This window comes from Arachis hypogaea, chromosome 6, assembly GCF_003086295.3.
Source record: "Arachis hypogaea cultivar Tifrunner chromosome 6, arahy.Tifrunner.gnm2.J5K5, whole genome shotgun sequence".
Taxonomy (NCBI): domain Eukaryota; kingdom Viridiplantae; phylum Streptophyta; class Magnoliopsida; order Fabales; family Fabaceae; genus Arachis; species Arachis hypogaea.
Window position 1 is genome coordinate 94,197,425 of NC_092041.1, and position 72,089 is coordinate 94,269,513.

The 72,089-nt window shown below is 33.2% G+C and overlaps 1 protein-coding gene, 2 long non-coding RNA genes and 1 other non-coding gene across 9 annotated transcripts; 3 read left to right on the forward strand and 1 right to left on the reverse strand.

Annotated features, from left to right (window-relative positions):
• The first annotated feature begins 19,974 nt into the window (after nucleotides 1-19,974).
• On the forward strand, nucleotides 19,975-22,442 carry LOC140173489 (uncharacterized). The gene is made up of 3 exons (XR_011862506.1): nucleotides 19,975-21,170; nucleotides 21,254-21,402; nucleotides 22,200-22,442. It is a non-coding gene; the product is annotated as an uncharacterized lncRNA (long non-coding RNA).
• Nucleotides 22,443-23,871: 1,429 nt separating this feature from the next.
• Nucleotides 23,872-29,560, forward strand: LOC140173488 (cystathionine beta-lyase, chloroplastic-like). Of its 6 annotated transcripts, XM_072197331.1 has the most exons (10): nucleotides 23,915-24,319; nucleotides 24,397-24,495; nucleotides 24,619-24,656; nucleotides 24,839-24,909; nucleotides 25,018-25,109; nucleotides 25,436-25,523; nucleotides 25,663-25,774; nucleotides 26,006-26,082; nucleotides 26,206-26,259; nucleotides 26,376-26,700. In XM_072197331.1, the coding sequence occupies exons 5-8, from the start codon at nucleotides 25,070-25,072 to the stop codon at nucleotides 26,012-26,014; spliced, it is 249 nt and encodes an 82-aa protein (XP_072053432.1). In that variant the 5' UTR covers nucleotides 23,915-24,319; nucleotides 24,397-24,495; nucleotides 24,619-24,656; nucleotides 24,839-24,909; nucleotides 25,018-25,069; the 3' UTR covers nucleotides 26,015-26,082; nucleotides 26,206-26,259; nucleotides 26,376-26,700. The 6 variants fall into 6 exon arrangements, with proteins under 6 accessions (XP_072053433.1, XP_072053430.1, XP_072053431.1 ...); XM_072197332.1 differs by lacking the exon at nucleotides 24,619-24,656 and having other exon boundaries at nucleotides 23,872-24,319; nucleotides 24,397-24,442; XM_072197329.1 differs by lacking the exon at nucleotides 24,619-24,656 and having other exon boundaries at nucleotides 23,882-24,319.
• An 18,014-nt stretch (nucleotides 29,561-47,574) lies between these two features.
• Nucleotides 47,575-49,990, reverse strand: LOC112696995 (uncharacterized). The gene is made up of 2 exons (XR_003151026.2): nucleotides 49,736-49,990; nucleotides 47,575-48,305 (listed from the first exon to the last, which is right to left on the reverse strand). It is a non-coding gene; the product is annotated as an uncharacterized lncRNA (long non-coding RNA).
• A 21,884-nt stretch (nucleotides 49,991-71,874) lies between these two features.
• On the forward strand, nucleotides 71,875-71,978 carry LOC112700417 (small nucleolar RNA R71). Its single transcript, XR_003153325.1, has one exon. It is a non-coding gene; the product is annotated as a small nucleolar RNA R71 (small nucleolar RNA).
• The last annotated feature ends 111 nt before the right edge of the window (nucleotides 71,979-72,089 follow it).

A 72,089-nucleotide genomic window follows, 5' to 3' on the forward strand; every position in this document is an offset into this window, starting at 1 on the left:
AATAAATAGTGTGATATTTAAATACATAATCAAATCAATTAGTTGATATAATTAATTTGCTATAATAAATTGTATTCAATGAGTTATAAAAAATAAATTAAGAAACACGCTAAGAAGTATGTCACGGCCATCATGAAGTACAGAAATTCAATTTTTATATAATAAAAATATACATTTTTATATATGTTATAGAAATATGATTTGATTCCATAAACTTGCTTATTTTTTTTTACTTGCCACCTATATTCAGCATGGAATTTTAATTTTTCTAAAATAAATTTAGAAGAGAGAATAGTACTTTCATTTTGGAGAAAAAATAAATTTATAAAGAATTGACACCTCGCTTTCATTAGTTGATAATGCATTAAATATTAATTTTATATAATTATAATAAATATATTTTCCTAAATTAGTATAATCATACATTATTCATTAAATGTTAATTGTAATATAAATATAATAAAGATATTTTTGTAAAATACATTTAGAAGAGAGAATAGTGCTTTCATTTTAGAAGAAAAATGAATTTATGAAAAATTGACACCTCACTTCAATTAGTTAGAGAAAAATACAATTTTAGTATATTAAGTAGAAGTATATTATTATTATTATTATTATTATTATTATTATTATTATTATTATTATTATTATTATTATTATTATTAAAAATATTTTTGATTGATAATTGATAAGTAGTTTAATAATGTATTAAATATGAATTTTATATAATTATGCATTATTCATTAAATGCATTCATTTTGGAGGGAAAATGAATTCATGAGAAATTCACACCTCACTCATTAGTTGAAAAAAATCTAATTTTAATATATTAAGTAGATTATATAAATAGAAATACTTGCTAATAAGTATATATAAAAGAGGAGATATATAATTATATATAATATAATTGCTATATATGTAACAGATATAAATTGTTATAATTATACAGACTTACTATAATTATATTAAATTTAATTATGAATGTAAACAAATAAAAGTGATAATAATTAATATTATTTTTTCTTTTTTACATTTAATATTTACCGTAAATATAAAAAATATTGAGAAAAAAAGTAGATACTGACTTTATTTTATTTTATTTTACGTCATGGATTTCTTTACTAAAATTAATGGAGGAAAAAAAATCTTTATGATTATATATCAATCTCAATCACAATAAATAAGATGAATCGGTTGAGCAACTAACAAATTTACCAAAAAATCCATTCTTTATTTTCATTAAATATTTATATTAATTCAATTAGATGAGTATTTTAATAAAAGAAATTATTATTATTATTATTATTATTATTATTATTATTGAATAATAACGATAATTATCATTATTAATATTAAATTGATTATTAATATATATATATATATATATATATATATATATTCTTACTTCTACAATCGTCCAATAATATTTTCTTTCATTTGTTAATTAATTAAATTTGGTTATTTATATTAAATATATTTAATGATTACTAAAAATTAATCATATAATTATCATTATTATTAATAACTAATTATTAATAATCAATTTATATTTCTCTAAAATATAATTTTCTATATTATTATTATTATTATTATTATTATTATTATTATTATTATTATTATTATTATTATTATTATTATTATTATTATTATTATAATATAGGTCACCATTAAAATAATAACTTGTCACTAATAAAATTTTAGGATAATGAATAAAAAATAGAATTATATTAATATAATTAAAATCAATATAATTAAAATAGTTAAAAATATTTTTGATTGATAATTAGGTTAATAATGCATTAATTTATTGATTTTATATAATTATAATAGAGATATTTTTTAAATTAATATAATTATGAATTATTCATTAAATGCTAAGTATAATATTGTTATATAATTATAATTAAGATAATTTTCTGAAATAAATTTAAAAGAGATTAGTATAATTATAATAAAGAGATTATTTTAAATTAGTATAATTATGTATCATTTATTACATACTAATTATAATATAATTATATCAATTAAAGATAATTTTTAAAAATAAATTTAAAAGAGAGAAATAGTGCAATCATTTTGGAAGAAAAATGGGTTCACAAAAAAGTGACACCTCACTTTCATTAGTTGGAGAAAAACACAATTTTAGTATATTAAATAGAAGTAGATTGGTATAAATTATGATAGATTACATAACATTTGAAAAGAAAATAAAATGAATAAGAAGAAAATAAAAATAAATAGAATAGATAGAAGACTACAATACAATAAATTAAATGTGAGAGTTTTTTTGGTACATTTCATATCACATTCGTTTCAATAATAATAATAATAAATAAAAATACGTCAACTTGATATCTAAGAAAAAATGATGAGATAAAATCATAATACAGTTCTAAAGTAAAAGCTTAAATTAGAAGATAATATCATTACATAACACATATTGAAAGTAATTTCACACTACAACATATCACAAACAGGTAAATGACTTAAATTTAAATACAAAACAGTTTTTATTAATACATACATGATCTATAAATACTTCATAGATAACATATCGTATAGAGCTCCGAATGATAAGCACGAAAGTTGGAGAGTGTGTAGTTTGTATCCACGATAGTTGTCTTCTTGCAACGATGCCTCATAGGAAGAAAAAGAATTGTTGTAAAAGCTATCAAATGAAAGAGTAATTGGTAAACGAATGATATTTTCTTCTAGCATACATGGTCTTTTATAGTGGTAAAATAAAAATGGAAGGAATCAAATTTTATATTTTTATATTAGGAATAGAATTTGATATTTATCCTAATAAAATTATTATTATTATCAATATAAATGAGTTAACAACTTGCCACTAATAAAATCATTGGATAATGAATAAGAATTAGAAGGATATGAATATAATTAAAATATTTAAAAATATTTTTGATTGATAATTAGTTTAATGATGCATTAAATATTGATTTTATATAATTATAATAAAGATATTTTTTTAAATGAGTATAATTATGTATTATTCATTAAAATAATAAAAAATATTTCTAATTAATAATTGATAAGTAGTTTAATAATAAATTAAATATTAATTTTATATAATTAAAATAAAGATATTTTCCTAAATTAGTATAATTATGCATTATTCATTAAATGCATTCATTTTAGAGGGAAAATGGGTTCACGAGAAAGTGACACCTCACTTTCATTAGTCGGAAAAAAACCCAGTTTCAGTGAAGACAACTCGATGAGGTATTTCATGGATGTGATGCATTGTAAATGATTGTGGCAAAAGACAATCGAACTGGAACATTAGACGATAAGAATAATTTAGAGTAACAACAAATAAAAAATTATTAAAAGAATAATATAATAGAATGAGTATATGAAAAATATTATAAAAAATTATAAATTGTACCTTAAAAGGATCAACTTCAATAAAAAACGAAGAATACATTCTTATTCTATGAAGTAGTAAAAAAGAAAAATACGAAATATAAAATTATGAATTGACTCTCAAATTTAGATTCATGTACCACAGGAAAACACTATATATAGACTTTAGTAAAACAAAAATAAATATGTAAATTACCTATTATTAAGGTAATTTTTTAATAATGCATTAAATATTGATTTGATACAATTATAATGAATATATGTTCCTAAATTAGTATAATTATATATTAATTTCATCATATCACGGGTAACAAAGATTTTTTATTATTAGTATTACTATTACTGATATTATTATTATCATTAAAATGAATAAAAGTATTTTTAATTGATAATTGATAAGTAGTTTAATCGTGCATTAAATTTTGATTTGATACAATTATAATGAAGATATGTTTCTAAATTACTATAATTATATATTATTCATTAAATATTAATTACAATATAATTATATTAAAGATATTTTTTATAAAATAATTTAAAAAAATTATTTGATATACGTGAATCGGGTAACAAAAATTTATTATTATTATTATTACTATTATTGATATTATTATTATCATTAAAATTATTAAAAGTATTTTTAATTGATAATTGATAAATAATTTAATAGTGTATTAAATATTGATTTGATATAATTATAATGAAGATATGTTGCTAAATTAGTATAAAATATATTATTCATTTAGTATTAATTATAATATAATTACAATAAAATAATTTAGAATAGAAAAAAAATTTTATTCGTTTTGGAGGGAAAACGGAGGCATGAGAGATTGACACGTCACCTTTAGTAGCTGAGGGAAAATCCAATTTTAGTATATTAAGTAGATAATTGATAATAATATATAAAAGAGATATAATGGGTGAAGAAATGAGAGAGATAAAGAAAGGATCAAAGAAATAGAAGAGTAGGAGTGAATTCTTTCATTTTGAAAGGAAATATTTAATTTTAATTACAATAAAGAAGTGACATGTAGTATATTTTAGTTGTAAAATTAGTAATATATAATAGAATGAGAAGGATGGATAAAAATATAGAAGGAGAGAGATGTAGAAAAGAAGATGGATTGGAGGAATAAAATTTATTAATTTTACAGAGAAATATTTCATCTTATGTTAATGAGAGAGTGTTATGTAATACATTTTGGTTATTAAATTAATAATATAATATAATTATATCTCAATTTTAATTTTAATTATAATTAAAATATTATGTTGTATATTTTAATTATTAAATTTATAATTAATCATTGATAATGATATATAAGAGAGATACATTGGGTGAAAGAATATGATAAAAGGAAATAAGGAATAGAAGAGAAGAGAATTTTTTAATTTTGAAGGAAAATATTTGATTTCAATTGTAATGAGTAAGTGATATGTGATATATGTTGGTTGTAAAATTAGTAATATATAATAGATATAATAGATACTACGTGACCAGTAAATATTATCATTTTTTGTAAGCAATAATATATACTCATATTTATTGGTATTTGTAAACAAAAAATATATAATTTGTACCTATATTTACCAAAATTTGCACACATAAATTAATATAATTTGCACTTATATTTTTTAGAATTTATACACATAAATTAATAAAATTTATTTATTGAAGACAATTTAATATTTGTGCTGGCCAAATAATAGTCAAAATTACTAAAAAACTGCTATCCTATAATTTTTTTGAAAATTAATTACTATAACTATCAGACGGACTAAAGAATAATGAATCTAAATACATTTGTAATGAGATAATAGTCAAAATAGTCTTTAAATCTTAACAGTTAATATCTTAATTAAAATGATCTATTAATTTTAAATTAATTAAAATAGTTATTCAATTTTAAATTATAAATAAAAATAACTTTACTATTTTTTTTTGAATAAGAGAGTTTAAAAACCCAAACAAATATTAAATCCATGTTAAATAGTTTGTTCGTAGATTATCTAAGTCTGTATAAAATGTCGAAGACCATAACAGAAAAATTGATTTCGTGCAGAAAAAAATTCTTGTGGAATAAGGAGAAAGACAGGAGTGGTATGTCGTTGGTTAAGTGGGATGTGGTTTAGACTCCAAAAAAGTTAGATGGGTTGGGAGTGGATGATACCGTGATTAGGAACACAACATTTCTATTCAAGTATGCTCTTATAATAATTTGAATCCTAATGTGATGTTATCAAATCAGACTTTACCTATTAGTAGAGGTTTATTGAAGGATATTTGTCAATTACAGTTCAAGAATCAAAATGTGTGACATAAGATGATTTATGGATTGTCTATGAAAGTAGGTGATGAAAGAAAGACACGTTTTTGGAAAGATGTTTGGCTATAAACTGGTTCATTAAAAGATAATTTTCCGAGGCTCTTCTCTATGTTTCAAACCAAAGAGGATCTATCATGGGAGATTGTGAATTTTGGGATGGGTTAGAGTGAATTTGAAACTTATAGTAGAAGCGAGACTTATACCAATCGGAGTTGGAATTAGTGGATCAATTGCATGATATTTTAAGGTCGGTAAAGCTACAAATGATAGAGGTAATAGAGTTGTGTGGAAGTTTGACAGGGAATGAGTTTTTTCTACTAACTCTTTTGTATAAGTACTGTAGTCAGAGACGCTTCAAGAGGACGTAACGAGTTATAGCTTCACCAAGAACTATATGAAAAGGCTTTGTTCTACCAAGAGTAGAGTTATTCATTTAGTTTGTTTTGATGGACAGAGTAAATACTAAAGAAAGATTGTATAGGATGGAAATCATTCATTAGGGTGATAACATATGTGTATTGGGTAAAAAAAATGTTGAATATAGTCACCACTTGTTTCTTAGTTGTGATTTTACTTGGTAAGTGGGTGTACATGGCTATCTGATTTTGGGAGGTTGTGGTCAGTTTCGGATCTTTATTAGGAAGGAGGAGTTTAAGAAGTGGCTTATATGTTTCTTTTTCATTATTTAGAATGTCTAGCTAGAAAGAAACAGATCTTTCATAACAAGAAAGCAGGTGTATAAAAAAATTTTCATAAATCAGTTGTCAGTTATAAAGCGTGGAATAGTGTGGATCCCTTTTGTTGTTGTTGGCAATGCCAATAATGACATTGAAAATAGCTTTTATTTTATGTTACATTGGATGTTATTTTTTGTGGCTTTGATTTTGTTTTCGTTCCACTTTATTATATTGAGTTTGTTTGTTCCAAAAAAAAAAATAGACTAAAAAGAGCCACTTGACCTTAGAAACTAGACCAATCTAATAATAACTCATTGCTAATATCAAAGAGAAGGGCATAATAAATATGAGGTCTAATGATACGAAAATAAAAGGATAAAGAAGACAAGAATTGAAATTGAATAGAAAAGATACATTGAAATTGAAATAAAAACAAAAAGGATAAGTTGAAATTGAGTACAAAGAGAATCACTCTACTTTCTACTCAATATCTTGATGCAACAAGAAAGGGACTCCTCAACCTAACTTGTCAACGCCATAATTTGGAAATTGAATCGAAAGGACTCTTCAACCTTCTACTCAATTTCCCGATGTAACAAGAGAGGGATTCCTCAACCTCAATTGTCCATACCATGGTTTCATCACGAAACCAAAAAGGGATTTTGAAACCTCTAAAAATTCTATGCTATGACTACAATAGCTAAGGAGGTATTTATAACCTCTTATTAGGTTAAACAAAGAAAAACCCTAAAGCCCATAATCATAAGGCCCAATCTAGTAATTAAATAAACAAAAATCAAAATACATTAAATTAAAATATTCTAAAAATGTAAACTAATATCTTTTAAATAATACTTGAACTCTTCATATCTCGAACATTTGAAGCACGTATCATTCTCATCCTCTTCAAAAAAGATTCGTCCTCGAATGTTGTAGGTGGAAAAAATAGTATATGAAAAGGACAATAATTACAAGGAAGATAATTTATTTCTTTTTCTTTTTTTATATATTTCTTTTTCTTTTTTTATATATTTTTTTTCTCCTTTTTTTCTCTTTTTTTTTTCTACACTTTATGCTTTTTTTAATTTTTTTAAACAATAATGAAACGCAAACGGAAAATAAGAACACAAGAACATAAAGAAAGACACGACATACATTGGACTCTTTTTTTTTTAATTGATAAAAGAAGAACAGATATAGATTAATAAGAATTAATCTAATATGCGCTCTGATACCAAATGATACGAAAATAAAAGGATAAAGAAGACAAGAATTGAAATTGAATAGAAAAGATACATTGAAATTGAAATAAAAACAAAAAGGATAAGTTGAAATTGAGTACAAAGAGAATCACTCTACTTTCTACTCAATATCTTGACGCAACAAGAAAGGGACTCCTCAACCTAACTTGTCAACGCCATAATTTGGAAATTGAATCGAAGGGACTCTTCAACCTTCTACTCAATTCCCCGATGTAACAAGAGAGGGACTCCTCAACCTCAATTGTCCACACCATGGTTTCATCACGAAACCAAAAAGGGGTTTTGAAACCTCTAAAAATTCTATGCTACGACTACAATAGCTAAGGAGGTATTTATAACCTCTTATTAGGTTAAAACAAAGAAAAACCCTAAAGCCCATAATCATAAGGCCCAATCTAGTAATTAAATAAACAAAAATCAAAATACATTAAATTAAAATATTTTAAAAATGTAAACTAATATCTTTTAAATAATACTTGAACTCTTCATATCTCGAACATTTGAAGCACGTATCATCTAAGGAAAGGTGTTATCCTTTCTTTGCCAAGTTATTAGCGACACCATTTGTTTTTCTTAAGGTGTGGACTCATTCAACTCTTTGGATATGTTCTGTTAGTAGGTCTATGTCTTTCAGTAGAGATTTGCAAGGTGAGTATATCTACATTCTTCTCTGATGAACTTAATGGCCATGCTTGAGTCCGATTCAACAATGACATGCGAAAACTCGTTGGCGACAACAATTTGGAGGAATTTTATAGTACCCCAGAGTCCAACTTGCATGATTGAACAACTTCTAAGTTACAAGAGAACACAAGAACAAACCTTCACATGTGGTTTCGGAAGACTCCACCACACTCCCGATATTTTCTTCACTGAAAAAAGAATTGTCTACATTGAGTTTTATATAATTCTTCGCCAGTGAATTCTATTTAATCAAGCTTGTTCATTAGGGGTTTCGTCTTGAGGAGGGTGGTCTTGTTCATCACACTAATAATCTCATTTGATATGGCTCTAATCATCTCAAAGGTCGCAAGTAGAAGAGTGAGTTTACCTTTAAAAATGAGTTTATTGCATAGGAACCAAAAAAATGAAATGATCACACCAAAGATGCACAACCAATTAGTTCTATTGGATAGGTTGGCAATGAGTCATTCTCTTTTATTTAGGGAGAAAAATTGTCAAATGATGCTTTGGAGATTGAAAAAATTATAAACTAAGTTAGTACCGGGACATTCTCAAAACATATGATCGATGGTTTCTGATGCGTGAGCATCTTATCTATCTTTTTCTAGTGAATTTGCATCTAAATTGTTGAGTTTAATTGAGAATTAATTATATTTTAGCCACTATGGATGCTATTTTGAGTTTTATGCAATTTTATTTATTTTAGGTAGCATTCGGATGGATTTGATGAAGTTTCTGCAGAAAAGAAGAAGAAACCAAAGAAATGCCCAGCAAAGACCGATGCGGACGCATGGCTCACGCGACCGCGCGGAATGGAAAAATTGCAATGACGCGATCGCGTGCCTGACGCGAACGCGTGAACTGGAATATGCACAACTGACGCGAGCGCGTGGACGACGCGGACGCGTCACATGCGTGATATGCAAAATTACAAATGACGCTGGTTACGAATTTTGGGCTGTTTTAACCCACTTTCTAGCCCAGAAAACACAGATTAGAAGCTGTAGAATGGACAAAGCAAGTGGTCCCCAACCATCAACTGAAAATCTGTTAATTAATTCGAATTTAAATTCAAATCTTATCTTTTAGGAAAAGATATTATTTTTAATTTTTGATTTTAAAACCTATTAGGATTAGTAATAAATAGAAACTCGGTACATTTAGACAGGACGATTTTTTTTACCAATTTGTTACGAGAACCCTTAATTTTCTTCTCTGAACCATGAGCAACTAATCCTCCATTGTTAAGGTTAGGAGCTCTGTCTATTTGTAATGGATTAATTCATTTGATCTTTCTAATTTATTCCATGCTTTGATTTATATTTCAATAATTGTTTTCACTCTTTATTTTATGAATATGGGTGGAACGGAAGTATGACCCATGTTTTAATTGAGTTCTTGTAAAACTTGGAAAAGCTCTTTACTTGAACAACAACTTGAAAACATATTATCCTAAATTTTAATTATTTGGATTTAATGGGATACGTGACATATAATCCCCTTATTTTTGGGTAATTAGAATTTTTGTGGCATATAAACTGAAAATTGATTTTTACCCTCTAATTGGAATTAACTGACCAAGGAATTGGCAGTTAATGAATTTTAGAGGAGACTAGGAAGGTCTAAGGAATTAGGGCCTAGTCACATATAGTTTGCCATGAAATTATATCTTGCATGATTAAATTAGTTAGTAATAAAAAATTTAATTCGAAAAAATAGATAACTCTGAAACCTTAACTATCTTCTCGTTATATTATTCCCAACTTATTTATTTGTCTGTGTTTAATGCTCTTTGAATACCAAAACATTCTTTTCTGCTTGCCTAACTAATCTTATCAAATACTATTGTTGCTTAATCCATCAATTCTCGTGGGATCGACCCTTACTCACGTAAGGTATTACTTGGTACGACCCGGTGCACTTGCCAGTTAGTAAGTGTGGGTTATAAATTCTACACCAAGTTTTTGACGCCGTTACCGGAAATTGACTGTGTTTAACAACTATTTAGTTGTTTGATTGTTTAAATTAGGCGTATTAATTTTAATTTTAACTAAAAATTATTTTATTATTTTTCAAAAAAAAATTTTAAAATCTCCGTGTCTTTCGTTAGCACCCGTACCCCCCATTTTAATTTTTTTCATTTAACGTTTGAATTTTGTTTTTAAAACCTGCGTCCATTTTTTTATTTTTCTTTTTATTTTTATTTTCTTTTACTTTCATTCTGCTTCTTTCCGTTGTTTTTTTTAAAATTTTATTAGTTTTATTTTATTTCTATTTTTAACCTTCAAAAAAAAATTAAAAATTAAAAATTTTTTTAAATAAATAGCACCAATATTTTTTTTCTGAAAATTAAGTTTGGTGTTGACTATTTATTATTTTTCTTCCATTTATTTTATTCAATATTTTTTACTCTTTACACAGGTTACCTCACTAGGAATTCTCTGCACTCTGACGTAGAGATTCCCATTCTTTCTTGTTTTCTGATTGTTTATGCGCAGGAACAGAGACAAAGAACATCTCTTAGACTTTGATCCTGAACTTGAAAGGACTTTCAGGCGGCGTTTACAACAAGCAAGACTTTACAAGGCTATAGAATCCACTATGGATCTCAATAATAATGCTAATGTCAATATGGCAAATCTGAATGGGGATAATCAACAAAGGAGAGTGCTTGGCTCTTATTCTACCCCTACTGCGGATCTTTATGGAAAAAGCATTGTGGTGCCCCTATTGCTGCGAACAACTTTGAGTTGAAGCCTCAACTGGTCACCCTGGTGCAACAAAACTGTCAGTATCATGGCCTTCCCCACGAAGACCCAAATCAGTTTATTTCTAGTTTTCTGCAAATTTGTGACATCGTGAAAACAAATGGAGTAAACCCAGAGGTGTACAAACTCATGCTCTTCCCGTTTGCTCTGAGGGATGGAGCAAAACTATGGCTAGATTCTCAACCAAAGGACAGTTTGGATACTTGGAACAAGGTGGTTACTAAGTTTCTCACAAAATTTTTCCCACCAAAGAAGCTGACTAAGCTTAGGATGGAGGTTCAGACCTTCAGACAGAAGGATTGTGAGACTCTCTATGAAGCTTGGGAGAGATACAAGCTACTGACTAGGCAATGCCCTCCAGACATGTTCTCCAAATGGACACAAATAGACATATTTTATGAAGGCTTGGGTGAAATGTCCAAAATGTGCTTAGATAATTCTGCAGGAGGTTCATTGCACAAGAAGAAGACACCGGAGGAGACTATTGAGCTTATTGAATTAGTTGCTAGCAACCAATATTTATACTCCTCTAACAGGAATCCTGTGAACTCTGAGGCTCCTCAGAAGAAGGGTGTCATGGAAGTGGAAACTCTTAATGCCCTTCTTGCTCAGAACAAGCTAATGTCTCAGCAAATAAATCTACTTACTCAACAGATAGGTGGCATGCAAGTCTCAGCTATCAACACCCAAAATCCCCCACAAGAAGTCTCCTATGACATGGCAGGTAATTTTGTACAAAATGATAATTATGATTATGCTCAACCTTCTTTTGAACAGGTGAATTACATGGGGAGTGGTCCTAGGAATCCCAACAATGATCCATATTCTAAGACATACAACCAGGGATGGAGGAATTACCCAAATTTTGGATGGAGGGATCAACCTCAGAGACCTCAAAACTTCAACAATAATTCTCAGGGCGGTTTCCAACAGAACAATGATCTGGAAGCAATATTTACAGGTTTTAGACAGGAAACCAGAGCATCCATCAAGAACCTGGAGATTCAAATGGGTCAAATAGCCACTAGAGTTAATGAAATTGATCAGAGGACCACTAATAGCCTTTCTAGTAACACAATTCCAAATCCAAGAGAGGAATGTAAGGCTATCTCCGTGATAAGTGGACAAGTGGCAAGTACGGAAGCACAAGTTATGCAGGAAACCAGAGCCTCCATTAGAAATTTAGAGGTGCTAGTGGGTCAACTGAGCAAGCAAATACTTGAGAGGTCTGCAAGTACATTTCAAGGTGATACAGTGATGAACCCAGGAGAAGATTGCAAGGCTATTCAATTAAGAAGTGGTAAAGTAGCTGGTTCTGAGACCAAGGTCAATGAAGAGCTAGTTGAAAAGGAAGTTCCAGAGGAGAAGAAGGAAGAAGTTGAGCACGCCCCTCCAAAGCGTGCAGACAACCCATTCCCAGACTCTCTTGACACTTATCCTACACTGCTAAAGGCTCCTGAGTACAAGCCTAAGATGCCATATCCTCAGAGACTTCAAAAGGAGACCAAGGACAAGCAATTCTCAAAGTTCTTGGAAATCTTCAGAAAGTTACAAATCAATATTCCTTTTGCTGAGGTTTTGGAGCAAATGCCTATCTATGCCAAATTCATGAGGGAGCTGTTGACAAAGAAAAAGCGTTTAAAGGGAGATGAGACAGTAGTCATGACTAAAGAATGTAGTGCTGTCATTCAGAATAACTTGCCAAGGAAGATGCCAGATCCAGGGAGCTTTCAAATTCCATGCACCATTGGGAGCACAACCTTTGAGAAAGCCCTATGTGATCTGGGGGCAAGCATAAATCTAATGCCCCTATCTGTGATGAAGAAACTGCAAATACAAGAGGCACAACCCACAAAGATAGCATTGCAGATGGCAGATAAATCTATGAAGCCTGCATATGGATTAGTGGAGAATATCTTAATCAAAGTGGGTAAATTCTTCCTCCCAGCAGACTTTGTGATTCTTGATACAGGAGAAGATGAGAATGCCTCTATAATTCTAGGAAGACCATTTCTAGCCACTGAAAGAGCTCTGATTGATGTAGAAGTGGGTGAATTAGTGCTTAGAGTGCATAATGAGCAACTGGTCTTTCATGTCTTCAAAGATATACATCCAACAGGTGAAGAAGAGAGGTGCATGCAGGCTGAGCTTATTGATCCAAACCTTCAAAAACTGTCTGATGATACACAGCTGAATCTACAGCTCAAACCTCCCTTGATAACAGTCAATAAAATTCTTCCTGACATCAAACCTAAGTTTGGTGTTGGGAATGCATCATCTACCAAGGAAGAGGTTCCCAAAAAGAAGAAAGTACCAAGAGGATGGAGAAACAAAAAGATCCCCACTGAAGGTTTCTCCCCAGGAATGAAGGTAGTATTGACCAGCAATCCAGCATGGATTTATACAGTAATTAGAATCCTCTCTCTGGAGCATATTGAGCTACGTTATGGAGACACAGGAAAGAAGTTCAAAGTAAGGGGTGAAGAGCTGAGCCCCTATGATCCTCCTCCTTAGAGGAGCTGACCGTCAAGTTAGTGACGATAAAGAAGCGCTTGTCGGGAGGCAACCCGATAATTTTGTATCCTTCACTATTTTTCGTAGTAATTTCTCTTAGTTATTTTATTTTTATTGAGTTCTTACTAATTTTCTAATCATGCAGCTATGTTCTCCCAGGAACCGAACACCTCAAGCTATATTTCAAAAAAAAAAATGCACACACGACGCGAAAGCGTCGTTGATGCGTTCGCGTCAGATGGATGTGTGTGAAAAATAAATTTGACAGAGAGTTGCGCGGGAGTGGCGCGAGAATGGAGCCTTTTGCACAAAGAAGCCCACGCGATTGCGTGCCCCACGCGTTCGCGTCGCTTGTGATTTTTCACCATCCACGCGGCCGCGTCACTGACGCGGACGCGTGACCTGCGAAATCGACGTAAAAGAGTGTTTGGGCAGAGAGTTGTGCTGGCTTGGGGCAAGAGTTGTGTTAAACGCACGGAATTGGTCACGCGGACGCGTGACCGATGCGATCGCGTCGATTGCAAAAACGGCCATCCACGCGTTAGCGTGAACGATGCGATCGCGTCGTATGAAAATAGGCATCCCAAGCCATGCGAACAGAAAGTCGCGCGGGCACGCTGCTGGCTTCGCACGAATAGCATAAAATCCAGGGCACGCGATCGCGTGCCTGATGCTTCCGCGTCGTTTTGGAAAGTTCTTCTTTGCTTGAGGACAAGCAAACCTTTAAGTTTGGTGTTGACGCTGCGGTTATTGGTTTTCTGGCACAAAAGGGCGGCGAATCATCTTCACGAAGGAGCACAACCTGAAGAATAAAGCGACCGCTAGGATAACTAAGGTGGTCGAGTTCCTTTCGTTTTTATTCCTCCTTTCTTTTTCTATGTTATGTTCCGGTTTTCTGCTATTTTACTTTGTCTGTTGCATGATCTTTTATTAGTTAGAATCCTAGGATTTTTTTTAAATTTCTTTAATGCTGAAAAGATATTTCATGTACCACTCACTGAACTTGAATCTAAAAAGAAAAGAAAAAAAAGTGATGTATTGCATGAGAAATTGAGTTTAATTCTAAGAATAGTCTTATTTACTTAAATGTGGTGGTATTTTCTGTGATTTTTAAATGCATGATATGAACAGTGCATATTTGAATTTGAATCAAGGGATGTTGATGTATAAGGAATAGGAATTTAGAGAATTATTATGACTTCTCTGAAATAAACAAAAATTTAATCCTTGAAGCAAAAGAAACAGCGAAAAAAAATAAAAAAATAAAAACAAGGTCCAAGGCTCTGAGCATCAATGACTAGGGAGGTCAGACATGATTAAAAGCTCAAAGAGTTGTTTCCCTAGTCATATGCTTGTGGTGTGATTGTGTCAAGTAATCCTTGAGACAGAACACCTAGAGTTGAGATCAATTACATTTAACAGAGTATGCCAAAGGTTTTGAGCACCACTGTCTGGGAGTAATGAAAAGAAAAACTAGAACTCAAAGAGAGTTCCCCAGTTAAGTGCTTGTGGTGTTTCTGTGTCAAGTAAAGTTTGAGACAAAACATTTAAAGTCACGGCTAGGCTCAAGGTGCAAAGCACCAAAGAAAAATAAATTAAAGTAAATGTTACTATGTTCAAGGATTAAACTGAAATGTAAAGATCAGAGAATTCATAATTTATCCGGATTCTAATTCCGAATAACAATAACATTCTTGATTCAAAGGAGAGTGAGATGCCAAACCTATTCAGGATTACATTTATAAATCCCACTATAAAAAGAGACATGAGCTTAATCGAACTCTCATTCTCATGCAAATTCACATCCTAAACCTATATTAGTTTTGGTTGCTTGAGGACAAGCAACAGTTTAAGTTTGGTGTTGTGATGCGTGAGCATCTTATCTATCTTTTCCTAGTGAAGTTGCATCTAAATTGTTGTGTTTAATTGAGAATTAATTATATTTTAGCCACTATGGATGCTATTTTGAGTTTTGTGCAATTTTATTTATTTTATGTAGCATTTGGATGGATTTGATGAAGTTTCTGTAGAAAAGAAGAAGAAACCAAAGAGATGCCTAGCGAAGACCGACGCAGACGCATGGCTCACGCGACTGCGCGGAATGGAGAAATTGCAATGACGCGATCGCGTGCCTGACGCGAACGCATGAACTGGAATATGCACAAATGATGCGAGCGCGTCACATGCGCGATCTGCAAAATTACAAATGACGCTGGTTACGAATTTTGGGCTGTTTTGACCTACTTTCCAGCCCAGAAAACACAGATTAGAAGCTACAGAATGGACAAAGCAAGTGGTCCCCAACCATCAACTGAAATTTGTTAATTAATTCGAATTTAAATTCAAATCTTATCTTTTAGGAAAATATATTATTTTTAATTTTTTATTTTAAAACCTATTAGGATTAGTAATAAATAGAAACTCGGTACATTTAGACAGGACGATTTTTTTTACCAATTTGTTACGAGAACCCTTAATTTTCTTCTCTGAACCATGAGCAACTAATCCTCCATTCTTAAGGTTAGGAGCTCTGTCTATTTGTAATGGATTAATTCATTTGATCTTTCTAATTTATTCCATGCTTTGATTTATATTTCAATAATTGTTTTCGCTCTTTATTTTATGAATATGGGTGGAACAGAAGTATGACCCATGTTCTAATTGAGTTCTTGTAAAACTTGAAAAACCTCTTTACTTGAACAACAACTTGAAAACATATTATCCTAAATTTTAATTATTTGGATTTAATGGGATACGTGACATATAATCCCCTTATTTTTGGGTAATTAGAATTTTTGTGGCATATAAACTGAAAATTGATTTTTACCCTCTAATTGGAATTAATTGACCAAGGAATTGGCAGTTAATGAATTTTAGAGGAGACTAGGAAGGTCTAAGGAATTAGGGCCTAGTCACATATAGTTTGCCATGAAATTATATCTTGCATGATTAAATTAGTTAGTAATAAAAAATTTAATTCGGAAAAATAGATAACTCTGAAACCTTAACTATCTTCTCGTTATATTATTCCCAACTTATTTATTTGTCTGTGTTTAATGCTCTTTGAATACCAAAACACTCTTTTCTGCTTGCCTAACTAATCTTATCAAATACTATTGTTGCTTAATCCATCAATCCTCGTGGGATCGACCCTTACTCACATAAGGTATTACTTGGTACGACCCGGTGCACTTGCCGGTTCGTAAGTGTGGGTTATAAATTCTACACCAGTTTTCTCAACTGTTTGACATCTAGGACAATTTACAGTGATAGAAAAATGTCTTGTTTTCTTCGTTCATTATTTTTTTAGTAGAGAATTATGAACTATTAACCAAATAAAAGAACAAATTCTTTATGTACCTATCCAATTTTACACTAGTTTGAAGACGTTATATGAAGGTGTTGATTCCTTTACAATAGACTAGTAGGCAGACTTTAAAGAAAAGAAACTATCAGAAAAACGACCCCTGCCAATGTAATCTTCACCTTTCCATGGAGATAGGGTTTGTCATAACTGATATTATTTGAATGGAGTTCTCTGGCAGTCACTCATTTAGTTTCCTCGTATCACATGTTCCTGAAACCAAGAAAAAGTTAGTTAGATTTAAGCATGTTTTCCAGAAGGATATTACCTTATTTGCATGATCTCTAATTTTTCAATGCTTGGCATCTAAATATACTTGCAAAATCTTATATGAAATTAGTTTCTAATGCGCCGTATCACGTTGTTTTCAACATCATCTTAGCTGAGTAATACCCTTCCATAAATTAGTCATTTTTATTTCTTAAGACTCTTGGAAGAATGTCATCACTGTGTTTATACTTTGATCTAAGAATTCTAGCCCATAAGGAATCCTTCTTTTCTACCAGACCTATTCCCTTTCCAACATAAAGGTATGCTTAAGATTTTTTGTATGTCGAATGCCTAAACCTCTTAACTCTTTCGGTTTGAAACTTTTCTTCTAACTCACTAAGTGAACTTTCTTTGATTGTTAGAAATCTCTCTAGAGAAAATACAAGCATTTATGATCAATCAATTTACTAGTTGTATTTGATAAAATAGCAGCTTGAATTGTAAAACTAGAAAAAGAAGAGAGAACAGATTTTACCAGGCTTGTGCTTCCTGCAACGGAGAGAGAATATGCTTTCCAATTGTTAAGTCTGGAATTCAACTTTTCAATGATGTCACTATAGGTATTCTTTGATACTTATGATTGGAGGAGAGGAACTTCCAAATACTTTCAAAGATCACCAATTCTTAAAAATTTGAGAGTGTCGCTAATTTCACTTTTAATATTATTGTCCACATTCCTTAAAATGAAAATGTGAATTTTTCTCATTGCTCACTTTCTTACTAGAACTAGAATAAAAGGCTTCTAAAATTTTATTAATAATATTGGCCTGTTCTATACTATCCTCTACAAAGAGGATGAGATCATCTGTAAAACACAAGTGGGAGAGCTTGAGGTTGTTCTTTTTAAGACAAATGAGCTTTCAGAATATGAGTTTCACTATTGAATTGATGAGTTGAGAAAGTATCTCCGTACAAAGGATGAAGATATAAGGAGAAATGGGGTCCTCTTGTTGAATACCCTTTGAGGGAGAAATTCGTCCAAGGCTTCTTCATTCCAAAGAATTCTCATCTTGGTAGTGGATATACAACAACAAACTAGATCAATGATGTTTAGAGAAGATCGATATCAGAAAAAGTGTCTCGTATGAAAGACCATTTTAACCAGTCATAAACTTTCTCTAAGTCAATTTTTATCGCTATTCATCCTTTGACACCTTTTTTATTTTTCATAGAATGGATCACTTCTTGGGTAATAGCAATGTTGTCGAAGATTTTCCTTCCGAAAATGAAACTACACTAAGTAGGATCCACAAGTTTATCCATCACTTTTCTTAGCCTATTAGCAAGAATCTTAGTAACTACTTTATATGATATGTTACATAAGTTAATGGGTCGCATCTGCTTTAGATTAGTAACAATCTCAACTTTATGAATAAAAGTGATCAGAGTCTAATTAATTTCTTCAACATCGTGTGGGTTAGAAAGATATTCTAAACCAATATACATAAATAAGGGCTTACTATATCCTATTATTTCTGATAAAAAATAACTTGGATATTGTCTTTATCCAACGCTTTCAAACTACCCGTATGAAAAATGGAGTCTTTTATCTCCTAAGTAGTAATCGTATAGCTAAACAATGTGAGATTACTAGCACTTAAAAGAGAAAAATTTTTTGTTGAGAATAAAAAGGGAATTAGGAAGGTCATCTTGGTGTAGCTTGGAGTAGATGGTGGTAGCCATGCTTTCTATGCTAAAAGAGTCTAACACCTAGTTATTATTATCATCCATGAAAATTCAATTTTATTCTTATACCTTCTCATTATAGTAATACCATGGAAGTATTTAGTATTCTTATCACTAAATTCTATCCAATTACATTTGGATTTTCGAAACCAAAATAACTTTTATTGGGGGGAGGATTTCTTCGTACTATTTTCAAAGTTTGGTTTGAAGGTCTTCGAGAAAGAGATTACTGTTTAGATTAAGACTTGTAACAATGCTATCAAATCTTCTATGAATTTTGTTTTTCCTGAAAAAGATATTATCAAAGATAGAATAAATTTCAGATATTCAAAGCATTTTGAAAATCGGATATGCAGTTAGACCAAGAGTTTCGCTAATTTTAATTATCTCTAACAACATTACCAAAATTCGGGTGAGTTAACCAAGTTGTTGTAAAACGAAAGAGTCACATTCTTCTATTAGGCAAACTAGAGGAAGAGAGCCCTACAGAAGGAGACGACTGTGATCAGACTTCATCATAGAGAGGTTTTTAATCATAGCTTCAGAATATACAATTTACCAGTCTAGATTGCAAAGGTCATGATCAAATCTCTCAACTAAATTACCCTTCTTCCATGTGAATGGCCACCCAATGTAATCCAAATCCAGCAATCCACAGTCAGACACACAAGATTAAAAATCAACACAAATACCGCTGTTATGGTTGGTATTACCTCCTTTCCTCTCATGATCATGTAAGATAAGTTGAAATTTTCTGTAATGCACCGGGGGATACTAACACTCTAACTTATAGATCTCAAATCGTTCCAAAGATCCTTCTAAATGCTCTTGCGGACTGCCATACACTACAGTGAAGAGCTATAGAGCAGAGTTATTCTCCACAATCCTTATATACACAAATTGAACATGGTAACCTTGTCTAAGTATCTTTTTGGTAATGTTATATGATGTAATCATTTTTTAGACTTTTTCTTTTCTTCACCCAACTTGTATGGTCTCTTCATGAGTGAAATTCTCATGCACCTCCAAACCATGTGGTTCCTTATTTGTTTCATCTTCAAGAACATTAAAGAGAGATCCCTCATCAATGCTAAGATCTCTCCCTTTATTGAACCCTTTCTTATTTAACCGTATTTCTCTCACCAAATTTTCATCTTTATTTCCTGAGATATACTTTTTAGATTTCTTCTTTATAAGTTGTTTAACCATCATCCAAAGCCCAAAATTTAGGTGATCTTGATTATTAACTTGAAGCATAATCAAATTAGAATCTCCTTGATTGGTGCTATCATCATCAGTGACACGTGTGTGATTAGCTTCTTTCCTTTCCAATTTGATGGTGTCGAAAATCACCTATTGTTCAATGTTCTGACTTATACCATCATTACATTGCTCGACTCTATGGCCATATTTTCCGCGATTAAAGCACATCAGATACAAACCTTCATACTCAATATTTAGAGAGCTCCTTTGTAACGTCCTGAATTTTTTTTAAAAAAATCTTTTACATTTGATTTCTTTGATTACTATCCAACCCTCCAATTTTATCAAAATTCCTATACTACCCTTATTTCTTTTACCAAACCCTAACCCTAATTAACACCTAATTATTTCTTTACCCCAAAGAAATCCTAGCCCCCTTTCTTTTTCAGCAACACACACACCTAACAGCAGCAGCTGGGAATGAAAGAAAAAAAAGAAGGAAGGAAGAGGGGAAGAAGGAAAGGGTGAGAGCAGAGGTGAAGGGAAAAGAGAAGAGAGGGAGATCTGAGAGAGTGATATCCGAGAGAGAGAGAGAGAGAAAGGAGAAGATGCAGCGGCGCTGGTGGGCCTCGTCGCCGCCGTCACCGCACTTGCCAAGTTGCCGTCGCTGCCTTGCTGCTGCTTCGCCGTCACCACGCTCTGCCGCGTCACCGCCAAACTCGCCAAGCCGCCGTTGCACACCAGAGGAAAGAGAAATCGAGCAGAGAGAGAGAGAGAGAGAGAGCAGTGACGCTACCGTCGCTGTTGGGGCTGTCGCAGTGGTTGCCGTCGTCACTGAAGGAGCTCGTCGCTGAGCTGCTGGGTCGCCGCCGGAGGAGAACTCGTCGAAAAGCTGTTGTCCTATCTGGCCGTGCTCTATCCTCCATTCTTCCTCCACTGGTTCCGCCATTATCCTTGCCCTTTGAAAACGTTGTAGGAAGGGTTTCACACCTCTGTCAGTTCTGTTTCACCACCGTTCTAGCCTGGTTAGTGGTTGTTCTGTTTTGTTTCCATTTCTGCTACTGTTTTATCACAGTTGTTGATGTTGTCGTCGTTGCTCTGCTTTTAGTTGTTCATCACTTTTGTACTGTTGTGCCTTTGTTCGCTGTTTTGCTTGCCTATTGGAGCTGCTGCTGCCTCCGTCCAAATTTTTCGCTCTTCCGTACCCTTTAGTTTGGTACCCCGGGTTTGGTATCTTCAGTCCTTTGAGACTAAGTTGTGAGTAGGCTTTACATTTATAATTATTTGGCTTTACATCTATAATTATTTTGATATAAGCTGCTTGAAATTATGACTATACTTACAAGTTATTAACAAAGGATTTGAACTTGATTTTAATAATGGATTTATTAGAACTAAATATTATTTTTGTGAAATTCGAATTTTTAATCTGCACATGAGACTATATACATGTTTGATGAAGTTTTGTATTATTTTAAAATATTTAATTTTATTGAATATGTGCTTTTGAAACATTAAAGTATTGTGAATACTCACTCATATACTATGAATTTGTAAAATATATTTGACATTTCATATGATTGAAAAGAATTTTTGATAAGAAAGTATTATTTGATTTGATTTGATATTATATATATTTGAAAGATCAAAGATTAGTAGTATTTAAAATTATACGTTTTGAATTGGTTTGGGAGGCTCGTATTAAAAAACCGTAGTTAACGACGGTTATGACGGTAACCTAGATGATCTGGCTCAGACCTCAGCTAGCAGGGGCGTTGCTAGCCTAACGTGTAGGCCACACGTTGGATCTGTTATTCCATACGGACACACTAGAGGAAATGGCTACCCTTAGAGGTGGAGCTGCCCCAAGTGTGGACTATTTGATTTGATTTCTGTATGAGAACTCCCTTATTAATTCACTTATTCATATAAATTATTATTTTCTAACTAAAATTATTTTCATAATAATGTTTAGATGGTCTCATGTGAATTATAGATGTACTGTATAGTCACTGAGTTGCAAAACTCACCCTTTTTTAAAAAATATTTTTCAGGAATAAGTATTTGATTATGTGAGCCTTTCTATTCAAGAGTAATGATCTGCAATGGATTCTATTCCTTGTTGAGTTCTTAGACGTCATCTGCTCCATATATCACAGGCAGAATACATCTATATTTATTTATTTTATTTTTGTTAAATTATGTAATTATTCATTCTAGAAAGTGTAAATTTATCAAAAATTATTTGTAATCTTTTTATTTATCTTATATCCGAATCTGTTAAGCTTGCTAGGGAACTCTTTTTCCTGAGCGCCAGTGATGGCTCATTTTGGGTTGTGACATCCTTAGAACTTTGATTCTTGGCACCAGTTTCTTAAACAAGTTTATTCCTATACAAATTCTTGTGAATCTTTTCCGAGAATGTATAAAGGTGGTGCGGTCAATTTTCAGCATAGTGCCAATTGTTGATCCAACCTTCCATAAGAAACAATGACTTTATAATTCAATGGGGAGATTAGGACCATGGATCTAAGTAGCGATCTTTATTATGACACTTTCAAATGACAGAAAAAAGGCATCCATCTCTGAATGATCAAATAATGACCCACTATCTTCTAAGGACCACTTGAAAAATGAACTAGAAAATAGTCACAATTTATATCAATAACACTAATATTAACTTTTTGACCTAATCACAATTGAGTCATTGTTCAATAAATCTCAAGTTCACTCTCTTTTCCAGAACTTTGAAGATCAACATTGCGTGCCAAGATTTGTACCATTCATCAAATTCGTCCTTCGACACCAGAATAATCTGGCATGGATCAAAGGACTCGTCAGACTTGGATAGCTCCACATTATCTTTGTATCACCTATCTTCAAAATTAAGCTCATCAAAATTGATGATCTACTCTAGTATAATATTTTCCTCCATCATAGGCCCTGGTGAAAAAAGCAACGAGTCTTTATATGACTTGTTAGGCATTTTGGGAAAATTTGACTTTTTCTCTCCCAAAATCTTCATGTCTTTGCTAAGCTAATTAAGATCAACATCTTCTCTTGTTTTGACCTTTTTTAGTGCTTCTTTGCACCGGATTTAATTTTTGCTGAGAAATCCTAAGAAAATGTTTGAGTCATAATTCTCCCATTCATTTGTTATAACTTATGGTAATCCAATCATACTCAATCAACAAGTTAATACCATTAACAAAAATCCTACCTAAACTGTAAATCTCTATGCTAACATAATATTAATCATATTGATATAGTCTAAAGAAAATATAATTAATTTAGTCCCGTAAATTTAGAACTAAATTAATTAAACACCAATTTTAAACTCATATACTTTTTCATTTTTTTCTTCTCTTTCTACCAGCTCTGCAACAAACCCAACTAACACCTCTCTTTTTTATCTCAGACTCTCCTACTAGCCAACGCCTTTTTAACGGTTACTTCTATTTCCTTGTTAATTCAACTAACCCACCATTCTAGATAAAACAATAAAATTATCCTAACTAATTGCAAACGCTATTAGTTTAACAATATTTATATCAGTTTCTAAACTCCTTACTTGGCAAGTAAATTCTATCCATTACTACAAGATTTTTATTTATTTGTAGGACTTTTTTATGGAAGTTTTTAAAAACCTTCCCAACACATTTTATTTATCGTAATTTAAAAAACTTCCACTAATTAAAATTCAAAATTATCAATGGAAAGTATGTCGTGTAAAAATGGAATTTTAGTGTGGTTGCTTGATTTCCATTTTGTTCCATGCTCATTTTCTCTTTTTCCCCAAACGAGAGGCGCTGAGTTAGCCAAGAGAGAGGCATGAAACTTTAAGTTTTCTACCGTCATTTTCGCCATCGTTCTCGCTGCCGTTTTCGCCACCGTTTCTGCCGCCGGCACCGTTATTACTGCCGTGTCCGTTGTGTTCGTTGTAGTAGAGAGCTTCTGGATCCATCCACCTCTTCTATTAACGCATCTGTTCTCTCTATACTGTCATTACTGCCACTGTTGCCACCGCAGCTTTTGCCGCCGTTGCCGCCACCGTTTCTGCCATCGATACCACTGTAGTTGCCGTGGTACAACGCATTTTCAGATCTGTTTACTTCGGAGCTTCTTCTTCAACGACGCTTTCTCTCACTCCAATTTCTCCTTTGAACTACTGCTGGTACTTCTTTTCTTCTTCTTTCATGTTAATTTGCTGATATTACTCCTTTGAATGACGCGCTGTTTATTATATTTCAGGATTGCGGTGATCGAACAAACAGGAATCGGAAAGAATGCCAGCCACGTATATTTCTTCAATTTCAATCACTTTTCGATGATTTGATTCTTTTTCACGAGGTTTTTTTTTTCTACAACAAAGATCATTGTTATTCTATTTGAATGTTACTTAATTTTATTTTCTTTGCCAAAGTCTCAATGCAATTATCTTATTGACTCAATGCAATGATCCTTTTGGAGCAGTCAGTAATCCGCTCTATCAGACTGCTATTTTTAAGCAGGTGAAGCTTTGATTTTTTGATACACACTGTGACATGAACCTTTCCAATGTGTTTGGACGTAAATGTGTCTAGATACATTGATTTTTTGATATGCCGGAAAAGTAAGAGTGCTAATTAGAATGGAAGGAGTAGTTTTCTCTTGATCTCATTATGTTTATTGACCAGTACTTCTATTCATGCAGCCTAATGCAATAGAAAATGGTCCCTATGACTATACCAGAAGTGGAAATCCCACTCGAGATGCTTTAGAAAGGTTCACTGTGTCCTGTTAGTTGTGTTTGTTTACCATTGAAACTGCCAATATTGTGGCATTAATGTTTTCTTTTCTCACCATGTTTTACCTTGCATGCTGTGTTCTCAGTTTGTTGGCAAAACTTGATAAGGCGGATAGAGCCCTATGCTTCACCAGCGGAATGGCTGCTCTGAGTGTTATTTCTCATCTTGTTCAAGCTGGTGCCTTTTCTTTCTTCATTGTGCTATAATCTGGTTTTTCTTCATTTTTAGTTGTGAAATTTAGATTAGATTCATCACTGAGTATTTAAGAATATGAGTAGTTTCATGCTTTGGAGTCTCTGCATGCATTCACTCATGCAGTGTAGTGTCATCATTATTGATATTTTTTCTATATTATTCGTTTGTTGGATTCATTTTGAAAACTTACCGATTAATGCACTATGGGACTGAAAGCCATCAATTCCCAAAGGACTGCTCTTTTTTTCCTTTTTGATGCAAAAATTATATTTTCTGATATTTGGCGCTGATAATATAATATAATGTAGGTGAGGAAATTGTTGCTGGAGATGATCTATATTATGGAACAGACAGGTTGCTGTCCCGAGTAATTCCAAAGAATGGCATTGTGGTCAAGTTAGTCTAACTTGTCAGTTATGCTTATTCATTTTTTTCCATAACCAGTAATTAATTAGGGCAAAAAACCAATCAAGTTTGTTTGTTCCATGAAGTAAAAGACCAATTACTGATTGTAGTTGAATTCTTACGTTTGCAGATGGGTAAATACAACTGATCTTAATGAGGTTGCATCTGCTATTGGACCTCGGATTAAGTTTGTGTGGCTTGAGAACCCAACCAATCCTCGACTACAAATTACTGATATTCGAGTATGATGCTAGATGTGAAGTTCTGAATTTTTAGTGTTGTTACCTGAAGTGTCTTGCTGTTATCAGCTATGAAGTCCTTTACAATCATGATTTTGGCTTTGACTATAGAATATTCTTTGGTGGTTTCTTCTCACAATAATGATATTTTTACCCTTTATTAATCCATTCACAGAAAATATACAATAATCATAACTATACAATAATAAATTGATGGATTTGAATCCACTGCAGATTTGCTAGCAGAGGTGTGTAGAAGAGAGATAGAAGCAAACATTAAACCTGATCCAGATATCGATATTTATATGAAAGTAAGAATAGTACTGAAACTATACTAACTAATACACCTATTATTTTGAAACTTCAAATAATTCACAATTATTACTGTAAATGTTTGAACTTGTCTGTGTCTTTCTGTATCTTATGATTCTCAGGCCAGAGCAGCTGGAGGCCACAAAGCGAATATTATAACAGATTACATTCTAAGGGTAAAATCATATTCATACACTCAACACATAATTATGTCACTACAATTAAGAATATAACAGATTTGATCTTCTTGATTCTTCAAGTTATCATCATTTCATTGGCATTGTATTTTCAGGTTTTGGGACTTGAGATCTGTGCAGATACTTTTGTGGGGTAAATTATCTACTCTACAAACATTTTTCTCCTGGTCTATCTTACCATATATATGTTTGTAAGTTGTAACACCTTAAAGATGATACTTAATTTAGTCTTTAATTACTTAGCATTGACTCTTGACAACAAAATTTCAACCATTATACCCGTGATATATTCTATTATTATAGCTAGTTTTCCCAACGTGATGCAAGCTATTATTAAACGTGTATATAAACAGAAAAACTCATATCTATTTAGTCTTCTAAAGATATATGCATGATTTCATTCTTGGTCTGTTTCTTCTATATATGTTGTTGCATGCTATTTTATTTTAATATATGCATATAGGACATCCTCTTTTGTAGATTCTAATATAACTCAATTCAGTCTATATCCATTTTAGTGCGAACTAAATACGAAAGCACACAATTAAAACAACAAATTGAAAAAATATAATAAACTAGTTACAACCTCAAGCAAAGAGACCATATATATATATATATATATATATATATATATATATATATATAGTTTAATTAAGGATGTGGATTTATTATTCAGTCTTACTTGCATGTAATGTGATTATGCATTCCTGCACTTATTTATTGATCACCTGAATAATTGTATACTTTGACTGCTATATGTTGGATAAAATTTAAATTTTTTTTTGGACAAGTTCCTGAAAATGATAATCCTTCTGTTTTGATATCTTTTGCCTCAAAAACACTTAATGCTGGTCAAATTATTTTAAAGTTACATGTTATTGAGCTGGATGCATAGTCAGGTCTGCATATTTTTGCCTCTCACACGTGTCTCCTATGTTTTTATTCTATGGCAACATGGGTGTTACACAAACGTGTCTTGTAGTACCAAGTTACTTGTCCTCTCCTAATTTTTCATGTAATTAGATGATATTAAAATATTTTTAGTTTGAGACTTTTATGTAATTAGATAATATTAAAATATTGAAGTTGTTTTATTTTACTTTTTAAAGAAAAACAATAATAGCTATGTAGAATAATACCATATGTAATTATGTTTGAAACTATTGACATCGAAAATTTTTTTATACAGAGTTATGTCTTATATTAAGGAATTGTGTTATAAAATATTTAGTTTTTAATGAGATGAGAATATGTAAATGAGATGAGATTAATGAATGATTTGAAATTAAAAATAAATAAATAATTATAAGGTTTGTGGAAGTTTGAAAATATCACAAAATAGTTTATTTTTGTTAAATTAAAAAATCAATTTGTGGGGGTTTTAAACTGCCACAAAAGTGATTTAATACCGTCACAAAAGTCTAATATAAAACCTCCACTAAACACACACAAAACTCCCCCATTGAATAGATTGTGGAGGTTTTTAAAAACCTCAACAGAAGACCTTGTGGCACCTCAAATTTTGGGGGGTTTTAGAACCCCCACAAACTATTTGGTGGGAGTTATAAACCTCTACAAATAAGAGAAAAAACTATCACAAATAAATAAAAATCTTGTAGTGCGTCATTCTTGTTGCTAGTTGCTATTTCTTCCTAACTAAATTATTATTTTATAAATATTTATACAAAATGTGATAAATACTGTGGGAGATTATTATACTAATTTAATCAGTATAATATTTTAATTATTTCATAAATTATATATTATATAAAATATTGGTCATTTTATACTGTATAATTATGTATTATTTCTAAATCTAAAAAAATTGAAGTTTTAACTTATATGCCATCTTGAAAGACTATACTTCATAATAACTTTTTTAACATAAAAAATTTTGATAATGATACTTTAGATATTAATGAGTTAAATGATGATTTTTAACAAATTTATAGAAATTATTTTTTGTTCCATTTTGAATTTATAACTTTGTAAATATTTAAAATACAAAATTTAAATTTCTATTTTTATTCGTTTTATTTTTTTAATATTTTATTTGAATTCAAATAGAGTTTTTCTATTAATATTTATGTTTTAAAGTTAGAATAAATGTCAATAAGTTGTGTAAATAATAAATCGAATCAATTTTATTCGATTTACTATGTATATGTTGGATAGTAGTTGTTAAAATATAATTAGGATCAATTAGGATTAATTAGCATTATTTAGCATATCTGAATATTTATTTTAGGATACTACGTCTTTATTATTTCGATTCTCTTAACACCTATAAATACCCTTTTATATTGTATCATTCTAGACAACTTGAATATACTCAATAATACACAAATTCTTTTTCCAGTTTTGTCTCTTATTTCTAACATGGTATCAAAGCCGTGGTATCCTCCTTGAGGAGGATTGGTTATTTTTCTTCGGTTGAAATTACCGTATTTTTCATACTTTTCTTCCGCGCCATTTTTTCCTTCCTTTTTGTCACTTCTTTGATGCTTTTTTCACCTTACCGACTAGCATATTCTCTCCATCTTGTGTCTTTCCGATTCGAATGATCAAACACCAATGTCATCCGCTGTTTTTCTATTCTCATGAAGAAATCATATAGTCTTTGCTCTCTCTTTCGGCAATTCTGTCCGCTTTCCTCGTGGCAGTTATGTTTGCGTTCTCTTGTGGTAGTTTCATCTGCGTTTTCTTGTGGCAGTTTCGTTTGCTTCCTTCTGGTAGTTTCATCTGCGCTTCTTTCAGACCGCGACAGTTCCATCTGCGCTTCCTTTCAGTAGTTTCGTGTGCGCTTCCTTCAGACAGTGGTAGTTCCATCTACGCTTTCTTCAGACAATTTCATCTGCACTTCCTTCAGGCAGCAGCAGTTCCATCCGCGCTTCCTTCAGACAAGCGGTAGTTCCGTCTACACTTCCTTCAGACAAGCAGCAGTTCCGTCTGCGCTTCCTTCAGACAAGTGGCAATACCATCTGTGCTTCCTTCTAGCAGTTCCATCTGCATCCGTTCTATCAGTTTATGCATTTTTTTCTTTTTATTTCGATGTTTTAAATAAGTTTCAAACTCAAGTTGTCACTTGAGTTTTAGGGGATGTTAGAATATAATTAGGATCAATTATGATTAATTAGCATTATTTAGCATATCTAAATATTTATTATAGGATATTACATCTTTATTATTTCGATTCTCTTAGTACCTATAAATACCATTCTATATTGTATCATTCTAGACAACTTGAATATACTCAATAATACACAAATCCTTTCTCCAATTTAATCTTTTGTTTCTAACCGTAGTAATCGAATCAAATTAATTTGATTTACATATTACATACTTCTCCAACAGTAAATCGAATCAATTTGATTTGATTTACATGTAAATAGCGTGATTCGAATCCAATACATAAAATGTTTAGGACAGATATGTAACAAAAATTGGTTTATAACATCCACATAATTTTAAACTTCAAACTATTTATTCATGTAAATTTTCTAAATTTTTTGTGCTTTTTATTTTTTCTATGTAAATACTCTATGTTCAACTTCACAAAATTTTGTGTTCATCAGTTTCATATATTTATGTATTTTTTGAATTTTTTAAATTTACAAGAAAAAGAAGAAAAAAATTGAAATAAAGAATAAAAAATATATAAAAACAACAAAGAAGAAGAAAACGCAACTTTAAGAAAGATTGTGTGTGTTTTGTGTTGCAAAAGTTTTTATGCTTTTTATTTTGTCTATGTAAATATTCTATGTTCAACTTTATAAATTCATGTATTTTTTAATTTTTAAAATTTTAGAGACAATTTTTGTTAACAAAGTTTTAGAAAAAATATATAGAAATTTCTTTAAGAAAAATATAGAAATTTGTGGATAAAAATACATAAATTCTGCATTTTTCTCCACTTTGATGATGAATACAAAAATCTTTTTACGACACAAAAAAACAAAAAAAATAGATTTTTGTGTTTATTAAAATATAATTCTATATTTAGTTTTGGTAGAATATATATCATGGTGAATGATTTTTTATGAAATTTTTGTATTTTTTAGCAAATATTTTCGTGTTTTATTAAGAATTTCTATATTTTTATTTTCTTCCTATAATTATTTTGTGTTCAACTTCATAAATTTATATATTTTATTGTTACTAAAATTTCTATTTTTTAATTGATAATTTTTTTGTAACAAATATTTAAAAATATTAATATTCACAGAAATTTATGTGTTTCTTATTATTAAATTTTATGTGTTTCTATTTTTTTATTTTAGGACAATTTTGTTGAAACAAATGTTCGAAAAAAAATACAGAAATTTTTTAACGAAAACATATAAATGCATAAAAGAAAACACAAAATTCTAGTTTTTTTCTATTCTCCTTCCCTTCTTCTAGTTCTATTTCTCTTATTTTTTTTGTTTTTCACTCTAAAAAATAAGAATAAGAAGAGAGAGAGAAAAGCGAAAGAGAAAAAAAAAAGAAAAAAAAGATAATAATAATAATAATAATAATAATAATAATAATAATATACACATGCCAATGAGTTATGGCTCAAATGACATAGTCTTCTCATACTCAATTAAGAGGTTGCGGGTTCGAATTTTTTATCTTTGGTAAAAAAAAAATAATAAATAAATACATAGGCATATTTTGCATGGACAATTTTTGTTAGACTAATAAGCCCTTAAATTAACTTCGGTCTTTAGTCTTTACTATTAAAGATACTAAATGTACGTTAACCTTGTAATATTAAATGTTTTTTAATAACTTTGATAAAAAAATATATAAATTAAATATTGACTTTCTAAGTTTTTAACTCATTTAATTCATTTGAAAAACAAAAAATTTTCTCTCTCAAATCTTAACCAATGTATTTTTATCTTAGGACACTCTTTAGTGAATACTACGGTATAGATTAAAAAAAAATTATTCTATTTGTGTAGAAATGCACATCAAGCTCTCAACATGATTTGATGCAAGATTGATAATAATCGTACTCTCGGTAGGTTAAAAACATGTAGTTGCAACAAGACAAGTACTGTAGCGTGTAAGTGCCCGCAGAGGTCTGTAATGTTCTTGAAGCATTAACAATAGTGAACTATTGGCTAATTTAGCAAGCTATAATTGTTGTAACATAAATAAATAAAAAAAATAAATATAAAATAAAAAATATAAATAAAAAATTCTAGTATTAATATTCACTAATATTATTATTTCAATATAGTTGAGATGATTCATATATATTTACTCTTTGTATGTTGATGAGTGTATATATAGATACTATGATGCACAAACATTGATACGGACACATGACACGACACGACACCGGACACGCTAACATGCAAACTTTAAAATCTTATAAGATACGGGACACGCATACGTATAAAATATAAAATAGTTTTTTGATTTAGTGTCGATGAGTATCGTGTCTAAAATGTCTCTGACATGCGAATACGGTAATTCAGCGAAGTGTCCGTGCTTAATAGTATAGATAGAGAATTGTTTTATGTAATATTGTATGTGTCTTGTCTCAGACCTTGCTCCCCCTATTTATACACGTACAAAGGTAATCCTTTTTAACCTTTATTAAATTCAATCTCTTTTAATAATCTGAACCTCCCACTATTGAAAAATTGAGCCACCCATATTGTAAAAAAAGTCATACATTATTAATTGGCACACATATCACAACACTCTCCTTTGAATATCTCCATTTAGGATTATGCCTCATTAAAATCTTATTAAAAAAATTCAATACAAAAAAATTTTTAGTGAAGAAAAAAGAGTACAATATCCTTTGTGATGAGGACTACCTCGTTAAAAACTTTGTCAAGAAAAATCCAATAGGGATAAAAACCCGACCAAGAAGGATTTTGGAAGTGACTTTGTAAATAAATCTGCCAGATCGATTATCGCTTGAGCGGATCTATTGGACATCAATTGTTCCTTGATTTTGAAGATCATGAGTGAAGAAAAATTTGGGAGAAATATGTTTTGTTCTATCATCTTTTATGTATCGACCCTTAAGTTGAGCAATGCATGTTGTATTATCTTCAAATAGAATAGTTGGAGCTATTTTATAATCAGTCAATCCACATGATGATGGAATATATTGGATTAAACTCTTGAAGCAAAAACATTCGCGACTTGCTTCATGTATCTCTAGTATTTCAGCATGATTAGAGGATGTTACTGCTATCGTCTATTTTGTAGAACTCCATGATATAGCTATATCACCATATGTGAATAGATATCCTTCATTTGTGTAGATCAGACAAGTATCCTGCATCTGCATAGCTAACTAATTGTGACTTGGATTTATATGGATAAAACAATCTCATATCAACTGTTTCATGAAGATATCGAGATATTTATTTGATTCCATTCCAATGTCTTCTGGTTGGAGAGGAAATATATCTTGCTAGTAAATTTACAGCAAATGATATGTCAGGTCGTATATTATTTGCAAGATACATTAGTGCTCCAATGGCACTGAAATATAATACTTTAGGACCAAGGATATCTTTATTTTCTTCTTTAAGACGAAATTGATTATTTTCTACATCCAAAGATCTTACAATCATTAGGGTACTTAATGGATGTGATTTATCCATATAAAATCTCTTCAAGATCTTTTCTGTGTATGTTGTTTGATGAATAAAGATCTCATTATTTGTATGCTCGATCTGCAGACTGAGAACAAATTTAGTCTTTCTAAAATTTTTCATTTCAAATTCTTCTTTTGGAGCTTTTATAATTGTTGGAATCTTTTAAAGAGTTTCAATGATATTTAAATCATCAACATACACAGCAATTATAATGAATCTAAATGCAGATTTCTTTCTGAAAACACATGGGCATATATCATCATTCTTGAATCCGCTTTTGGCCAGATACTTAGTAAGACAATTATACCACATTCGTCCAGATTGCTTTAGACCATATAAAGATCTTTGCACTTTGACTGAGTATAACCCCTACGAATATTTATTAAATGGTTTAGATATTTTTAGTCCTTTAGGAATTTTTATATAGATATCATGATCTAATGATCCGTAGGTATCACCACATCCATTAGATACATATGTAGCTTATGGTATGTGAATAAACTGATCAAATAACGCAATGTTATTACATTTACTACAGGGAAATATGTTTCTCCATAATCTATATCAGACTTTTGTGAAAAACCTTGTGCAATAAGTCGAGATTTGCAGCGTACAACTTCATTTTTCTATTTTGTTTTCTCACAAATACCCATCTGTGTCCAACAGGTTTTACATATTTTGGTGTATAGACTACAGGTCCAAAGACTTCACCTTTTGCAAGTGAGTCTAACTCAACCTTCATAGCTTCTTTCTATTTTCGTCAATCATTCCTTTATCGACATTCTTCAACTGTTCTTGGCTCAAGATCTTTACTTTCGTGCATTATGTGTAATGCCACATTATATACAAATATTTCGTTGACAATTGTTTCATTTCGGTTCTATTTTTCTCCAGTACAGACATAATTTATCGACATCTCATCATTTTTACAATTTTCATGATTTTTAGGTACTTGAACGTCTTCTAGCGTCAACATTATATTAGAATTTTAGATAATTGCTGGTGTCCTTTTTATGTCTTTATCTTTCTCAACAGGAGTAATATTTATCTCGGTAATATCAAATACCTCTTTTCTTTTTCAAAGATTTTTGTTTTGGAATTAATTAGTCTACCACGCTTCTAGTGTGTACTCGTTTTAGAAGCCTTTTATCCAACATCAATTTGAATTGGGACATTTTCAGCTAGTATGTATAATTTGGTTATCTTCTTTGTATCAGAAAATGCATCAAGTAATTCATTTGCTATTCTTTGTAAATGTATAATCTTTTGAACTTCTAGTTCATTAGATGCATTAACGATTATGCATTCCAATTAAGTTCTTTCTCAAGTGTCTTATTCTCTTCTTCCAATGCTGAAAACGTTGATTCATCAAAATTATAATATACAAATCGGGCTTTAAACACATTTTCTATTTGTATCTTAGGATACCTCACTATAGAGAGAGAACCATATCCCACATAAATTTTCAATTTTCTTTGGGATCCTATTTTGGTGCGAGAAGGTGAGATAATTGGAACATATATCGCACACTCAAATCTTTTCAAATGAAAAATATTTGGCTGCTGGCCAAAAGCTAATTGCAGGAGAGAGAATTGATGGTAACTTGTTGGTCTCAAATGAATAAGTATTGTGACATGTAAAATCGTATGCCTCAAACAAAAATATGGAGATTTGTTCTCATAAGTAAGGATCTAGTAATTAATTGGAGGCGTTTAATAAGTGATTCTGTTAACCCATTTTGTGTGTGAACATGAGCTACAGGATGTTCAACACTTATTCCGTTAGCCATACAATAAGAATCAAAGGCTTGGGAAGTGAAGTCACCAACATTATCAAGACGAATTGTTTTGATTAGATATTTTGAAAAATGTGATTTTTAATCGAATAATTTGAGCAAGTAATCTCGCAAACGCTAGGTTTTGAGAAGACAATAAGCACACATATGACCATCTTGAAGATGCGTCTATTAGGACCATAAAGCATCTAAAAGATCCACATGGTGGATGAATTGGTTCACATATATCTCCTTGAATTTTTTCTAGAAGTTTGGGGGTCTCAAATCTAATTTTTACTGGTGATACCCTTACAATTAACTTTCGTTGAGAACATACGACACAATAGAATTTACTAGATTGAAGAACTCTTTGATTCTTTAGTGAATGTCTATAGAAATTTTCAATAATTCTCCACATCATAGTTGCTTCAGGATGTCCCAATCAATCATGCCAAATTATAAATTTATTTGGGTTAATAAATTTCTGGTTTACAATGACATGTAATTCAATTGCACTGATTTTAGTATAATATAACCCATAAGAAAGTGAAAGTAATCTTTCTAATATAACTTTTTATTTGAATCATGAGTTTTGATATATAAGTACTCATGATTTTTCTCATTCATGGTTTTAATATGATATTCATTTCGGTGAATATCTTTAAAACTCAACAAGTTCTTTAGACACTTAGTAGACAATAATGTATTATTTATTATGAATTTTGTTCCTCTAGAAAATAAAATTATAACTCTTTCAGAGCTTTCTATCACATCGTCCGAGCCAATAATTGTATTAACACATTCTTCTTGTGGTACAAGATGAATAAAATATATATTACTTTTGAGAATGGTATGTGAACTTGCACTATCCGCAAGACAAATATCTTCATTATATGTCCTTGTCATTTTCTTCAAAGACATATAATAATAGGATCATAAAATAAGTAAAAGTGTATACGTAATAAAATTATATTCTTGAATGAAACTGTTTGTTTAAGTAGCAATATATAAAAGGATAATATCATATACTAAAAATTTTATTATTATTATTATTATTTTAAAATTTGACACATTTAATGATTTGAAATTCTTAAATATAAACAATAATATTTTATTAAACATTATTTATATACATCATACTTGAAATTCAAATACATAGGAGATAAAACTTAACAAGAATTTCTTACATTATTTATTGACATAAGTACTTAATGAACCCAAACATTATTAAATTTTTCTATAATTAATTAAATGACCAATATTTTTTTCAAGATCCTCCAAAAAATCAAATATTTCATAATAAGTGGTGTAATTTTTATCAACAATATTTGAAACAAAATTTGTCTTATTTTTTTTTGTCATCTTTTTTCAAAGATGCTTGATAAAGATCAAATAAGGGTCTTAGGGTATGACAGATACATGACAAATGGTTATTTCCACCACAATAAAAATATTTATCCTCTGTTAATTTATTTTGCCTATTATTTCTTTCTTTATCTCACTTCTGGTGAGATCTTTTCTTGTGAAAATAATTTTTCTTTCTTTCATAATTTTTTTTGCTACCAAAGCCTTGCCATTTATATTTTTTTTGGGTTATAATTTGTCCGTATTTGCTTCGGAAAATGGGACGGCACCAGCTAGACGCACTTCATGATTTCTTAAAAACAATTTATTGTTACGTTCGTCAACAAGAAGGTAAGAAATTAGCTCAGAATATTTTTTAAATTCTTTTTCTCGATACTGCTGCTGTAGGAGCACATTCGAGACACGGAAGATCGAGAAAGTTTTTTTGCAACATGTCATTATCAATTATCTTTTTTTCACATAATTTTGTTCATGAGGTAATTCGAAACATTGCTGAATTGTATTCATTTATGGATTTAAAATCCGGTAGACACAAGTGTGTCCACTCATATCGGGTTTGAGAAAATATCACTGTCTTTTGATGATTATACATTTGTTCAAGGTTCTTTCACAAATCTACAATATCCTTTAGTGAGAGATATTCATTTTTCAATCTTTCGTCAAGATGGCGAAGAAAGAAGATCATGGCTTTGAATTTTAACATCTAATATCCATGATAAGTAGTTATTTCTAAATATATTAAGAGCATTAAATTTAAGACGAGAGAGTTTTGACATAATAAAAATTTATTACATGTGTTTTCCTAAATTTTTATTAGATTCTCGTACTGATAACATATTATAAACTAAATAAATAAGAAAGAAAACTAAATATAAAATAAAAAAGTGTAAATAGAGAATTCTTGTATTAATATACACTAATATTATTATCTCAATATAATTGAGATGATTCATATATATTTACTATTTATATGTTGATGAATGTATATATAATAGAGAATTGTTTTATGTAATATTTTATGTATTGTCTCACATCTTGTTCTCTATATTTATACACATATAAAGGTAATTTTTTTAACTTTTATTAAATTTAATCTTTCTTGATAACATGAATATCTTACCATTAAAAAATTGAGTCGTTTATAGTGTAAAAAGTTCATACATTATTAAATAGGTATCCATATCACAACAATAATAACATAATTATAATGTTTTTCTGTGAATATAGTTGGTGCACTTAGGTTTATTGTTCCTTCTATATTAAAATTTCTTCCTGTTAATATTTGGTTGGATTGTAATTATATTTATAGCAATAGCCTTCGATGAAAATATTTTTTATAGAATTTTATTTTAAATTGAATAATATTAAAGGGTTAATTTTTTTTCTATTAATATCAACTAATTTTTTCAATTATTTTATTTATATTAAACTCTTAACAAATCATATCTTCTGAATTTCTTAAATAATAAAACTTTTTTTGTTAATATTAGTTAACAAAAAATTAATTCTTTATGCCTTCTCTTTAAAAAATTCAATTTTGGACATTTTTTTTTAATTTAAAACGCCACGAAAGTTTTTTTGTGGAAAACTTTAAATTGGACAAAATTTTGAAGTTGGGAATGGATCCTCTTAATTTTTTTTAACAATTAAGAGGGTAAAATCAGTAAAGCGTGATATCTCACTATTAATTTTACAAGTGAGACAAAAAAAAATGAAAGAAAAAATAATAAAAGGTTAAAAATCACACTTTATTCTCTCAAATTTTTTTAAAGATTGAGAGGATCTGTTCTCACGTAATAGTATATATGGGTGGGTGATATGCCATTACTAGAATTTAGTAAAGTTTAAATGTGATTAATCGAATTTAATAAAATTGAAACTGCCATTAATAAAATTTAATAGAGTGAAAGCATGAATAAAAATTATTTGAACATAATATAACATAAAGATATTTAAGAAGCATACAAAGTATTTGAAAAATGAATCAAGCTTTTCTAAAATAAAAAAGTTGGTAAAATTAAATGATAAAATAAAAAATTAATCACTCTTAAATTAAGATAGTAGAATATATATTTTATAGAAGTTACAAAATTAATAGTAATTAATTTTTTAATTTACTTTTTTATCAACCTTTATATTTTAAAAAATTTAATATAAATGCTTAAAGGATAAAACACTTATATAAACCAAAAGCAATCCAATATTACATGAATAATCCAAAATAAAAAACGTTACTTGAATGTCTTCGTACATATATCTATGTAAATTGAATTAACGTGTATCGAATTACATGGAGTACTATATTTAAACATAAAGCGATTCATATAATTCGAATTAGCTATTATGATACTAAATCGAATTTAGTTTATTCGATTTACTACATGTACAGATTATTGACATTTACTACCCTAAAGTTAATTAACTTTAAAACATAAATATCAACAAAGAAATATCCCCATTTAATTCAAATAAAATATCAAAAAAATCAAAACAAATAAGAATAAAAATTCAACTTTTGTGTTTTAGTTCGAATTCTAGAAAATTTATATTTTTATAAACTTATAAATTTAAAATGAAACAATAAATAATTTCTAAAAATTTATTAAAAATCATCATCATTTGACTCATTAGCATCTAAAGAATCATTACCGGGACTTTTAATGTTGAAGAAGTTAATATAAAGTATAGCCCTCTAAGGTGACATAGGAGTTTAAACTTGAATTTTTTCAAAGTTAAAAATAAAAGATAGTTATACATTATAAAATGACCAACTATATATATTTATACAAGTATGTAAATTGAAAAATAATTAAAAAACGACCAACTACATATAAAATGACCAACTATATTTATTTATTGATATATCAGTATAGTAAAGGTATCCGCATAGATAATATATAAGGTCCCAAAAAAGGTAGAGGCATTCTTAGAACTCCGACAATCCCAGATCAAACTTAAAAGATTATACTAAACCAGAAATTTTGGTAATCTATCTAAGGAATTCTAGTCCTAATCTATCTCTTCAGTTTTTGTCTCCCGCAAACCTCCCAACCTACAGGTGGAACAACCCTCAGTGTCACTTCCACCGGCATGAAAGGTCTCTCAAAAAACAAACATTGACAAAACAGACAAGAAAAACACAAGTATAAATAGCAGTTCTAGCAAATAGATCAGATAGCAGTTAATCACAGTTACGTAATTAGGCAAACCAAAATAAATACTAACTCAAACAAAACATACAAATGCACATGATGCATGTCTGTCCTACTGGCCATTAGCTCACGTGTCGGTTTTGCCAAAACCCGACACACCCGGTAGCTAACTCAGATATCGTCTATCTGACATGCATCCACACTCTTGGAATGTAGTGCCCATCACACTCATGGGACATAGTGCCCGCCACACTCTTGGAATATAGTGTCTGTCATATTTTTTGAGATAGAGTATTCCCACACTCTTGGGATATAGTGTCCGTCACACTTACGGGATATAGTGGCCGACACACTTCCCAAGATAAAGTGCACCTACACTCTTGGGATATATTACCCACCACACTCTTGGAATATAGTGTCCGCCATAATCTTGGATTATAGTGTCCAACACACTTTATAAACAGAGAGAATATGATGCATTAAAAGAGGAACAAATTATACACAACCAATATGCTCATCATAGTTATATTTAATATACTCGAGATCAAACATATTTAAGATCAAAAGCAAAATCACAAATCAATATACTTATCTAATCACAATTTCACGCCTCATTAATTCAATTATTCACTTCTCAAATCTCCTTCAATGTCAACCTAACTCCCTTGATATGTTCTCTCTCTTTCTGAGGTCTAAAAGCTCGGTATCGGACCCTAAAAAGTAGTTACAGAGGTTTGAAAAGTTAGAGAAATGCTTTAAAACTCAAAAACACAATTTTCAAAAAAATAGGAATTCTACGTACGCGAGCCCTTGGACAGAAAACAACTCCTACGTCGCGTCGCGTACACGAGTTTGTAATTAAGACAGTTCCGCATACGCATGCACATGTCTGCGTACGCACGTCTATCAGAGTTTGCAAAAAGCTGCTAAGTTCAAGAATTAGTGTTTCACACCCAACTTTGAACGCGTATAACATTTTCGTTAAAAATAATTTTTAGTTTGTTCTTCAAACATTTCAAACTTCACAGACCCAATTTTCATTCAAAATAAGTTTCACAAAATTTGGGGGTATGGAAGCCAAGTTATGGCCTACTGAAGTTGGTCAAAAATAAGTTTTTATCCAAAACACAAAACATCTAGTTTTACCGAAGGCCTCAATTCATACCCAATCAAACCACCACAATTTTTAAAACCAATGATCTCTAACCACTTTTTCATACTTCTCAATCATTCCATAAACATATTAACATCCAAATCCTTTAATTATTTAATAATTCTATGCATAATTTTCTACCAAACTCAACATATGTCACCACTAATCGTTAAATATTAACAATTCACATAATTCAACTTATCATATGGACAATTAGTATGAGTTTTCACCAATATTATATATTAACTACGAGAAACCAAAACCATACATTGACCAATTTCTCCCCAAGTTCGGAACACCTCAAAATTCTCCTTTCCTCAAGTTTCCAAGTTCTCACCAAATAAATTTTCAGCTTCCAAGACTCAAATTCAAGCATCCAACATCCACCATTTTTACTCCAATTCAGATAATTCAATCCAATTTCATGCAATATTATTATAATCAACACAAAGATTCACTAATTAACTAATTCACAAGGGTTAGTGATTTCTTACCTTAGCCATGGATGTTTGGAACAAAGCCCAATGATAATCCCATGCTAGAACACCTAAATCATCAAAAAACACCAAATTCCTCAATATTTAATGCCCAAAATTACGAAATTGAAGGGAGTGAAAAATTTAAATTTCTTACCACTTTGTTCTGATGGATTTAAATAGGATTCCAAGATGAACGCGTAGCCGCAGACAGCTCGTCAATCAGAATTACGGATTGAAAGTTATGATGGATTGAATTTTGGAAGTGATTTTTGTTAGGTTTCCTTGAGCTCTCTTCTCTCTTCAGCGTGATTTAAGTGAATGAAGGGGAAGAAGACTAAGTGTGGCTGCCTTGGACCCAAGATGGACCCAGTTCAACCTGTTTGACCTGTGGATTTAAACTTTGGGTCAAAATTTTTAAAATTAATTATTTATTAATTTTTTGGGTTTTACATATTTCCATATTGGCAGTTATGTTTTTAAAGTCAGTTTAACTTAAAAGTAGTAAATGTCAATAATCTGTACATGTAGTAAATCGAATCAAGTTGATTCGATTTACTATATATGTGTTGTGCATTATTAGATTTGATTTAGTATCACAATAGCTAATTCGATTTATATGAATTCAATTTATATTTAAATGTAATACTCCATATAATTCGATACACATTATTCGATTTATTACTAAAATGTGTAAATCGAATTTAGTAAATTCGATTTACATAGATATATACATGAAGACATTCACGTAACATTTTTTATTTTGGGTGATTTATATAATATTGTGTTATTTTTTGTTTATATAAATATTTTAGCCTGCTCTAAATTATAAAAATTTATAGTTTATAGAAGTAAGTTATGTCTAATTAAACCCAAATTGAAATAATATAATTAACAACCTCGAACCCAATATGTTGACATTATAAAAAGATTTTCGTTGTAGGTATCGTGGTTAGGGCCATGATTTGACTTTGGCTTTGAAGGGATTAAAGGTCCCACCTATAATTAAGTAAAATTTTTTATAATGTGTTATGATTGTTGTGATAAGAACGAAGGATGTGGATGTCTATTTCCAAAAGAATTACATTAAATGAGAGTTGAATGTGATATGAAGCAAACATACTACAATCAATAAAATCTTCTCTCTCTCTTATACGGACACACTCTTCTCTTTCTCTTTTCTTTATTTTATTTATTACCTCTCCTCTTCTTTATTTATTTATTTAGTTATTTTATAACATGTTATCAGCACGAAACTCTAACGAAATTTTAGGAAGACTTCAGGTAACATTTTTATTATGTCGAATCTCTTTTATCTTGAATATAATGCTTTTGATATATCTGAAAATAATTATTTATCATGGATACTAGATGTTAAAATCCATCTTGATTCAATGGATCTTGGAGATACCATTAAAGTTGAAAATAATACATCCTAGAAGGATATAGCCAAAGACATAATTTTTCTTCATCGTCATCTTGACGTATGATTGAAAAATAAATATCCCATATTAAAAGATCTTGCAGATCTGTGGAAAGACCTTGAAGAAAGGTACAATCATCAAATACTTCCTTAAGCCCGATATGATAGAAAAAACTTTCTCGACCTTCCATGCCTCGAATGTGCTCCTGCAGTAGCAATCGAGAAATAGGATATAAAAAATATTCTGAGCTAATTTCTTACTTTCTTGTTGCTGAACGCAACAATGAGTTGCTCTTAATAAATCATGAAGCGCGCCCAACTGGCGTCGCCTCATTTTCTGAAACAAATGCGGCAAATTATAACCCCAGAAGAGGTAAATGGCAAGATTTTGATAACAAGAAAAATTGTGGAAGGAAAAGAAATTATGTTCACAAGAAAGGATCTCACCAGAAGTGGGATAAAGAAAGAAACAATGGACAAAGTATATCAATTGAGGATAAATGTTTTCGTTGTGGTGGAAATGAACATTGGTCACGTACCTGTCGTACCCCAAGGCACCTAGTTGATCTTTATCAAGCATCCTTGAAAATGGATGACAAAGAAAAGAAAACAAATTTTGTTTCAAATGATGAAAATTCCACCACTCATTATGATGTATCTAATTTCTTTAAGGATTTTGAAGGAAATATTGGCTATTTGATCAATGATGGAATAGTTTGATATGTGTATGTGTTTGTTAAGTGTTCATGTGAATAATTTTACTGTGCATGTACTTCTACTCATTTTATTATTATTATCATTTGTTTTTGAAGAAAAATGGCAAGGACATATTCTGAAGATATTTGCCTTGCGGATAGTGTAAGTTCGCACATTATTCTTAAAAGTACTATCTATTTTACCCATCTTGTGTCAAAAGAAGAGTATGTTAATACTATTATTGGCTCAGACAATGTGATAGAAGGCTCCGGAGGAGATATAATTTTGTTTCCCAGAGGAACAAAATTTATAATAAATAATGCACTATTATCTACCAAGTCTCTGAGGAACTTGTTGAGTTTCAAAGATATTCACCGAAATAGATATCATATTGAAACAATGAATGAGGGAAATCATGAGTATCTATGTATCACAACTCATGATTTAAATAAAAAGGTTATATTAGAAAAGTTGCCCTCACTTTTATCTGGGTTGTATTATACCAAGATTAGTGCAATTGAATCACATGCCATTGTAAACCAGAAGTTTACTAGCCCAAATGAATTCATAACTTGGCATGATAGATTGGGTCATCCGAGAACAACCATGATGAGGAGAATTATTGAAAACTGTCATGGACATTCACTAAAAAACCAGAAGATTCTTAAATCTAGTGAATTTTGTTGTGCTGCATGTTCTCAAAAGAAGTTAATTTTAAGGCCATCACCAGTAAAGATTGGATTTGAGTCCTCTAAATTCCTAGAAAGGATTCAAGGTGATATATGTGGACCTATTCATCCACCATGTGGATCTTTTGGATATTTTATGGTCCTAATAGACGCATCTTCGAGATGGTCACATGTGTGCTTATTATCTTTTCGCAACCTGGCGTTTGCGAGATTACTAGCTCAAATTATTTGAGTAAAAGCACAATTTCCAGAAAATTTAATCAAAGCAATTCGTCTTGATAATGCTGGTGAATTTACTTTCCAAACTTTTGATGCTTATTGTATGGCTAATGAAATAAGTGTTGAACATCCAGTAGCTTATGTTCACACACAAAATGGGTTAGCAGAATCACTTATTAAGCGCCTCTAATTAATTGCTAGACCCTTGCTTATGAGAATAAATCTCCCAACCTCGGTTTGGGGGCATGCTATTTTACATGCCGCATCACTTTTTCGTTTGAGGCCAACGAGTTACCATAAATTCTCTCCTATGCAATCAACTTTTGGCCAGCAGCCAAATGTTTTCCATTTAAGAATATTTGGGTGTGCGATATATGTTTCCATTGCACCACCTAATCGCACCAAAATGGGACCCCAAAAGAAATTGGGGATATATGTTGGATATGATTCTCCCTCTATAGTGAGGTATCTTGAGATACAAACTCGAGATGTATTTAAAACCCGGTTTGCGGATTGTCATTTTGATGAATCAAAATTTCCAACATTAGGGGGAGAGAATAAGCTTCCTGAAAAGGAACTTAATTGGAATGCATCATCGTTGATGCATTTAGATCCTCGATCAGGGCAATCTGAACTAGAAGTTCAAAAGATTATACATTTGCAAAGAATAGCAAATGAATTGCCTGATGCATTTTCTGATACAAAGAGGATAACTAAGTCTTATATACCAGCGGAAAATGCCCCAATTTGAATTGATGTCCCAGTAGGACAAGTAGCCACTGAAGCAAATTCATGCCAGAAGTGTGGCAGGCCTGTCGGTTCCAAAGACAAAAATTCTCGAAAAAGAAAAGAGGTGAATATTGTTCCTGTTGAAAAAGACATAATAGAGACACCTGCAATTGTCCAAAATTCTGATATAGTTTTAACGCCAGAAGACGTTCAGGTATCTGAAAATTGTGAAAATAACGAGATCTCAATAAATTATGTCTTTACAGGAGAGAAATGAAACCGAAATAAGACAATTGTTAATGAAATATTTGCATATAATGTGACATTAAATATCATGCATGAAAGTAAGGATCTTGAGCCAAGATTAGTCGAAGAATGTCGACAAATGAATGATTGGCCAAAATAGAAAGAAGCCATGAAGGTTGAATTAGACTCACTTGCAAAACGTGAAGTCTTTGGACCTGTAGTCCGTACACCTGAAGATGTAAAACCTGTTGGATACCGATGGGTATTTGTGAGAAAACGAAATGAGAAAAATGAAGTTGTGCGCTACAAAGTCCGACTTGTGGCACAAGGTTTTTCACAGAGACCCCGGTATAGATTATGAAGAAACTTATTCCCCTGTAGTGGATGCGATAACATTGCGTTATTTGGTCAGTTTATTTGCATATCATAAACTGCATATACATTTAATGGATGTGGTAACAACCTATTTGTACGGCTCATTAGACCGGGATATCTATATGAAAGTCACTGAAGGACTAAAGATATATAAACCATCCAATGAATATTCGCAAGGGTTATACTCAGTCAAATTGCAAAGATCTTTATATGGTCTAAAGCAATTTGGACGAATGTGGTATAATCGTCTTACTGAGTATCTGGCCAAAAACGGATTTAAGAATGATGATATCTGCCCATGTGTTTTCATAAAGAAAACTACATCTGGATTCATTATAATTGCTGTGTATGTTGATGATTTAAATATCATTGGAACTCCTGAAGAGATTCCAACAATTATAAAAACTGTAAAAGAAGAGTTTGAGATGAAAGATCTTGGAAGAACTAAATTTTGTCTCGACCTGCAAATCGAGCATACAAAAAATGGAATCTTTGTTCATCAAACAACATACACAGAAAAGATATTGAAAAGATTTTATATGGATAAGTCACATCCCTTGAGTACTCCAATGATCGTAAAATCTTTGGATATGGAAAAGGATCAATTCTGTCCTAAAGAAGAAAATGAATATATCCTTAGTCCTGAAGTGCCATATCTTAGTGCCATTGGAGCGCTAATGTATCTTGCTAATAATACACGACCTGATATATCATTTGCAGTGAATTTACTAGCAAGATATAGTTCCTCTCCAACCAGAAGATATTGGAGTGGAATCAAGCAAATCTTTTGATATCTTCATGGAACGGTTGATATGGGATTGTTTTATCCCTATGGATCCAAGTCACAACTAGTTGGCTATGCAGATGCTGGCTACTTGTCTGATCCACATAAAGGAAGATCTCAAACAGAATACCTGTTTACATATGGTGGAACAGCTATATCATGGAGGTCCACGAAACAGACGATTGCTGCAACATCCTCTAATCATGCTGAAATACTAGCGATACATGAAGCTAGTCGCGAGTGTTTTTGGTTGAGGAGTGTGATCCAATATATTCTGTCATCATGTGGACTGATTGATCAGAAGATAGCTCCAACTGTCCTGTTTGAAGATAATATAGCATATATTGCTCAACTTAAAGGTGGATACATCAAAGGTAATAGAACAAAGCACATTTCTCCCAAATTCTTCTTCACTAATGATCTTCAAAATCAAGGGACAATTGATATCCAACAGATCCGCTCAAGTGACAATTTGGCAGATTTATTCACAAAGTCACTCCCAAAATCCTCATTTGAAAGATTGGTGCATGAGATTGGGATGCGCCGATTTCGAGATATTAAATGATGTTGTCAAGAGGGAGAGACTGTACTCTTTTTTTCTTGGTCAGGTTTTTTTCATTGGGTTTTTCTTGATAAGATTTTTAATGAGGCAGTCTCCATCACAAAGGATTTTGTACTCTTTTTCATTCACTAAAGTTTTTTTTCCATTGGGTTTTCTTTGGTAAGGTTTTAACGAGGCATAATCCTAAATGATCATCTAAGAGGGAGTGTTGTGATAAGAACGAAGGATGTGGATGCCCATTTCCAAAAGAATTACATTAAATGAGAGTTAAAAATATTACCTCCTCTATGCATATAAATAGGAGTGTGATACGAAGCAAACATATTACAATTAATAAAATATTCTCTCTCTTATAGAGATACACTCTTCTCTTTTTCTTTTCTTTATTTTATTTGTTACCTCTCCTCTTCTTTATTTATTTATTTAGTTATTTTATAACAATGATATACTTTTCAATAATCATGTTTAAGATTTTGTCTAATAACATGTTGGACTTGTTGATTAAAGAACTTTTTCATCTAACTATTCATAAATCATTAAATAAGAACTATTTTTTTTTTGTGTTGGCCACTAATTGGTAAGCAGCGAATTATTATTATTATTATTAATTAATTAATTAATTAATTAATTAATTCTATTTAATATTTTTTGATATTGTATATTACTGAGTCTCATTTTTTAAATATTTTTCCACACAGCAATATTTAATTACTAAAAACATAAAAAATAATGATGGAAAAAAACACGGATAAACTGATAATGATAGTGATTAATTACTATAATGGGTTAACAATATGCTCGATTAAAGTTAGGGACTACCAAAATTAAACCCTAAACTTGGAGGGTATTATACTAGGAGCTTGACATGTGATTTTCACATATGTAAAAGAATCTTTAAACCTATATCGTAGTATTTGCCCTTTAAATAATATTTTTTTAATACATTGATGGAATAGAAGTCTTTTAGTTTTAGGTGGCATTGATCGAGTATAAAACAAATTTGCCGATAGTGACAGTAAAGTTAATGAAGATTGCTCTTTTTATGATAAAAAAGTATTATGTAAAATGCACACTTCCCTTGCAAATTTTAGTTACAATTTTCGCTATTCACCAAAGAAATTTTCTTTATGTATCATGGATTAAATTTCTTCCCTAATATTAATGTTTTCCTAAGTCTAAAAAACATTGAAACACCTCTGTCTGCAAAACTATCACGGAACTTTCTTGGGAAGGGAAATTATCACACTCGATGTCTAAACTTCTGAAAAACTCAATGTAATCAGACAATCAGTTGCTTAGAGAAGCAACATGAAATCTTCTCTCAGTCCCAGCAACCATTATGGTAAACAAAGTGATATTGTGAGGCATAAACACCGGTCTACTTGGCCTTGGGCAAGGAATATTGAAACTGTTGGCTACTTGGAAGGCTTTTCAGAGGATGTAGAACCCTTTTCAACCACTTTGGTAGAAGTAGCAGATTCTTCAGCTTCAACAAGCTTTCTTAGTTTCTCTTGAAGATTCCTTACTCTGTCCTCGGTTTTGCGAAGCTTTCTCCATCTATATGCAGCCCATAGACCAAAGCCACCATATACAACAATATAGGAAGCCCATACGTAAGGGTAGGTTTCTGCGTGCTCTTTGATTTTGAGATACTGTTTCTCCAATGAATCTATCAAGTTCACAGTAGAAGTGGCACTTGCTACTTGATCCTCAGAATTCTGGATCGGTGTGGCGGAACTTGTTGTTTCTGGCTGATTTGCCATGCCCTCTGCCGGAAATATTCCAGTTACCAATAATCAAATAGTTGCATAACAAATAACCCTTTTACAATGGAGCCCTATAAAATAACATACAAAAATAAACATACAAAAGGAGAAAAGATTTATTGTGCTGCTAATCAAGAATCAACAGTCTTCTAAAAGAGAAACTGTAGTGACTAATGAGTTAGGTATTGTAACACTTACTAAGGAATTTGTAAAATGCCTTAGGACTCTCTTCTCCCTGATTACATTCTTCTCTTCTATCTGATTTATCTCTTTTCTCTACCAAATTTCCTCACTATGATTTTACCTTCACTGTGATTCTCTAATCCTACTACTCCTAAAACCAATCTCATTACAGAAACATATTTTCCTTTCTTCAACATATCAAATTATCAATGACAATGATGTAACTTAGAAACAAAGTTACAAAACAATAATAGCTATAAAACCAAGCAAAAAACAACTGAACTGAACTCACAATTAGCAAATTTCTTAATGAGTACAAACTGAAACTTAACCAGATGCATTATCATAATATGGTTGCCACAAGCTAAACTGAACTCACAATTAGAAATTTTTTTTTTTTTCAAATTTGAAACTTCTCAATCATAAAACCAAGGCAATCAACCATTTAAACATTAAAACTTTTAAGACCAAACCAACATTAACACAAAAGAACATAATGTCATTAGCCCAAACAGAATTTTCCCAAAGTACAAAAGACATGACAAGTTGACAACAAAATAACTAACCACATTTTAATCCTAAAACATTGTCAATCAAAATTAGAAAGTAGTGAGAAGAACTGAAGAATGTAAGGCAAGTACCAAGCACTAAAACAGATGCCATATGCAACTGCAAGGTACTTGCCTATGGATAAGTACCACTAACACAAAGGGTTGTTTCTGGGCAAGTAGTTAGAAAAATGTGGCATTTTGATAATAAGTTTTGAAAAAGGTGGTACATTAGGGCAAGGAGTTCCCACCACCCGAATTTATCCCCCTCTCTTCTGTTCTGCTGTTGCTTCCCGTAAACTTAATCTTTATAGGTTCGGGGATCACTGAAAAATAAAAAAGTATATTGGAAAAATTCACAGCCCACCTTAAAACTCAAAGCTCAAAATCTGTAATGGAACCGGTAAAAGAAAAATTTAGAAGCTGTAACGCTCATTTTATCAAACACCTCATGTGCAACACCCATCTTTAGCTTCTTCACCTAGTTTTTTTGGCAATGATCGACTAGCAATGCAACATCAACAAAAAATAGCCACACGTTTATATACAGCCTCCAAATTCGAAGCCTTTTACAATAACAAAATTTTAGCACCACCATATTAAAGCACAACAGATTTAATAAAATTTATGCAGATTTGTTTATTGATCAGAACAAAAAAGGAAGAAAGCGCTAAAGTGAGTTAAGAAGCTTCGTCAAATACCTCGAATTGCAAAGCTTGAATAAATCAGAAGCGGTTAGAGATGGAAAGAGGTTGGAAAATTGGAGTATTAATATCACTCTGAGAAGTTAGAATAGCACACGGTAGTTGCACTTCGGGTGGCGGCGAGACACCATGGTAGGTAGTGAAGTTGAAGGGGCTGTAGTGTTCAGAACTGAGGTGCTGATCCTGGCAGCACTTTTAAGCCTACGAATGGGATATACAGAAGGTGACGGACGGAGACGCAGGTGAAACAATAATTTGGGGTTAGGAAATTTTTTCGGTTTTGGGGGGGGTTCTGAAAACCGGACCGGTCATTGAACTGCTCAAATCACTAGTTTACTGGTTCAATCGGAATAACCATTTTATAATAAAATAATAAATAAAATACAAAAAAACACATTAGAATATAATTATAGTCTAATATAAATTTTAAAATGTCATTCAAATTTAAAGCACTGTATAAAATATCATCAACCAAAATCTTAACTTCTCCAATTATAAGTTTAAAACAAGGCCTATTATTACTTTAGCTAAGAACACTCTAGATCGAACCAAAAATAAAGTGTTAACTTCTTCGATTATAAGTTTAAGAGCTTTGTGACACAATAAGAGTATTAAGCACCAACTTATGACAATATGTACTATCAAAGGATACATATGCTCATGTTATGTGTGTTTTTTGCCACTTTATTTGGCTAATCAAGTTTAGTTTTAAAGTATGAAATTACAAAGATTCTAGATGGTGATTTCTTAACCAATAAAGAAAAATTAATAATATTCAAACTTTACACAGTTACTTTCAAGTTTCAAGTTGACATAATAGTGATTAATCACATATCATTTCAGTGTTTTTCTGTATTCAATGGTATTAATACAGACGGAAATGATAATAACCTGGTTTCTGATAGCTAAAACAGTAAAACAGTTGCTAAAATATCATTAAGACGATAATTATTCGGGTTCATTTCAGTAGACAATTTGTTATATTTTGTGATTAAATTACAAGTATTTCTTTATGAGGCATTTGCTTTGTTTTTTGATTTATAAGTAGTTCATAGAGACTCAACCTGACAAAACAGGGACAATCCATTACACAGTACATACAATAACTAAAACATCAACACATATCAAGAACCTGCCATAAACAAAAGATTAACACAAAAATTAACATGCTTTAACAAAGATTAACAAAGTTTTCAACCCAATTTTAACAATTTCAACATAATGATTAACAACAGAAAAAAAAAAACACTGAATGAGGCAATGTAATGAGCACAAAATTTTTCATGATGAAATTTTAACAAAATTTAACAACAGAAAAGAAAGTAAGAACAAGGTAGTAACAATTTATCAGCATCAATTTATCATCGATATAAAAGCGTTAACCAACCTAGAACAAGCAAGAACAAGCTAGTAAGCCAGTAACAGTTAAAATTTATCAAGAAGCAGTGAGCAAAATCAATCAACCAAGCCAATCAACCCAGAAAAATCTCCGAGCACTGACTGAACATCCGAGGCATTACCTTCTGCGAGGGCAATGACCAGAGATTTGCAGGAGAGCCACGGACGATGGGAAGCTGGCGACGAACACTGGCGAGCTGGAGACAGACGACGGGGAGCTGACCACGAACACTGGCGAGCTGGCGATGAACACGACGGACGGAAGACGGCGGAGCAGAACCTGGAGACGCTGGCGTTGGGCGAACGGGAGGGCCTTCAAGCACGACGAACCAGGAGGAACGGCGAACGACCACGATGAACCAGGCGGCGATGGAGAGACCAACGGCAGTGTGATGAAGGCTAGGGTTTTCAAGGAAGAACGGGAAGAGCTTTGTCACCTCTGCCGCTCTGCAGGGAACTTGAAAGGGGAGAGAGACTCGTTCAGTGGTTTCTCAATTCAGAATCCTTTGGTCAGTTTCGTTAAATTTTTTTTTTTTTTTGCTTAAACAATAAATAGCTATATTAAGAGTAGTTTATAAATAAGTTATTTTGTATTTAAATTTTTAATTTTAAAAATATTTATTTTATAGAAATATGATAAAAAGTAATAATATTACGAGAGAAGTCATTTTTTATTTCGGGCCTGCTACACATACAAGTAAAGAGGCCCTACAACTTTTACAAGTTTTCAGCCCACATATCATTCACGCGCGCACTCATCTCAGTTTGAATGGAGCGTAAATTGCACGCGCCCCACTCAAACGGTTTCTCTTCGCAAATAGCGCTCCTTAATGGCGAACTCTTCCACTTCTCCAAATCCTTCAAAGAAAACACAAACCGTCGATTTTCGAGCAACATTGCAAACTGCAGAGATAGAATTCGTCGCGAAGATCAGAACTCTCCATCAACACAAGATAGAACTCTCCATCAATAATCTCCAGAAAAACGAAGATATATTACTCAAGGTACGTTACTATTTTACTCATTTTGTATATTTTCACATTTCGAAATCGAAGAACTAGGTTTTACTGTTCTTCTACGTTTTTCTAGGTTTTACTCTTCTTCTTGTTCTAGGTCTCATTTTACAGTTTTTAAAGTTCTACTTGTTTTAGGTTTTACTGTTATTCTTGGTTCTAGGTTATATTGTTCTTCTTAGTTGTTCTAGGTGTTACTGTTCTTGTTGTTCTAGTTCTTCTCGTAACTGATTTTTGGGAGTATATTGCGTAATTTGGTGGGTGTATATGGAATAATTTGTTGGGTGTATATTTCTGAACTGATATACTGTAATATAGTAAACAGTTGCAACTGTTCTCTGTTCTAATATTTGCTTGTCCATGGGTGTATATTGCTTGACCTTGTAATGTTGCTTGACCTTGTATATTAATGCATGTTTGAGTGATATCTGACTGATATCTATGGGTGTATCTGACTCATATTTGTGGGTGTATCTGACTGATATCTATGGATGTATCTTACTGATATCTATGGGTGTATTTTTCATTTCAGAAAAAATGGCAGGCAGAAACCAAGCTGAAAAAAATGTAAGAACAAATATATGTCTTAGATGAAATCAGTTTTGTATAATAGAAATATATCTTACTATAATTTTGCTTTGTTTACAGCAAACCAAAGACTTTAAGTGTGCAACCCATTTGTTAAATGAGAAATTCAGAAACATGAGCGAGGAGAAGAAAACAATTGTTAGGAATTTGGGATTTGGTGGCCTGATGCACATTCCGCCATTGATTAATGCAAACGAATACACAACTTACACCCAAGTGTTAGATAGATTCTAAGGATATTGACACTGATTAATGTAACTATTATATAATTGATGTAACTGATTAATGTAACAAATTGAACACATGCTGTAAAAATTTGCCAATTATGAGTAAAATTTTCTCTGCTGTATTCAAAATGTCTGAATTACATGTACAATAATATGAAGGAAAACATCAAACCAAATATACACCCATGACCTGACATTTTTTACACCCAAAAAGAGTTGAATATACACCCAAAATTCTATCCCCATGATGCTTTATCCCTAAAACCCTGAACCCTAAACCCTAAACTATAAACCCTAAACTCTAAACCCTAGACACTAAAACCTAAACCCTGAACCCTAAAAACCTAAACCCTAAAAACATAAACCCTAAACCCCAAACCATAAACCCTAATCGCTAAACCCTAAACCCTAAACCCTAAACCCTAAAATTCTAAACCAAATGTCTGAATTACAGGTACTATAATATGAAGAAAAACATCAAACCAAATATACACCCATGACCTGAAATTATTTACACCAAAAGAAAGTTGAATATACACCCAAAAATCTATCCCCCTGATGCTTTATCCCTAAAACCCTGAACCCTAAATCCAAAACCCTAGACACTAAAACCTAAACCCTAAACCCTAAACACTAAAAACCTAAACCCTAAATCCTAAACACTAAAAACCTAAACCCTTAACCCTAAAACCTTAAACCCTAAACCCTAAACCCTTAAACCCTAAACATTAAACCTTAAACCCTAAACGCTAAACCCTAAACCCTAAACCAAATGTCTGAATTACAGGTACTATAATATGAAGGAAAACATCAAAACAAATATACACCCATGACGTGACATTTTTTACACCGAAAGAAAGTTGAATATACACCAAAAAGTCTATCCCACTGATGCTTTATCCCTAAAACCTTGAACCCTAAACCATAAACCTAGACACTAAAACCTAAACCCTAAACCCTAAAAACCTAAACCCTAAACCCTAAACCCTAAAAACCTAAACCCTAAACCCTAAACCCTAAAAACTAAACCCTAAACACTAAACCCTAAAACCTAAACACTAAACCTTAAAACCCTAAACCTTTACACCCTAAAACCATAAACCCTAAACCCTTAAACCCTTAAACCATAATAAAAAAAAACAAACAATATTTTATAACATAAACAGCATATTGTGAAATATATATATATATATATATATATATATATATATGTATATATATATGTAAAATGTGAAACACAAGAAAATTCACAAAAATACACCTAAAACAACAGTGCTTTTACACCCACATTCTGTAACTATACACCCAAAGAGTTATCCGCTGCTGCTGGTACCCTGAACTGATAATTCATAACACGTCCTTGAGCATCTCTACTTAATTTTCTGTGCTGTTTGAGCATCTATGCTTTACTTAGATAGCAAGGGTGTGAATGATCCAGCACAACCTTTGAAATGATCCAAGCACCAACATCCTTCAATGTGTGTATATAAATTCTTGCAGGACAGTTTAAACCGGCTGTCGGATTCGTCTTCTCGGTCGGAGATATTTTAGATTTTCATTTTCCCTCTCTGCTACATGTAATCAATTGATTCTTAATCTTGTTTTCCTTCCTATTTGTACTCCGAACTCTTGTAGAAAAACCTGAAGCCTTGGCGTAGTTCCTGTAAAATTTTTCAGCATCTTCAAGGGTGGTAAAGGTCATTCCAACCTTGGGAACAAACTGGTCATCAACAACAGAGAGAGGCTGCAGAATACACCATGTCAAAAACTAAAAATACACCTAATCATGTATGATATATACACCCGAACGACAATAACTCAACTAAAATAACAAAAAAAGCTATAAACTGTAAATACACCCACACTTCCCCCTAAAATACACCCAAAAAATTCTGATCTACACCCGAGCATCTGCTATAAATTGCAGATAATTAATCAAAACTAATACATTAGATTCAATACACAGATTTATGTTCACGCGTTAATTTCACAGTCAATGTTCACGAATTAGTCAGCTACACAATGCTATACAAATAACTGCAAAAAAATTCAGAGTAATCGTATGTAAATCAAACCTCAGGAACTTCATTAGATTCAAATTCATAATCCATTTCGCCCTGATTCAGCTGACAATCTGAGGTTGAATCATCCATTATCTTCAAAACGAGTTCAAATTTTGATTTCAGAAACCAGAAAATCGAAAAGAAAACGAAGCTGGAGTTACAGAGAGAGGAACTCACGTCAATGACGAAGAACAAACCAGTGAGAAAGTAGGGAAAAAGAACGATCGAAAAAACAGGGGAAGACGTGCGAGAAGAAGAACGAAGAAATTTGGAAAGAAGGAGAACGAAGAACGAAACGCGTGATCTGTTATATAGCGCGTGTAAGGGATGTAAAACTAGGAGCGCGTTTTGGGGGGTTAGTGGTTAATTGACTTGTAATGCTTACAAGCCCTAATCGCTTGTATGTAGAGCTTTTCCGTTTTTATTTTAATTTCTCTATAAGCTCCTAAATAGTTTCTTAAAAAACTGCAATTTAGTTTAAAAATTATACCAGACATTAATACCACTACTTTTCATAATCAAAAACTCAAAAAAGTTATTTTTGACAATTCCCAAACGGATCCTTTTTTTAGATTTTTTTAATATCAAACGATGTCGTTCAGAGTAGATCGGGCGAATCCTGGTTCGATTCGACCGGCCGATTCTTCGCTAATTTAGCAATTTTAAAATGGTAACCCGTAATTTTATTAGTTTTCGATCGGATCGGTTCAACTAGCTAATCCGATTCAATTTTTAAAACCATGAAAAAAAGTGACAACTTAGTCTCTTAGTAAACTTTTTTAGCAAATTTGTCTTTGAGTAATGAAAAATATCAGAATCTTCATTTATGTTTATTTCTCTGACATGTAAGTCTTCTGGTAGACGAAATTGTGATCACATCAACGTAGTATTCTTTGTTGTTGTATGGAATCATTATTGTGGCTCTTGGCTATGTGTGGACACAACTCCGTTCAACTTAACCAGCAAGTGTACTGGGTCATCCAAGTAATACCTTACGTGAGTAAGGGTCGATCCCACAGAGATTGTTGGTATGAAGCAAGCTATGGTTACCTTGTAAATCTCAGTTAGGCAGATTAAATAGTTTTGGGTGTCGAAAATTAATAATTAAAAAGAAAATAAAAGGGATAGAAATACTTATGTAAATCAATAGTGGGAATTTCAGATAAGCGTATGGAGATGCTGTGCTCCTCTCGTATCTCTATTTTCTTATTACATTCATCCAATCCTTCCTACTCCTTTCCATGGCAAGCTGTATGTAGTGCATCACCGTTGTCAATGGCTATATCTCATCCTCTCAGTGAAAACGTTCCTATGCTCTGTCACAGCACGGCTAATCATCTGTCGGTTCTCAATCAGGTTGGAATAGAATCCCTTGATTCTTTTGCGCTTGTCATCACGCCCAGCCTTCAGGAGTTTGAAGCTCGTCACAGTCATTCAATCCCAGAATCCTACTCGGAATACCATAGACAAGGTTTAGACTTTCCGGATCCTCATGAATGCCGCTATCTATCTAGCTTATACCACGAAGATTCTGTTGGGGAATCTTAGAGATATGCGCCCGGCCTAAAGTAGAACGGAAGTGGTTGTCAGTCACATACGTTCATAGGTGAGAATGATGATGAGTGTCATGGATCATCACATTCATCAAAGTTAAGTATAACATATATCTTGGAATAAGGATAGAAGAGAATTGAATAGAAAGTAATAATAATTGTATTGAAACTTGAGGTACAGCAGAGCTCCACACCCTTAATCTATGGTGTGTAGAAACTCCACTATTGAAAACACATAAGTAAAAGGTTCAGGCATGGCCGAATGGCCAGCCCTCTCCATGATCAAAAGACCGAATGATCAAAGACTACAAAGTCAAAAGATTAAACTGTCAAAAGATGTCTAATACAATAGTAACTTATCCTATTTATACTAGACTAGCTACTAGGGTTTACATGAGTAAGTAATTGATGCATAAATCCACTTCCGGGGCCCACTTGGTGTATGCTTGGGCTGAGCTTGATCTCTCCACGAGCTGAGGCTTTTCTTGGAGTTGAACTCCAAGTTATAACGTGTTTTGGGCGTTCAACTCCGAATCATGACGTTTTTCTGGCGTTTAACTCCAGACAGCAGCATGTACTTGGTGTTCAACGCCAAGTTACGTCATCAATTTCCGAATAAAGTATGGATAATTATATATTTCTGGAAAGCTCTGGATGTCTACTTTCCAACGCCATTGAGAGCGCGCCAATTGGAGTTCTGTAGCTCTAAAAAATCCATTTCGAGTGCAGAGAGGTCAGATTCCAACAGCATCAGCAGTCCTTTTGTTAGCCTTCTTCAGAGTTTTGCTCAAGTCCCTCAATTTCAGCCAGAAATTACCTGAAATCACAGAAAAATACACAAACTCATAGTAAAGTCCAGAAATGTGAATTTAACATAAAAACTAATGAAAACATCCCTAAAAGTAGCTTGAACTTACTAAAAACTACCTAAAAACAATGCCAAAAAGCGTATAAATTATCCGCTCATCACAACACCAAACTTAAATTGTTGCTTGTCCCCAAGCAACTGAAAATCAAATAGGATAAAAAGAAGAGAATATACTATAAATTCCAAAATATCAATGAATATTAATTATAATTAGATGAGCGGGACTTGTAGCTTTTTGCTTCTGAACAGTTTTGGCATCTCACTTTTTCCTTTGAAGTTTAGAATGATTGGCTTCTCTAGGAACTTAGAATTTTGGATAGTGTTATTGACTTTCCTAGTTAGGCATGTTGATTCTTGAACACAGCTACTTTTATGAGTCTTGGCCGTGGCCCTAAGCATTTTGTTTTCCAGTATTACCACCGGATACATAAATGCCACAGACACATGACTGGGTGAACCTTTTCAGATTGTGACTCATCTTTGCTAGAGTCCCCAGTTAGAGGTGTCCAGAGCTCTTAAGCACACTCTTGCTTTGGATCACGACTTTAACCACTCAGTCTCAAGCTTTTTACTTGGACCTTCATGACACAAGCACATGGTTAGGGACAGCTTGATTTAGCCGCTTAGATCTGGATTTTATTTCCTTGGGCCCTCCTATCCATTGATGCTCAAAGCCTTGGATCCTTTTTTACCCTTGCCTTTTGGTTTTAAGGGCTATTGGCTTTTTCTGCTTGCTTTTCTTTTTCTTTCTTATTTTTTTCGCCAATTTTTTTCGCAAGCTTTTTGCTTTTTCACTGCTTTTTCTTGCTTCAAGAATCAATTTCATGATTTTTCAGATCATCAATAACATTTCTCCTTGTTCATCATTCTTTCAAGAGCCAACAATTTTAACATTCATAAACAACAAGATCAAAAATATGCACTGTTCAAGCATTCATTCAGAAAACAAAAAGTATTGTCACCACATCAATATAATTAAATTAAATTCAAGGATAAATTCGAAATTCATGTATTTCTTGTTCTTTTGAATTAAAACATTTTTCATTTAAGAGAGGTGAAGGATTAATGGAATTTATTCATAGCTTTAAGACATGGTTACTACATACTAATGATCATGAAGTAGAGACACAAAACATAGATAAACACAACAATCAAAACCCGAAAAACAGAAAGAAATAAAAACAAGGAATGAATCCACCTTCAATGGCGTCTTCTTCTTGAAGGACCAACAATGTCCTTAAGCTCTTCTATGTCCCTTCCTTGCCTTTGTTGCTCCTCCCTCATTGCTCTTTGATCTTCTCTTATTTCTTGGAGAATGATGGAGTGCTCATGATGTTCCACCCTTAATTGTTCCACATTGTCGCTCAAATCTTCTAAGGAGGTGTTAAGTTGCTCCCAATAGTTGTTAGGAGGAAAGTGCATCCCTTGAGGCATCTCAGGGATTTCTTGATGATGAGCTTCCTCATGCATCTCTTGAGAACCGTGAAGGATCTCTCTTGCTTGCTCCATCCTCTTCTTGGTGATGGGCTTATCTTCTTCAATGGAGATGTCTCCTTCTATGATAACTCCAGCTGAGTAACATAGATGGCAAATAAGGTGAGGAAAAGCTAGCCGTGCCATGGTGGAGGATTTGTCGGCTATTTTGTAGATTTCATTGGAGATAACCTCATGAACTTCTACTTCCTCTCCAATCATGATGCTATGAATCATGATGGCCCAATCCACAGTAACTTCAGATCGGTTGCTAGTAGGAATGATGGAGCGTTGAATGAACTCCAACCATCCTCTAGCCACAGGCTTGAGGTCCAGTCTTCTTAATTGAACTGGCTTGCCTTTGGAGTCTATTCTCCATTGAGCTCCTTCCACACATATGTCCATTAGGACTTGGTCCAACCTTTGATTAAAGTTGACCCTTCTAGTGTAGGGGCGTTCATCTTCTTGCATCATGGGCAAGTGAAACGCCAACCTCACATTTTCCGGACTAAAATCTAAGTATTTCCCCCGAACCATTGTGAGATAATTCTTTGGATTCGGGTTCATACTTTGATCATGGTTCCTAGTGATCCATGCATTGGCATAGAACTTTTGAACCATTAAGATTCCGACTTGTTGCATGGGGTTGGTTAAGACTTCCCAACCTCTTCTTCGGATTTCATGTCGGATCTCCGGATACTCATTTTTCTTGAGCTTGAAAGGGACCTCAAGGATCACCTTCTTCTTTGCCACAACATCATAGAAGTGGTCTTGATGGCTTTTGGAGATGAATCTTTCCATCTCCCATGACTCGGAGGTGGAAGCTTTTGTCTTCTCTTTTCTTTTTCTAGAGGATTCTCCGGCCTTAGGTGCCATTGATGGTAGTGGAAAACAAAAAAGATTGTGCTTTGACCATACACCAAACTTAAAATATTGCTCGTCCTCGAGCAATAGAAGAAAGAAGAGAAAAAGAAGAAGAAGAAGAAGAAGAAGAAAATATGGTAGAGGGGAAGAGATGTAGGTTTGGCCTAGGTGAAGAAGAAGGGGTTGTGTTGTGTGAAAATGAAGTAGAATGGAAGGGTATATATAGGGGGAGGGGGTAGTATTTGTTCGGCCATTTAGGGTGGGAATGGGTGGGAAAATGGTTTTGAATTTTGGAAGGTAGGTGGGGTTTATGGGGAAGAGTGGATGGATTTGAGTGGTGAAGGGGGTGATTGGGAAGAGGAATTGAGGTGATTGGTGAAGGGTTTTGGGAGGTGTGACATGGGGAAGAGTGAAATAGGATTAGGAGGTAAGGTGGAAATATAGTAGGTGGGGATCCTGTGGGGTCCATAGATCCTGAGGTGATCCTATGGGGTCCACAGATCCTGAGGTGTCAAGGAATTCCATTCCTGCACCAAATAGGCATGTAAAATGCCTTTTCACACCATTCTGGCGTTTAAACGCCCATTGGTGCACGTTTTGGGCATTCAACGCCCATGTAAAGCATGTTTCTGGCGTTGAACGCCAGTTTCATGCTTGTTACTGGCGTTCAGCGCCAGCTTTTCTTCTCTAGGCACATTCCTGGCATTCAGCGCCAGAATGTTGCTTGTTTCTGGCGTTCAGCGCCAAAATGATGCTCTGTTCTGGCATTGAACGCCGGCCAGATGCATCTTACTGGCGTTGAACGCCAGCCTGTGCTTCCTCCAGGGTGTGATTTTTTTCTTCTGCTGTTTTTGATTCTGTTCTTAATTTTTATGATTTTTTCGTGAATCCTCATGATCATGTACCTAATAAAACACAAAATAACAATAAAATAAAATAAAATAAAAATTAGATAAATAAAATTGGGTTGCCTCCCAACAAGCGCTTCTTTAATGTCAATAGCTTGACAGTGGCTCTCATGGAGCCACAAGGTGATCAGGTCAATGTTGTATAGTCCCAACACCAAACTTAGAGTTTGGATATGGGATCTTAACACCAAACTTAGAGTTTGGTTGTGGCCTCACAACACCAAACTTAGAGTTTTACTGTTGATGAGCGGATAATTTATACGCTTTTTGGCATTGTTTTTAGGTAGTTTTTAGTAAGTTTAAGCTACTTTTAGGGATGTTTTCATTAGTTTTTATGTTAAATTCATATTTCTGGACTTTACTATGTGTTTGTGTGTTTTTCTGTGATTTCAGGTAATTTCTGGCTGAAATTGAGGGACTTGAGCAAAACTCTGAAAAAGGCTGACAAAAGGACTGCTGATGCTGTTGGAATCTGACCTCCCTGCACTCGAAATGGATTTTCTATAGCTACAGAACTCCAATTGGCGCGCTCTCAACGGCGTTGGAAAGTAGACATCCAGAGCTTTCCAGCAATATATAATAGTCCATACTTTATTCGGAGATTGACGACGTAACTTGGCGTTGAACGCCAAGTACATGCTGCTGTCTGGAGTTAAACGCCAGAAAAACGTCATGATCCGGAGTTGAACGCCCAAAACACGTTATAACTTGGAGTTCAACTCCAAGAGAAGCCTCAGCTCGTGGATAGACCAAGCTCAGCCCAAACATACACCAAGTGGGCCCCGGAAGTGAATTTATGCATCAAATACTTACTCATGTAAACCCTAGTAGCTAGTCTAGTATAAATAGGATAAGTTACTATTGTATTAGACATATTTGGTCTCAGTTTTGTATCATTCTTCATCTGAGGAGACTATTGATCACATTCAGGGGGGCTGGCCATTCGGCCATGCCTGAACCTTTTACTTATGTATTTTCAACAGTAGAGTTTCTGCACACCATAGATTAAGGGTGTGGAGCTCTGCTGTACCTCAAGTTTCAATGCAATCACCATTACTTTTTATTCAATTCTCCTTTATTCTTATTCCAAGATATACGTTACACTTAACCTTTATGAATGTGATGATCCGTGACACTCATCATCATTCTCACCTATGAACGCGCGTGATTGACAACCACTTCCGTTCTACCTTAGGCCGGGCGCATATCTCTTAGATTCCCCAACAGAATCTTCGTGGTATAAGCTAGATAGATGGCGGTATTCATGAGGATCCGGAAAGTCTAACCTTGTCTGTGGTATTCCGAGTAGGATCCTGGGATCCGGAAAGTCTAACCTTGTCCGTGGTATTCCGAGTAGGATTCCGGTATTGAATGACTGTGACGAGCTTCAAACTTCTGAAGGCTGGGCGTTAGTGACAAACGCAAAAGAATCAATGGATTCTATTCCAACCTGATTGAGAACCGACAGATGATTAGCCGTGCTGTGACAGAGCATAGGAACGTTTTCACTGAGAGGACGGGATGTAGCCATCAACCATGGGTGAAGCCTCCAGACGATTAGCCGTGCAGTGACAGCGCATAGGATCATTTTCCCGAGAGGATTGAAAGTAGCCACCGATGATGGTGATGCCCTACATACAGCTTGCCATGGAAAGGAGTAAGAAGGATTGAAGGAAGAGTGAGTAGTGAAGTAGAGTTTCAAGAGGAGCACAACATCTCCATACACCTATCTGAAATTCTCACTATTGATTTACATAAGTATTCCTATCCTTTTTATTTTCTTTTTTATTATTAATTTTCGAAACCATAAACAAATTTAATCTGCCTAACTGAGATTTACAAGGTAACCATAGCTTGCTTCATACCAACAATCTCTGTGGGATTGACCCTTACTCGCGTAAGGTTTATTACTTGGACGACCCAGTACACTTGCTGGTTAGTTGAACGGAGTTGTGAGCTTCTCTAACAGTGCCTGGAATTCTTTTATCACAATTTCGTCCACCAAGTTTTTGGCGCCGTTGCCGGGGATTGTTCGAGTATGGACAACTGACGGTTCATCTTGTTGCTCAGATTAGGTAATTTTCTTTTCAAAAACCTTTTCAAAAATTTTTCTTTTCTTTTTTGTTTTTCCAAAAATGTTTTTCGAAGAAATTAAAAATAAAAATACAAAAAAATTAGAAAATCATAAAAATCAAAAATATTTTGTGTTTCTTGTTTGAGTCTTGTGTTAATTTTTAAGTTTGGTGTCAATTGCATGCTTTAAAAATCTTTCTTGCATTTTTCGAAATTCCATGCATTCATAGTGTTCTTCATGATCTTCAAGTTGTTCTTGACAAGTCTTCTTGTTTGATCTTGATGATTTCTTGTTTTGTGTTGTTTGTTGTTTTTCATGTGCACTTTTGCATTCATATTTTCCATGCATTAAAGATTTCTAAGTTTGGTGTCTTGCATGTTTTCTTTGCATCAAAAATTTTTCAAAATTATGTTCTTGATGTTCATCATGATCCTCAAAGTGTTCTTGGTGTTCATCTTGACATTCATAGTGTTCTTGCATGCATCTTGTGTCTTGATCCAAAATTTTCATGTTTTGGGTCATTTTTGTGTTTTTCTTTAAAAATTCAAAAATCAAAAAATATCTCTTCCTTATTTTCCTCCACATTTTCAAAATTTTGGGTTGACTTGGTCAAAAATTTTTAAAAAAAATTAGTTGTTTCTTACAAGTCAAGTCAAAATTTCAATTTTAAAAATCTTATCTTTTCAAAATCTTTTTCAAAACTCATATCTTTTTCATTTTTTCTATATAATTTTCGAAAATTTCAAAAATCTTTTTCAAAATATTTTCAAAAATCTTTTTCTTATCTTTATATCATATTTTCGAAAATTAGCTAACAATTAATGTGATTGGTTCAAAAATTTGAAGTTTGTTACTTTCTTGTTAAGAAAGGTTCAATCTTTAAGTTCTAGAATCTTATCTTGTAGTTTCTTGTTAGTTAAGTCAATTTTAAAATTAAATCTTTTTATCTTTTATCTTATCTTTTTCAAAAATTTTATCTTTTTCAAAATTTGATTTCAAAATATCCTATCTAACTTCTTATCTTCTTATCTTTTTCAAAATTTGATTTCAAATCTTTTTCAATCAACCAACTAACTTTTTGTTTGTTTCTTATCTTTTTCAAAACCACCTAACTACTCTTCCCTCTCTAATTTTCGAAAATATCTCATCCCTTTTTCAAAATTTCTTTTTAATTAATTAATTGTTTTAAATTTTAATTTTAAACTTATCTTTAATTTTCGAAAATTACTAACCCCTTTTTCAAAATTATTTTCGAAAATTCCCTTCTCATCTCTTATTCTATTTAATTAATTAATTACTAACACTTCTCTTCACCTCTCTTCATCTAAAAATCCGATCTCATTATATCCCTTGTGTTTGGATTCTTCTATCCCCTTCTTCTTCTACTAACATAAAGGAATCTCTATACTGTGACATAGAGGATTCCTCTTTCTTTTCTTGTTTTCTTCTCTTTCATATGAGCAGGAACAAGGAAAAAGGCACTCTTGTTGAAATTGATCCAGAACCTGAAAGGACTCTGAAGAGAAAATTAAGAGAAGCTAAATTACAACAATCCAGAAACAACCTTTCAGAAATTTTCGAACAAGAGAAGGAGATGGCAGCCGAAAATAATAACAATAATGCAAGGAGAATGCTTGGTGACTTCACAAAGCCAACGTCCAAGTTTGATGGAAGAAGCATCTCCATTCCTGCCATTGGAGCCAATAACTTTGAGCTGAAACCTCAGCTAGTTGCTTTAATGCAACAAAACTGCAAGTTTTATGGACTTCCATCTGAAGATCCTTATCAGTTCTTAACTGAATTCTTGCAGATCTGTGAGACTGTAAAGACGAATGGAGTTGATCCTGAAGTCTACAGACTCACGCTTTTTCCTTTTGCTGTAAGAGACAGAGCTAGAATATGGTTGGATTCACAACCTAAGGATAGCCTGGACTCCTGGGATAAGCTGGTCACTGCCTTCTTGGATAAATTCTTTCCTCCTCAAAAGCTGAGCAAGCTGAGAGTGGATGTTCAAACCTTCAAACAAAAAGATGGTGAATCCCTCTATGAAGCTTGGGAAAGATACAAGCAGCTGACCAAAAGGTGTCCATCTGACATGTTTTCAGAATGGACCATATTAGATATATTCTATTATGGTCTCTCTGAATGGACTGCAACATGCATCCAACAGTACTAGAGAGGCAGCTTCTGAAGAAGCTTATGATCCTGAAAACCCTGCCATGGCAGAGGTTAATTACATGGGTGAACCTTATGGAAACACCTATAACCCATCATGGAGAAATCATCCAAATTTCTCATGGAAGGATCAACAAAAGCCTCAACAAGGCTTTAACAATGGTGGACGCAATAGGCTGAGCAATAGTAAGCCATATCCATCATCTTCTCAGCAACAGACAGAGAATTCTGAACAAAACACTTCTAATCTAGCCAATATTGTCTCTGATCTGTCAAAGGCCACTTTCAGTTTCATGAATGAAACAAGATCCTCCATTAGAAATTTGGAGGCACAAGTGGGCCAGCTGAGTAAGAAAGTCATTGAAACTCCTCCCAGTATTCTCCCAAGCAACACAGAAGAGAATCCAAAAGGAGAGTGCAAGGCCATTGATATACTCAACATGGCCAAATGCACAAGGGAGGAGGAGGACGAAAATCCTAGTGAAGAAGACCTCCTGGGACGTCCTTCAAGCAAGAAGGAGTTTCCTATTAAGGATCCAGAGGAATCTGAGGCTCATATAGAGACCATAGAGATTCCATTAAATCTCTTTCTGCCATTCATGAGCTCTGAAGACTATTCTTCCTCTGAAGAGGATGAAGATGTGACTGGAGAGCAAGTTGCTCAATACTTAGGAGCTATCATGAAGCTGAATGCCAAGTTGTTTGGTAATGGGACTTAGGAAAGTGAACCTCCCTTGCTCATTAGTGAACTAGATACTTGGATTCAGAAAACTCTACCTTAAAAGAAACAAGATCCTGGCAAGTTCCTAATACCTTGTACCATAGGCACCATGAGTTTTGAAAAAGCTCTATGTGATCTAGGGTCAGGGATAAATCTTATGCCACTCTCTATAATGGAGAAGCTAGGGATCATTGAGGTACAACCTGCCTTGTTCTCATTACAATTGGCAGATAAGTCATTGAGACAAGCTTATGGATTAGTAGAGGACGTGTTAGTAAAGGTTAAAGGCCTTTACATCCCTGCTGATTTCATAATCTTAGACACTAGGAAGGAAGAGGATGATTGCATCATCCTTGGAAGACCTTTCCTAGCCACAGCATAAGCTGTGATAGATGTCAACAGAGGTGAGTTAGTCCTTCAATTGAATGGGGACTACCTTGTGTTTAAGGCACATGGCCATCCCTCTGTGACAGAAGAGAGTAAGCATGAAGAGCTTCTCTCAGTTCAGAGTCAAGAAGAACCCACACAGTCAAACTCTAAGTTTGGTGTTGTGAGGCCACAACCAAACTCTAAGTTTGGTGTTAAGATCCCATATCCAAACTCTAAGTTTGGTGTTGGGACTACACTAACATTGACCTGATCACCTTGTGGCTCCATGAGAGCCACTGTCAAGCTATTGACATTAAAGAAGCGCTTGTTGGGAGGCAACCCAATTTTAAATTATCTAATTTTTGTTTTATTGTTATTTTATGTTTTATTAGGTACATGATCATGAGGAGTCACGAAAAAATCAAAAAAATTAAAAACAGAGTCAAAAACAGAAGAAAAAAATTTTCACACCCTGGAGGACGCACAGGCTGGCGTTCAACGCCAGTAAGATGCATCTGGCCGGCGTTCAACGCCAGAACAGAGCACCATTCTGGCGCTGAACGCCAGAAACAAGCAACATTCTGGCGCTGAACGCCAGGAATGTGCCTAGAGAAGAAAAGCTGGCGCTGAACGCCAGTAACAAGCATGAAACTGGCGTTCAACGCTAGAAACATGCTTTACATGGGCGTTGAACGCCCAGAATGTGCACCACACGGTGTTTAAACGCCAGAATGGTGTGCAAAGGCATTTTACATGCCTATTTGGTGCAGGGATGGAATTCCTTGACACCTCAGGATCTGTGGACCCCACAGGATCACCTCAGGATCTGTGGACCTCACAGGATCCCCACCTACCTCGCCCTCTCTCTCTCCATTCATGGTCATCCCTTCTGTTTTTCATTCACCACTCACTTCTATCCACTCTTCCCCACTCACCTTCAAAATTCAAAACTCTTTCCCACCCAAACCCACCCATATAGCCGAATACACACATCCCTCCATCTCTTCTTCTTCTTCATCATCTTTTCTTTCTTCTCTTGCTCGAGGGCGAGCAATTTTCTAAGTTTGGTGTGGTAAAAGCATAGCTTTTTGCTTTTTCATTACCATTAATGGCACCTAAGGCCAGAGAAACCTCAAAGGGAAGACAAAAGCTTCCACCTCTGAGTCTTGGGAGATGGAAAGACTCATATAAAGCCGTCATAGCTCAGTGGTAGAACATGTGGCTGCAAATCAAGAGATCCCTGAGATACCTCAGGGGATAAATTGTCCTCCACACAAATATTGGAAGCAACCAAGGGTAGAAACACCAAAATTACTAGGAATCATTCAACAGAAGCAAGGAAGAGACATAGAGGAGCTCAAAGAGCACCATTGGACCTTCAAGAAGGCGCCACCCTCACTCAGGTGGATTCATTCCTTGTTCTTATTTCTTTCTGCTTTTCGGTTTTTAATATTGTATTTATCTATGTTTTGTGTCTCTAAATTCATGATCATTAGTATGTAACCATGTCTCAAAGCTATGAATAAATTCCATTAATCCTTCACCTCTCTTAAATAAAAAAATGTTTTAACTCAAAAGAACAAGAAGTACATGAATTTCGAATTTATCCTTGAATTTAATTTAATTATATTGATGTGGTGACAATACTTTTTGTTTTCTGAATGAATGCTTGAACAGTGCATATTTTTTATCTTGTTGTTTATGAGTGTTAAAATTGTTGGCTCTTGAAAGAATGATGAACAAGGAGAAATGTTATTGAGGATCTGAAAAATCATGAAATTGATTCTTGAAGCAAGAAAAAGCAGTGAAAAAGAAAGCTTGCGAAAAAAAATATAATAATAATAAGTGGCGAAAAAAAATAAAATAAAGAAGGAGCAGTAGAAAAAGGCAATAGCCCTTAAAACCAAAAGGCAAGGGTAAAAAGGATCCAAGGCTTTGAGCATCAATGGATAGGAGGGCCCAAGGAAATAAAATCCAGGCCTAAGCGGCTAAACCAAGTTGTCCCTAACCATGTGCTTGTGTCATGAAGGTCCAAGTGAAAAGCTTGAGACTGAGTGGTTAAAGTCGTGATCCAAAGCAAAAGAGTGTGCTTAAGAGCTCTGGACACCACTAACTGGGGACTCTAGCAAAGCTGAGTCACAATCTGAAAAGGTTCACCCAGTTATGTGTCTGTGGCATTTGTGTATCCGGTGGTAATACTGGAAAACAAAGTGCTTAGGGCCACGGCCAAGACTCATAAGTAGCTGTGTTCAAGAATCAACATGCTTAACTAGGAAAGTCAATAACACTATCCAAAATTCTAAGTTCCCAGAGACGCCAATCACTCTGAACTTCAAAGGAAAAAGTGAGATGCCAAAACTGTTCAGAAGCAAAAAGCTACAAGTCCCGCTCATCTAATTATAATTAATATTCATTGATATTCTGGAATCTATAGTATATTCTCTTCTTTTATCCTATTTGATTTTCAGTTGCTTGGGGACAAGCAACAATTTAAGTTTGGTGTTGTGATGAGCGGATAATTTATACGCTTTTTGGCATTGTTTTTAGGTAGTTTTTAGTAAGTTTAAGCTACTTTTAGGGATGTTTTCATTAGTTTTTATGTTAAATTCACATTTCTGGACTTTACTATGAGTTTGTGTGTTTTTCTGTGATTTCAGGTAATTTCTGGCTGAAATTGAGGGACTTGAGCAAAACTCTGAAAAAGGCTGACAAAAGGACTGCTGATGCTGTTGGAATCTGACCTCCCTGCACTCGAAATGGATTTTCTGGAGCTACAGAACTTTAATTGGTGTGCTCTCAACGGCGTTGGAAAGTAGACATCCAGAGTTTTCCAGCAATATATAATAGTCCATACTTTATTCGGAGATTGACGACGTAACCTGGCGTTGAACGCCAAGTACATGCTGCTGTCTGGAGTTAAACGCCAGAAAAACGTCATGATCCGGAGTTGAACGCCCAAAACACGTTATAACTTGGAGTTCAACTCCAAGAGAAGCCTCAGCTCGTGGATAGACCAAGCTCAGCCCAAACATACACCAAGTGGGCCCCGAAAGTGAATTTATGCATCAAATACTTACTCATGTAAACCCTAGTAGCTAGTCTAGTATAAATAGGATAAGTTACTATTGTATTAGACATCTTTGGTCTCAGTTTTGTATCATTCTTCATCTGAGAAGACTATTGATCACATTCAGGGGGGCTGGCCATTCGGCCATGCCTGAACCTTTTACTTATGTATTTTCAACAGTGGAGTTTCTGCACACCATAGATTAAGGGTGTGGAGCTCTGCTGTACCTCAAGTTTCAATGAAATCACCATTACTTTTTATTCAATTCTCCTTTATTCTTATTCCAAGATATACGTTACACTTAACCTTGATGAATGTGATGATCCGTGACACTCATCATCATTCTCACCTATGAACGCACGTGATTGACAACCACTTCCGTTCTACCTTAGGCCGGGCGCATATCTCTTAGATTCCCCAACAGAATCTTCGTGGTATAAGCTAGATAGATGGCGGCATTCATGAGGATCCGAAAAGTCTAACCTTGTCTGTGGTATTCCGAGTAGGATCCTGGGAATCCAGAAAGTCTAACCTTGTCCGTGGTATTCCGAGTAGGATTCCGGTATTGAATGACTGTGACGAGCTTCAAACTCCTGAAGGCTGGGCGTTAGTGACAAACGCAAAAGAATCAATGGATTCTATTCCAATCTGATTGAGAACCGACAGATGATTAGCCGTGCTGTGACAGAGCATAGGAACGTTTTCACTGAGAGGACGGGATGTAGCCATCAACCATGGGTGAAGCCTCCAGACGATTAGCCGTGCAGTGACAGCGCATAGGATCATTTTCCCGAGAGGATTGAAAGTAGCCACCGATGATGGTGATGCCCTACATACAGCTTGCCATGGAAAGGAGTAAGAAGGATTGAAGGAAGAGTGAGTAGTGAAGTAGAGTTTCAAGAGGAGCACAGCATCTCCATACACCTATCTGAAATTCTCACTATTGATTTACATAAGTATTCCTATCCTTTTTATTTTCTTTTTATTATTAATTTTCGAAACCATAAACAAATTTAATCTGCCTAACTGAGATTTACAAGGTAACCATAGCTTGCTTCATACCAACAATCTCTGTGGGATCGACCCTTACTCGCGTAAGGTTTATTACTTGGACGACCCAGTACACTTGCTGGTTAGTTGAACGGAGTTGTGAGCTTCTCTAACAGTGCCTGGAATTCTTTTATCACAATTTCGTCCACCAACTGTGGAGGCTCTTCTTGACTCTGAACAGAGAGAAGCTCTTCATGCTTACTCTCTTTTGTCACAGAGGGATGGCCTTGTGCCTTAAACACAAGGTAGTCCCCATTCAATTGAAGGACTAATTCACCTCTGTTGACATCTATCACAGCTTCTGCTGTGGCTAGGAAAGGTCTTCCAAGGATGATGCAATCATCCTCTTCCTTCCTAGTGTCTAAGATTATGAAATCAGCAGGGATGTAAAGGCCTTCAACCTTTACTAACATGTCCTCCACTATTCCATAAGCGTGTCTCAATGACGTGTCTGCCAATTGTACTGAGAACAAGGCAGGTTGTACCTCAATGATCCCCATATTTTCCATTACAGAGAGTGGCATAAGATTTATCCCTGACCCCAGATCACATAGAGCTTTTTCAAAGCTCATGATGCCTATGGTACAAGGTATTAAGAACTTGCCAGGATCTTGTTTCTTTTGAGGTAGAGTTTGCTGAATCCAGGTATCTAGTTCATTAATGAGCAAGGGAGGTTCACTTTCCCAAGTCTCATTACCAAACAACTTGGCATTCAGCTTCATGATAGCTCCTAAATATTGAGCAACTTGCTCTCCAGTCGCATCTTCATCCTCTTCAGAGGAAGAATAGTCTTCAGAGCTCATGAATGGCAAAAGGAGATTTAATGGAATCTCTATGGTCTCTGTATGAGCCTCAGATTCCTTTGGATCCTTAATAGGAAACTCCCTCTTGTTTGAAGGACGTCCCAGGAGGTCTTCCTCACTAGGATTTTCGTCCTCCTCCTCCCTTATGCATTCGGCCACTTTGATCACATCAATGGCCTTGCACTCTCCTTTTAGATTCTCTTCTGTATTGCTTGGGAGAATACTGGGAGGAGTTTCAATAACTTTCTTACTCAACTGGCCCACTTGTGCCTCCAGATTTCTGATGGAGGATCTTGTTTCATTCATGAAACTGAAAGTGGTTTTTGACAGATCAGAGACTAAATTGGCTAAATTAGAAGTGTTTTGTTCAGAATTCTCTGTCTGTTGCTGAGAAGATGATGGATATGGCTTGCTATTGCTCAGCCTATTGCGTCCACCATTGTTAAAGCCTTGTTGAGGCTTTTGTTGATCCTTCCATGAGAAATTTGGATGATTTCTCCATGATGGATTATAGGTGTTTCCATAAGGTTCACCCATGTAATTAACCTCTGCCATGGCAGGGTTCTCAGGATCATAAGCTTCTTCAGAAGCTGCCTCTTTAGTACTGTTGGATGCATGTTGCCATCCATTCAGACTTTGAGAGATCATGTTGACCTGTTAAGTCAACACTTTGTTCTGAGCCAATATGGCATTCAGAGCATCAATTTCAAGAACTCCTTTCTTCTGAGGTATCCCATTATTCACGGAATTCCTCTCAGAAGTGTACATGAATTGGTTGTTTGCAACCATGTCAATGAGTTCTTGAGCTTCTGCAGGTGTTTTCTTTAGGTGAATTGATCCACCTGCAGAATGGTCCAATGACATTTTCGAAAATTCAGATAGACCATAATAGAATATATCTAATATGGTCCATTCTGAAAACATGTCAGATGGACATCTTTTGGTCAGCTGCTTGTATCTTTCCCAAGCTTCATAGAGGGATTCACCATCTTTTTGTTTGAAGGTTTGAACATCCATTCTTAGCTTGCTCAGCTTCTGAGGAGGAAAGAATTTATCCAAGAAGGCAGTGACCAGCTTATCCCAAGAGTCCAGGCTATCCTTGGGTTGTGAATCCAACCATATTCTAGCTCTGTCTCT

Coding starts and splice junctions, on each gene's coding strand:
- LOC140173488 (XM_072197328.1), top strand. CDS start 24,833: ATGCAGCCTAATGCAATAGAAAATGGTCCCTATGACTATACCAGAAGT. Junction 25,110..25,435: donor TTCTCATCTTGTTCAAGCTG/GTGCCTTTTCTT, acceptor AATATAATGTAG/GTGAGGAAATTGTTGCTGGA. Junction 25,524..25,662: donor AAGAATGGCATTGTGGTCAA/GTTAGTCTAACT, acceptor TTACGTTTGCAG/ATGGGTAAATACAACTGATC.